Raw genomic sequence first — 72,089 nt, forward strand, 5'->3', positions numbered from 1 at the left:
ACTACCAAAAAACCATGTATCCAATTTTGTACTACTTTTTTAACTTGACCCCGTAGCTTTTCTAATTCCGATTTGTTTCCGTCATAAAATTCTTTCCAAATTTTGCAAAATACCACATTAAATCTTCCTTCCGACCTTCACCATGATTTATATTCACAACGACACCGGTAAACAATAAGCATTCGATGAAAGAATAACTTTTGCGAAACAATTAAGCTAGTATTTATAAGGTTGCAAACTTTTTACAGTTCACAAGAGCATTGTCAGCGCATAAAATAGCTTGCACGATGCTCTGGGCTACCGCCGTGACACAAGATGAAGAAGAAGCGCATAAAATTTTGTTTGATTAAAGTATACGGCAATTGCCGCTGCAATCCAAGGTTTGTTGATTTGGGGACGGCAGTGTTTTTGCTGTCGTAGATGGAAGCTAATTTCAAAGGCCTATCACTAGAACGAGTAGGATGCTACATCCCACACCAGACAACAAAATCTGTCATTTTTACATTGATTTAACGTCTGTAGACGTTGAATCAATGACGTCTGTAGACGTTAAATCAATGTAAAAATGACTGATTTTGCTGCCTGGGACATAGCAAAAATCTACCATTTTGTGTCGATTCAATGTCATCAGATGTTGAATGCACCCAAAAACAACATAATTTGCTACGTAGACGGAGCGTGCGTTTAGCGTTATGCGCTTGCAAACAGACTCGATGTCGCTTTCGAAAGTCGAAACCTCTGCAGTGAATTGTTGCGGCAGTGAATCGCTCGCTGTGAAAATGAACTTGAAGTCTCGGCCCGAGGTAACCACTAACCAACGCAACAAGGGCTGGTACAATCCGCATTGCCCACACGCGGCATAATCAACGCAGCAACGGACTCGCGCAAATAGCATGGTGCACACACGACCGTTGCCATAGAAACCCGATCAAAGGCGGGAATATGTGCATCTTTTGTTTCATCTACAACACGAAAACGGGCGTTTTACAGCGAATTGAAAGCAGGTCAGTCATAAGTTGCAATATTGTAGTGAAAAGGGAGCAATGTCAAGTCGAAAACTCAATTAAACGTCTCTCCGTAACTATTTTTCAAGGGCTGTTTAGTGTTCACGGATGTCAGCAACTTTTAAATTTATTCAAGGTGACATGCTGTTGAATTAATGTAAACATGAATGATTTTACTTTCAACAGGTATATTTTCAAGCGTATGATCATTTTAGATTAAGTTAGTATTTGCATTCCATTTTCAAAACATTGTCATTCCATTTACAGTATACCTTTTAATAAACCTTTTCGTCTCTTGTTTCATGCTAATAAATCTACTTCGTTGCTAAACTTTATGTTGTGCTTAGCTTAAAGAGTCGCAGTCCATCAACCGCTAGCCAACGCAGATGCATGGCATGTGTTTGCTGAGCCGAAGTGGTCGAGTTTTGTTCATAATAATTAAGGGTAGGTCGAACGTAGCGATAACTCCGAGTGTGGCAATAAAAGCAATCCTATTGTGACGACATAATTGCGTCATCCATCTGCGTGACATTTTTCTGAATTTACGTTGCTGCTGATGAAACACGCTTTCGCCCCCACGGCCAAAAAAATAGTTAGGCGCCTATGATGGCTACTGTTGCATTTCTTAACTTGTTTTAAAAAGAAACAGCTTAAAAACAAGTTTAGTTCATGAGACTTACAACTCTATTAATTATTGCTTCAGCTGCAAGTAATGCCTGATGTGATTGCAATATCAGAAACAAAACTTCAGCAATCTACATTCTTTCAATTTTCGCTACCTGGATATAACTTTTTGCGTAATGATTCCCCAACCTCAGCTGGAGGGGTAGGTTTGTTTATTAAGAAAAATTTTGTCTTTATTATTATTTTATATTAGCTTTGATGTAACTGGTTGTGAAAACCTATGGGTTGAGATACAACTGGCAAATCAAAAGAAGTTGGTCTGTGGTGTAGTATACAGACATCCTACTTATGACTTCAGTGAATATCAAAGCCACCTGTTAGCATCAATAGATAATTTGAATCAAAACAACAGCACTTATTACATATGTGGTGACATGAATATAGATTTACTAAAGATAGAACACAACTTAAAAGTTAAAAATTACTGGCAGTGCTTAGAAAGTTCTGGTTGTAGCTCCCTGATTAACAAACCAACAAGAATTTCATCTCACAGCTCCACTCTCATTGATCACATCTACACAAATGATTTAGTACATAATTAGGAAGCTCATATACTGCTGAGTGACATATCTGATCATCTTTCAATTATTACACTAATAGATTTGACTAAACCAAAAGGTAATTCACACACTAGCCTCATTTGTGATACAAAAACATTTAATCCTGAACAGTTTCTGTGTGACCTTGATGAAAATCTGAAAAAAATGACTAATATTAATTGCACTTCTGTAAATACCTCTTTGAGCAAATTTATTAGCATATTCAAAATAGTCTTACAAAAGCATGCACCATTAAGGAAACGTACCCGAAAGGAAAAAAAATTAACAGGAAAACCTTGGATTACCAAAGCAATTTTGCTGTCTATTAAACACAAAAACAAACTATTTCAGTCAAGGTTAAAAGTAAACACTAGTGAAGCACTAAATGAATACAGAGTGTACAGAAACAAACTAACACATATTAAAAAACAAGCTAAAAATGTACTATAGCCGATTAATTCATAGCACCCATCATAACACATCTAAGCTATGGCAAACAACAAATGACAGAACAAAATTTAAAAAAAGTTGCAAACTACATACACCTACAAGTATCAAGAAGGAAGATGATGAAATCATCTCCGATTCTACTGCTATTGCTAACTCGTTTAATGAATACTTTGCTAACATAGGCAATAAAATGGCATCAAAAATTTCTGCTCCATCTCAAGATTGTTATCATGACCCTGTCTCAGTTATTCTTAACCACCCTAAAACATTTTTTCTTAAACCTATTACCACAGAAGAAGTATCAAAACATTTAAAAAACTTGAATGCAAATAAAAGCACTGGGATGCACGGAATACCAATTAAGTTTTTGAAAATGTCCTCTCCAATCATTTCTCCAATCTTAACTGTCTTATTTAATGAATGCATTGTACTAACTACGTATCCAGACCAGCTTAAAGTAGCTCAAATTGTACCAGTTCACAAGTCTGGTTCATTTGAAACCTGTAATAATTATAAACCTATATCACTTCTCTCCCCAATTTCTAAAATATTTGAAAAATGCAAAAATCAAGTAAGAAAAATATAACAGAGTCGAAGTCGCTGATCGAAGCTGTCGCAAACATTTAAAAAATTTTCCCTTGTAAATATCGAGAGAGAAAATTCAGAGTCGCTGATCGGAGTTGCCATTGCCTGAGTTGCTGAAACAGTTGACCACGCTAAGTATCTTGAAATAATAATTGTTGATAAACCGAACCTCACTTTCGGGTTAGGTTTATATGCAATTATGCATGGGTTAGGTTTATGGGTTGGGGTTAGAGTTATTTTGATAAACCGAACCTCACTTTAGGGTTAGGGTTATTGAATTAAGATTGTAGCCCCTCTGTTACAAATGATCATGAGCTGCCACATTAAAATGATCCATTATTCGCTTCCAACTAACATTTCTAGACAAAACTACAAAGAAAAAGTCAGGCCCATAAAAAAAAGTCAATGATTAATTCAAGGGGAAAATTTTAAAATGTTTGCGGAAATTCCGATCAGCGACTTCGGCTTTGTTCTGTTTTTTCTCTCAATATTTTCAGGGGACGAAGTAGGTTGCATCCGAGACTGGTTGCATATAGTCCAAAGACTTTCTGTTCACCCTGTATATTGCCTTCCTCGTGTAGGAAAAGCTAAGACAGATATAAAGATATTTTTAAACTTACTTTAGATAAGATTTAGTTTTTATTGGCTACTGAGGTTTCCGAATCACATAGAGCACGGTCTACCTTGTTTAAAACAATCGTAAGCTATACCCATTAGCCTACACAGATAACTGTACCCAAAATTAATGCATACAAATATTTTTTCCATGATATGAACAATATTGTGATGCCTGATGCATCGTAGGGCCATGTTTCGGTTGTGGCAGTGGCTCTCCTGTGAAAATTTGTGTCATAAATAAATCAAGCAATCCTGTGAAGATTTACTAAAATCACTTTCGAAAAATATCGGCATTATTTCTTTCACAGGTTTGATGCAAGTATTGTTGTTTATACTTAATATCATTTTTACTATGCTTTAAAATGACTTTGTGCAATCTAGTAATCAAGTTTTTTCTCCTTTCATCTCAGCTACTGGCATCGTTATGTCAAGGTAATAGCCTAGTTTGATTATATATATAATTCATCAGTCAGGTGTTTAAAGTGTTCTGAATCGTTTTGAAATGTGTTTTAATGTCATGATGTTAAAAATTCCTACATTTATTAGACTAAAGCTCAGTAATTTTCAAACTTTTTCCTTATAATACGGAAAGGTTTGTTGGCTTGTGATGCACCCAACGATAGGAATTTCAGTAATTTTGATTTGTTTGTGTCTCCGCCTTCATATATCTTGCTGCAAAATGAATTAAAATTGTGTGATGTGATTGTTAGATCATATTGAATCGATAAAGTTGTGTAATGATGAGCTAGAATGCACATGTCATTGTCAGGGAATAATAATATCTGTATTCTGTAAGATGGTACGGTACTGCTAATTTGCATTCATCAAATGCTGGCATTTGCACAACAATCTAACCTCTTAGTGTAATTTATTAAGTTAAGAATCGATTTCGCTATAGTAATAGCATCTTCAGCTAGCACATGTAAAAAAGCATTTTATTACCATTTTATTACCATTTTATTAAGCATTTTATTACCGCAATTGAGCTTAGATACAAAGCAGAATTATTGCACAATGCCCTTGAAAAGTTGAAAGGTCGCACCAGAGCATCACAACACACAGTTTGATAACCTCTGGACTAGAGAATCAAAAATACTGGAATTAATTATATTATCTGCAAATTTCTGACATTGATTGGCTTGTGAATATATACATATAAAAATAATAAAGACTTTTTTATTTGTATTTCTTGCTATAGAAGAACTTACTTTCAGGGGATCATAACTACGATTTGTTAATACAAAGATTTGTTGTGGCAATTTTGTCAATTGTTTTTTAATTCACGGTATATGTATCTCAGTTACAGTGTCTAAGCCAACCTAAAATAGGTTTATTGCAGATATATTTATATATATCTGTCAATAATATCTATATCATAATATAGATACATTATATTATATCTGTCGATGCCAATTGAAATTCAGTGTTTTGGACCGTTATTTCTAAAAAAGATGTCTAATTGTTTTTACTTTACACAGAACGATGTGGTGACAACTGGTACATACCAAATCATGGATCACGAAGGCCTTCCTCGTTTCATTCAACGTTTAGCGATGGTTATACTCTTTTCTATTCATGTGATGTTGGGTATGAATTAGAACCCGACAGAAGTGTTCAAACTTGTAAAAATGGCTCTTGGAATCCTCACCATCCTCCCAAATGTATAAAAAGTAAGTATCATACAAATTAAATTGTAAGGAAATCGAATTAATCTTATAAATTATATTTATATATATAGACAGACAATCGATAACAACTTAATAACATTGAATTGCATAATTCAAAATTAAGTATTAAGTTGTTATCAATTGTCTGTCTATGGTTTTTAAAAAGTACCTCTCTACCAAAGCTATACTATTTATATATATATGAAATAATAATTTTGATGAAAATTCCTTGAAATGTTGAAGCTTAAGTTAACTTGCATCTTATTGGTGGCTATGTAGTAAAGTTGGTAGAATTTTCTTTTTCATGTCTTTTTCTGTTGGCATTTGTGAGAATGTGATATATATATACGTCTTATGTACAGTAGAAATTTGAAAGTTACCATAATTATGTTGTATAAATACATTAACTGGTTTACAATCAAGTTACAAGATTTACAATGTGATTGAATGTGGATTCAGCCTATTGTCAAAATCATTTGCGTTATAAGATCAACATGTCCAAATTTGCATCATTGGCATGTGACAGTTGGGAATATGAGAATCCACAGTGACCATGATTTTGTGTTTTTACCAACTGACTTTTGTTTCCAAATGGCTTTAGGTGATGTCACAGCTGTTGTTGCCATTGCATTTGCAATATGCCTTCTAGTTTCTGTGTTATCACCAACCAGTATCATCTGCTCTGCGAGTACAAATAATGAGCATTATTTAATTCGTGTGAGATTTTGAGACTACGTAGCTCACGCTCAGAAGAAGAAGGAATTGGTATTGAGTTGATCAGAGGCTACTGAGTTTGATGCCACAGAGAAGCAAATAAGTTTTGTTGAATTGACAAATGTGTGAGCAATCTCTTGTTACAGTTACCACGACTACCCAGACAGAAAATTAGCCATTTTTACATTCAGTCGTTTTTTTACATTAAACGTCTGCAGACATTTAATCAATGTAAAGAATATCTGATTTGCTGTTTGGGTAGAGGTTTGCCTCATGAAACTGTTTTGTAAACAACATTTTTTGTCAAATCATGCCTAATGTTCTACCAGTGCAACCTATGCATGATTAGTCCTGTCTGACACAGAGAAGGTCAGCTTGTTTGCAATGATATCATAACGTTTCTATGACTCCTGCGTTACACGCATTGCAACTCATTCATGTTTTTCTTGGTGTCATTGAGCCTGCTTCTACATCCTACTGGTTTTTGTCTTGTTACAATCGAAAGAGTCCAGTGCACAATTTCAGCATAACTTTCCAGCAGGCGCAACACATTATGTCGACAATTGTGTTTGTTATTGCTGTTTTAAGACAAAAGAAAAAATCTCAGCATAAAGATGACTATCACTAATAACCATGCGATTTTGAATTTAATAAAAAATTCTGTGAGTGTGGTCTATGTTTATGTTTTTGATGGTTTTTCAACTGTCAACCAATTTAATATAACAGCACAATACACTAAGTGTTGAAACTTCTGCAATTGTGAAATTGTGCGATCGACATTTGTAATTGCCAAGCAAAGAGCCATACGCTCCATCGATATGCGTGCTGTTGGCGGGTAGTCATCGCGCTTCATTATGACGTAGCGATTCTACTTTTCAATTATTACTTTCGGTTATTTAGGCGTGATCATTCGCTCAATTTTGTTGGCGAATCTAGTGCCATCTCATCACGTTTCCATGGTTTGTCAACATTATTTCCACTTCCATCAGTAGAAACAACGTCTCTTCGCTGCTGAACGAAAAAAACAACTGCATTTAAAAGTGTTTAGCTCATGCACCATTCGTTTAAAAGTCTTGTGTAACGTTGAAGATGGCAGTGTCCGTCCTCACCTCATGACACCTTATAAATGTTTGTTAGTTGTCTTTATACCTTGCTTACAGTTTTATGTAGAAGTGTTGCTCACAAGTTTATATTGAAGTAAAAATTCCATCTTGTTGCAGTAACTGGACAACTCTATTGCCCGCAGCCGGCTAACATCACCAATGGGGTGGTCCTTTGTTGCTCCGATTCAGGTGAGACAACCCACTAACACAGCTGAACTTCATTAATCGAACTTGGATAGTTTTAATAATCCTGATATTTTGTTGAGTTTTTCCTGTCAAATACGGCAAATCGGAATTCTTTCAGGGTTGCGAAACGAGCCATTCCTGGCCAGTGTGGTCAACCCGACATACTAGTGACAGTGATGCTGTTAATATTGCTGGAAAGTATTCCTTTTCGAACACGCCATTGGCTTTTCAATCAAGAAATTATGTTTGTATGAGTCTTCAGTTGTCAGTTGTGACCATCAAACATGCAAATTATCCAATTGTAGTTGCCATGCCTGAACTTTACCTAGATAGCCCAAGAAATATTATTGAAACTTAATTGTGTGCCGCATAGCTTGGTCAGGCTGTATTCAAATATCACTCTTTGCGCTCCATCAAGCTTTTCAAGTCGTGCAACGCAGTTCCAAGCATATGCGCAATGCTGATTAGCGTCTTGGCAGGCCTCCACACGTATTTCGTGCGTAGATTGTGATTATCATTTTAACGCCCTCAGAATACTTGTTTGATATGCTCCGAACTTGTGTGTTGCGGTGGCTGTCAATCATCTGCTGATTGCGATGCTGCCAATCACCCACTGGTTGCGGTGGCTTGTCAATCACCTACTTGCTGCGATAGCTGTCAATCATCTGCTGGTTGCGATAGCTGTCAATCATCTGCTGATTGCGATGCTGCCAATCACCCACTGGTTGCGGTGGCTTGTCAATCAGCTACTTGCTGCGATAGCTGTCAATCATCTGCTGGTTGCGATAGCTGTCAATCATCTACTGGTTGTGATGGCTGTCAATCATTTACTGGTTGCGATGGCTGCCAAGCACCCACTGGTTGCGATGGCTGCCAATCATCTACTGGTTGTTGGTGTGTGGACCAAAACTTGGAAATCAATTTCCCTCAGTTACTTTCGCAATGACGATTCCTTCCTGCCACCAGTTACCACTGACCCCCGAGTTGAAATATTGTTTTCCACTGACTTTTGTTGGGTCAATGTGTTGTGTGTATTATTGTGTGGTCGTCGGACTACTCGGCGTACCATAGCTCAGCAAGTACAGTTCAGCTACTGCCAAGTCAGCAAATAAAGTTTACCTGCTCACGCCGCACTTGCTTGGTTATCGCATTCTAAACTGGTTTTGCTGGCTTGTGACTTACCAAGATTGGGCTTGCTAAGTTGTTACTTGCTCAGTGTCATCGTTTATCATCTTCACCTACTTGCTCAAATGTAGCTAGCTCAGTTGTCGCTAGCTCAGTTGTCGCTTGCTCAGTTCACAACTGCTGACTTCTAGGATTTCAACTCTTCTTGTATCATTCCTTGTATATATAACTTTCCCATCATGACATCACTGTGAAACCATTGTTGGAACGAAACGATATACGCGACATATTTTTCTTTCTTGGATCAAATTGTTCTCGTGAAATAAATGCGCGAACCATCATTTTCTGGTTGGTGGTCTGTCTCACCAACCAGTTCGAGGTGGCTAATCAATAATGTAGCTGCATGTAATGTGTTATATGCAAGTGCATATAATGTGTTATATGCAAGTGCATGTAATGTGTTATATGCAAGTGCAAGACGTTATTATGCTCCATGAACTTCTACTTTTTTAAAGCATTGATGCTATATTGTAGTCTTGCTACTCTTTGGGCATCTAGATACACTGAGTGCTGGGGAATGGTGACGCTGAATGAGAATATGTCACTGCCTTGAAAGTTACAAAATTGTTGAACTGGTGGAAAACTGCAGTCCTACAGCAATTACTTGCCGCTTGTGATATAGAAGCTTCAAAAAGAGTCAAAATGTTACGTGTGGAAAGTTTGTTACATTATTGCTTACTTGTTTGCGACAATACTCACCGCGCATCACAATAGATACCAGTATATGGCATTGTATGGTTCTTGAATGGTTCCGCGCTATGCTTCTCGCAAATGCCAGTTTTTGTTACAATTGCACATGCGTAATAGTACCAGCAGTTTATACAGTGACCATACGATGTGACTGGCTGTTTAAGACAAAATTGTCTAAAAAGAAAATTGTAGGCGTTTGTATTTTTTAATTAATTGCAATTCTTAAGGTTCGAACAAGTTACTGTGCGACATGCTCATCAAAACTTTACAAACTCCTCCACATACAGAATAAACAACACGTTATAAATTATTTTGGCAACCCTGTTCTTTGCGTCATTGTTCAGGTGACGTCATGATCTGGTTTTCCAAGTACAGTACTGTCATCAATCGTTGTGTGACGTCACACGCATGTGCTGCTAATTGCTGAATTGTGATAGCGTTGCGACGCGCGCTGTGCTTTCTTGAAGATGCGAAGTGAAGGAAGTGGTCGGTTGTTAATTAGAATTTAAGATCATGTTGCCAAACACTTGTTTTATCACGTTTGAAAGCAACAAAAATCTGATTATTGAAGCGACAAATTTAATGTAAATCCAGTTGTTCTATTGATGAACTTTTTCTGTTCGGGCTAGATTGGTTTGTTATATTGTCGTTATTTTCAATACCTACTTTCGATAGCTACCATTGTAATGTAATAATTCGTGTTTTTGTACCGGAATAGTTATGTTATGGTTATGTTGTATACAGTTTTAACCATTGTAAACAGTTATGTTGTACACAGAAGCATTCAAAACGTTTTGTGTGTGGTAATCACTGATCATGTTGGGGGCATGAGCGTTTGAGAGGTTTCTAAAAACGTTTTCTTACAGCCGAGTTTGACCCCGGGACTGATAGTTTATTATTCGGGTATTTGGGTTTGCTTGTTTTTAGCTTCTCTGAATAGTTTTAGTTTGCTGAGTCTCCATCAATGTATCAAGGTCGAGTGGTTTAACACTGTAAGTTCGGGAAGTAAATATACCTGGAACTCGGGCAATGTTGGTTTGGGCACTGTCTTATTTTCCAGCTTTTCGCGCGCATAAAGCAACGTTTTTACCACAATATTGATAAAGTTTGTAGCATGTAAAACGCGACATTAGAAGCAGCGCTTGACTGAACAAGTGTTCGAACCACAGCAACCCAATGGGAATTAGTAACGCATTTGAAAGGCTAATGTCGAAATTGACATATTTCGAGTTCTAGGTATAACTCAAAATAAAATACGTTGCTAACATTTTGTTTTCTAATGATTGAACCGAAAATAAACGTCACAAAAATTTGTTCGACAGCGTACAGGCTGAAAATCGTGAGCGAACAGCAACGGTTAAAAATAACGAATTGAACAGGAAAAATGTCAAAATTGACACTGCCCGAGTTCTGGTGCTAAGTTTGAACAAAAGTTTTTCGGAATTGTCTAAAAAGCTTTGCATGTTTAGAGTTCACACAGATTCACAGTTTAAGCTCAGATTCTAATTTTACATTTGGCGCCCGGAGGCTTCTCTTGGGCTGTTTCAATTCTGCTTTCTCGAGTCATAATCTTGCCAGCTACTTGGTTTCGTTGGCCACATAAAGTTAAATATAGAATCTCAGTAAACAGATTCTTCGTCAATTTGTTTGCCAGATCTGCTATAAGGATTTATATTTGCACTCGCTAGCCAGTTGGATTTCTTTTGTTTATTCATTTAAAATTGTAACCTGCCGGCCACAAAGTAAAGAATCCTTTAGTTGCTGTCTCTAATCTTAAAATATTAACAGTGCTTGGTATAATTTTGCTTTTAAATGCCAAGATTAAACCAAGAAACTTCGCCTTTTCTCTTGATGATATCATCCGGCCATTATGTTACAATAATCTTGTCTCACTTGCAATGCTGGGTAGATTCACGGCATTGTTGCATCAGTGAAGCCAAAAGCAAGAGGTTTTGAAACGAAGTTTATGCAATGAATGGTTCAAAGCGAAATCCTTATCTGAAAACTTCAATTCAAAGGCAAACAAAACAAATTGTTTTTGGTAGCTTTTCAGAATATTTGTTTATGTATTCCCAAGTACCAAGAATTGTAAATCCCCGAATTACAGTTAATGTTTTTTCGCTCGTAGATTCTTGTGCATTTTGGTGTCTTAGTCTATGACGAAATAAATTAGTTCGTTGCCGAAGCAGAAGAAAGTTTGTGTCTTAAAAATCAAATTTCAAAACAACTACAAATCGCCAATGTTTTTATTCCTGACAAAGAATCCGTCAAGTGCAGTGTTAAGCTTGTGTTGAGTATTAACGTATTGAGCTTCAACAAATTATCGGAAATTTGTTCTGATTTTGGCAAAACATATTTAAGTTCAAAATATCCATTTTCAGTACGTTTCCACTTGTTGCTCAAAAATTTCTAGGTATTGCTTCAACTCAACGATTGTTGTCGTCGATGTAAGAAACTTTCCAGGCAGTAAAATCCGTTATATTTACATTGCTTCAACGTCTTGGTTGTGCTCAAGGAACAATCTTTGTGGCTCCCAGACCAAACAACTTGTTTAGATTTCATTGGTTGACGTTGCGAAAACGAGAAACGCTTTAAGAAACCAAAGCTGTTCTGTTGTTGCAGTCATAGCTTTGGGCGACTAATAATCTTACGCCATGCACAACGTCATTTCATGGTTACGTGGTCAAGATTGTCATGTCACAATGCCATATATTATGTTCTGGTAAATACGAGTGCATGAATATCCAGCGCGCGTTTGGTTGTTCAGGTTCCGCTGCAACCGGATATCTGATAATATCTGAAGTGTAAACTTGGACTGCTGGTGTAGCAGTGAGGAGTGTTGTGTTCCAATATGTTGCAGCTTTCCTCTTCCTGGCTTTACATCAACGGCTTTACCAAATTTCATCCTGTGTTTCTGGTTGAATAATGCTATTTCCCTTGTGGACAATCATGCAACAAAAAAGAGAGAGTCTTTTCCCTTCCATTTGTTCTCGATTTATTTCCAAGAGATCCTGAACTCGACAATTGTGGGTTTCTTATGCGTAAAACCATTCGGAAGATTGCTTCGTCCGTCGTCGCCGTTTGTAAACATAGCAATTTGCATTGTAGGAACAGTGTTCAACCCTTCCGATTACTGCTGCAAGACAAATGGGGAAGTCCAGTTTGAGTGCAACCCTGGCTACGTGCTAACGGGAACGCCGTTCTGGAGATGCTACGGTCAAAAGTGGTTTGAAGCCAATCGGCCAGCGTGCCAGAGAGGTGGGTAATTTACTGCCTCCATTTGTTGTTCTCCTATTTGTTGCTTCACCATTCGTTCTATCATATGCAGGTTTCAACCTGGTGTGTGAAGTATCTTTTAGTATTTTGCCAAAGACACAGTTTCATCTTCTCGATAAGTGTCGCTAAAAGGTGTGGTCTTGCCAAAGACATAGATGCTTGTTTTGGGCAGTATCGAACCTACGCCCTTCTGAACCTCGTACATAAGCCCCTACTATCCAGCTATCCAGCCGGCTTTGTTGCCCCTATGGATGCAATATTTCAACCTTGCTACCATTAATTTCACCACTCAATTGCCATCTGCTATGATGCGTTATGCTTCATGGCATCTGTCAAACGACTGTTGCAGTGTTGCATGCTTCAAAGACTTTATTAAAAGACTTTATAAACAAAGCGATCGATATTCCATGTGTACTTATGACGCATTCATGGACACAAAGTGACGTCATAATGAGTGGCAAGTTAATTAGTTTTGTAGCTGGAACTGGACTTTCGCACATGGCTGAAGTTGCTAATTATTTCAATCTTCAACTCCAGCGTACGAAAGCCATGTGGCAAGGTTCCTGTGCTATTATCTCTGTCATTTCGCCTGCATTGTGCTGGCGGGCTTTCATCTTTGCTTTGACAGCAGTTCAAAACGTTGTGTTTGATGTGTCAATGTTGTGTGATTATGTTGGTATTATGTTGGGATCATCTTTTATCAGACGGTAATGCGGGGACGTCAAGTGATGGCCAGGGAACTCCTCATCCGGATTCTCCCCCCATCTCCGACGAAATGATGCGGGCGGTGATTGGTGTGTCCGCTGGAGTACTTGGTCTCCTCCTATTAGTGGTGGCTCTTGCTTTTTGTCGTCCTCGCCTCCGAGACATAAAGAGAAGATGGCAGGATTTCCGAGAGGATGAGGTGAGACCATTGTACAGGATTATCATATTTTGTTTCATCCATAGCGTTCTATATCCACGGTTTCAACATACCAATATGCATTCTCAGTCGTCATGGGCTAATTATCTATCTAATCGAGATATTGAACACCGAAAGTTTACCAAAATCGTCCGTTAACTTTTGAGCAATGTCTAACTGAGCTTGCCGGTGATATTTGTTTGTTCCGCTTCTAATTTTAACGCTTAGAACTGTTGTTTTGTCAACGGACCCATTGAGGGAGCAGTTAGGTTAATGGTCATAAATTATTACAAAATTGTGGTGATTATTGAATTATAAACGAGACACCTTCAAGAATTCTTCGGTCTTAGTTTCGCAAACCATTATTTGCCTTGTTGGTAAAGCTGGAACCCGTTAACGCGTTTGTATCATGGAATTGTAACGTGTCCAACGTTGCCACGCTTCGTGTGTGGTTACTTGGGATGTACTTATCGTTGTGAATATCATGGTCCACCACTTGTGTAAGTTTGTTATGTTACTTAAGTTCAGAAGCACAGGTTTTATTTTTGCAATTAAACCTTGCATGGATAATTTGATGTTTGCTAAGCATCGGGATACGAGGAATATGGAAAACAGCGGGTTTTGTTTTTCAACTGTGCTCTTCAATGGAGGCTCTTCTTTCCTCTCCAGTTTTGACCGCAGTTGTTATTGTTGTTGTCAACATGAATTGATTATTATTGCAGAATGGGTTGATTGTGAACGGACAGAGGGTGTCTCTACCCACCTACGAGGAGGCTACTTCTGTTCAGGAGCATCTTTGGTGTGAATCCCATCAGCATCCTCCTCATCCTTGCCTCAACTCCTTATCCTCCTCTCAACTGGCGTCCTCCTCACGACTAGATACTGTGACGCGACCTCCCGAAAGCAACGTCACAGTTGATGACCTCATTGTCTTTTCTACAACAAGTTCAAATTCCACTATGCAGCTTTATTCTGGTGCAACAGACGACCCGAGGACCTTGGTTCAAAACCAACCTGGGAGTGATTTGACCATCACAGAGTTTTTACGCGAGGCCCCATGCTCTAGCAGAACCGTCCAAGACGATTTAGTTAATTTCGAAGACCAGTTCCCGATTCAACAACATTCCCCTCGTGTGACGTCACTTGCACTTAACGTTAACGAAAATCCATCAACGTCTTTACTTTTGCCTACAACTCTCTCTGCTCCCTTGGAGATCCCATCCATTTATGGAGAGCCGTCATCACGTGATGACGTCACAAATACAGTGAATGGGCACGCCACGAACGAAGCGACCGACCGATGCGTTCGCGGGGAAGCCCCTATCGGTTGTGACACTTCAATGAAGATTGTCCACGTGGACAATACAGCATCTTCAGAAAATCATCATAAAATAATCAAACTGGGTAAGTTACTTTATATCACAAATTGATGGTTCTTGTGTGAAATGCTTTCTCATAAATAGTTGTTTCCTTCATTACTATCTTCAGGGCGATAGGATGGCGCAGCGGATAAGAAATCAACATTTGCTTTCGTTATGGATTATTTATTGGTGTTTTTTATGTTCGGTTGTATACTCTGAAACCACGTTTGGTTGCCTGGCTGCCAATCCAGCCTGGTAGCAGGAAATTAAGGAAATGTACCTGAGTTACGATGAAACTCAGTAAATCGTTAATTGAAAGGGATAACGAGCACGAGGCATTATGTTCAATAAAACAACGGAAGCAATCGTGGGACGGCGGCAAACAGTAAACAACTTGGTCCATCACTTGTGGGACCAATACAATGACTTGCCAACATGTTGGTCTGGCGTTGTCTTCGCACTTTTAATTATAGTTTGTTTTTAAAGATTTGTTTTTTTACAATTTTTTTTAATCATCTGCTGCGTGGTTGGACAACGCGCCTGGCGCGATTTGTGGAGCCGATGACGACACCACTGGTGGCCATCGGTGTTGTCTGTTGACGCTTTCTTGTCGTTGCAGATCAATTCACTGTGACTGATGATGTTCTAGCGGGCGGCAGTACCATTCACCCCATCGATCGTCGTGAAGATGATTTGTTCGATTCCGATTCGACTGCCGTGTGAATTCATAATGAAGTGGTGGAGTTAAAAGGTCAAATCTTTCTCTGCAATGACGTCATGTCCGTCCATACGTCAGAGTTTTAAACGTCATTTTGTAAACTTTTATCCCACGATATGATGTCATGAACGGCCTCCAACCCGTCCATTCACTGCCCCTGTGGTGGGTGGGTCGGTTTGATGTGATGTTGCTGCTTATGTTTTGCATTTATAAACAGTTTTTATACAAAGTAATCAGTCTGCTTCTGTTTTCCCTTACCCCAGGCAAGGTAGTGGAAGATTTGAAGTTGATGAGAAGGCAAGGAAGATCATCGTCAGCAAGGAAGCTCATCTTCAGCGATCGAGATGTCAGGTGTTGAGGCAGGTCGGATGACGTCAGCGTATAGAGGTCATACACTTATAGACGTGCGGTGATGTTCTTTCCCAAAGTGCAAAGTTTAGTTCTATGACGTCACACTACGTCACTTGTTGAGGGAGGATAGATCTGTCAGTCGAGAGGTTAGTTTGAAGGCCGACAACCTTTCTTCCGGCCGTTGTGTTGCGGCTTTCTGTGCTGTGAATATCGCTTTGTCCACCCCGATAGCTCAGTTGGTTAGCGCGTGACTTCGTGACTGAAGAAGCTTCAAGATCACGCAGCGCTGGTTCGACTCTCCGGGTGGGCGCTTGAGCAACGCATTCTTAGGACTGCTCTCCATTCAGCGGCACCTAGTGAAGGGAATAATTCCCTAGCAACAACACTTCAATAATCGGAAAACTTCACTCTGCCAATCTCGGTAACCGGCCCTGCGTCAAGAGCCTCTACAAATACGCGAAACTACCAGGAATAACCAATCAAGGTTTTGTCAGTCTGAGGATAAAGATTTAAAAACCAAACCAAGCTTTTACTAATGAATGTTGTAAAAACGTATCGTTGAAGCTAAAACAGCCGTTTTTATTGCCTTTGAGAATAACAAGGAAACAGAAATTATTTGCAAACGAGTAGGTTCGTCGTAATGACGATTTCACACATGCCGTATGCAATGCATTACCCTAGCTTCAAGTTGGCTGTGCAACTCGGTATCTGCGAAATCATCTTGCTCATTCGCAGATGCGATCGCCATTATAATTTTTTTAGAAACGTGACACAAGATGCACTTTGAATTGAAATATCAACTTTGATGTCATACGCTTAGCTATTACTAAGTTCTTCAGGTAGCCTGCATCTCATCACCTGTCTCAGCGAACACCCGTAAATTGTGTGAGCGAAGGAACGGCGAAAGTACCGTAACAACAATAGTTCAACAAGTGAACGACGAATTTAACATACAGACAACAACAATCTGAAACTTTACTGTCGATCTGGCTGACCTGCTTGCACCGGTGGTTCAGACCTCTCCAAGCAGGCCCCTGTGCATCTTTCATGTTTGAGGATAAAGGTTCCCTCAAACAACAGCAAGTCTACTGTGATTGATTGAATATATTTTGCGATTAACAAATTACACTCAATTGAAACGTCACACACAACTGGTTGGAGGGACATAACAAACGCCAAAGATCATGCTCTTGAGATTTAGAAAGATAAGTTTCATCATCATCTTTTACGGTTTCGGGTACTTAGATGTGTGAGCATTGAGCAGATAAGACCATGCAGCGACACGCTGTTTGCCATAATATAAAGACATAAACTAAAAATTGTAAAAGTTTCCAGCAATACAACGTGTTAGCCTTTGTAAACCATAACCATCAAAGAGGGGATGTACTAAGTAGGCTTGTGTAGACAGGAATGCCCAGAGGATACTTGTTGACTAGGCATGGGATCATTTTAGGGGCCGTTACCTTCCAACGGGGCCCGGGAGTTGAATGAAATCATTGAGTGTTCTTTGGATAAGATGTTTGCAATTCCACTTTATTTCTGTATGTTGCTGCGAAATGCTGTGTCGTTGTTTGGTTGTATCTGCTTATGGTTCAGCACAGTTATTTCTCCACCAAAATTGTTGAAGTGAGGATTAGGCTATGATTATATCTAATTGGTTATCATTAATTAGAGATTTAATGGACTGCTTTCCTTAAATTATTTGCTCTTTCGTTTCTTGACAGCTTTTTTTCCTGAAATAAAATGAATACTGTGTCATTCCAACTTCTTCAATGAGTTGTTTTATCAGTGCTATTGTGCTACAACACAGCATAAAAATACAATAAACTTATGCTGCAAAAATCATACAAATTTTGGCTTCCATAATTAACCCCACAGGATTGTAGAGCATGCTTTGTGTAATCGGCAAATACCACCCTGTTGTGTAGGATACCACGAAATAAAATGTTTGTAGGCTAACATTTCTAAAAATAACTCTTTAGTTTGAATCGCATATCCCAGTAGCCTACCAGGCTAAACAGCTGATGTAGGCTACACTCTACATATAGAACATCCCAACTTGACAAATATTGCGACAAGACCTTGTAGGTTTAGTCAAAGATTAATATTCGATTTGATTTATGCAAACATGATTACACTGACTCATAAAATCGTATTACATGTCCTATTTTTAGGTCCTTTGTTTGTCTAAATAGCAACAAAAACGTATATTTATGGGTCTTATTTTTAATCACAGATTACCTTTTGGGATGTTGCGTGCTGCGGAAACGCGAACTCGCTCCACGCGCAGCGCTACTGCATCGGTTTTGCGAACGTATATTCGGTTACGTTTTGCAGTCACTCGTGTACTGGACGTTGCCTTCCCTGTCAAATAAAAGCTACCGGTATTCTACTTTTCTTAAAGTATTGAGTTATTTGTGAGAGAACGAACATTGCATGGCCTTTAATTTAAGACAAAGGTATTTGAATACTGTAGCCTCCATTTCAACACATCTGAAACACCTCATAGTTCAAGTGAAACTATTCAAACAAGTGTTATGTAGTTTTTATGGCAAACCTTTTCTTAGCTCAAACCATAACCACCGGTGCCAAATTATTTGACGTGAAATCGCTGGTTAAATTATCGATTGCTTGTTTGATGAGTGATGATATAACAAAAATTTCCTAAAAATTATATATTCACTTTGCAACACAGTGGGGAGAATTGTCGCATATATAAACATTTCTGATAAATAAATCTGAGTGTAATTTGACACACCGAATAGCACCTAAATATTCTGACGCTACACAGTGCGCGCACTTATTCGGCAGGCGAACCATCATCTACTCACCACTCGTCTTCCACATGGTGGCGCTGCTTCTCTGATTGCATCTGGGCTTATTCGCAACACCTCTTCCCTTTTGTGGCCGCTTGGCCACTTTATTGCCTTCGTAACAACAATGAACAATGATATACTTTTATACTTTGTCAGTGGCGTACGCAGGGGGACATTGGGCCATCGCCCCCCTCCTTTAAAAATGTTGATTTTTTTTAGCCTTGTTGTAATTGGGTAGTGAAAACATGTTATTGTTCAAGAGTGGTCTTGGGTAGCAGGGCCGTATGAACCGCCCCTCGTACCTCCGAGGAGAGGGGGAGGAGTCACGGTTGTTTAGGGGCCCACTCGTTTTAGTTTTTTTAATATTTTTTTAGCTATTGAAATGAAAAAAATGTAAAGTTTTCTGCATAAGCTCGATATTCAATAGCTCAAACATGCAAAGCCCTATTTACCGCTTCCAAAACCCCAGTTAGTGGCAGGGATATCTAGAGAAGGGGATATGAAGGCTCGCAGCGATTGCCTTATTCTTATGACACTACCAGGGCGGTAGTTTGTGGTGCTTTAAACATGTGGTTCTTTTTAAAATCGTAGAAAGTTTTGTTGTGCAGCTGGTACAATAAGCTACAGAAAACAGTTAGCAAATGTTATATAGAGCATATTTAAAGCATACTTTGATTGATTGATTGAATCTTTATCCTCGGACTGGGAAAGCTTCTTGCAGAGCTTAATCCTGGCAGTTTCGCATACTTGTAGAGGCTTTGAATCACTGACGCAGGCAGGGTTGGTTGGGTAAAACCTCTGGGAGGTTTTTCCCAGTTTCCCCCGGGTAAAACTGGGGGAAACCGGGTAAAACTGGGGGAAACTAGGTAAAACTGGGGGAAACCCTTAAAACTTCTAAATGTGTTGTTTGCGGAGTTTCTGATGCAATATAATGACTAGCCAGCTGTTTAACTGTTATCTCATGACATTTTCCATCTGAATTGCATCAATACTTAGATAAAATAGATAAACCTTCGGATCATCACAGAGTGATATTTCAGGTTTTTCTTTTGACACTTTCTCAATGCGTACTGACCCACTGTCTGCTGGCAGTACCAAACTACCAATAGTAATTTCTTATTGAATTCAGATGGTCTACCCCCAGTTCAAAGACCACGCCAGTCAGTGTTGTGCTGTTGTGACTAATTGCTTCAGTTTAAATTGCAGCTTGCGAACCAACTGATATCTTCCAGCACTTTGCCAGAAAGCAGTAGAGATCGTCCACATAGCCTTCCCAGTTCGAGTCCCTCAGTGGTAAGCACTTTCCTCGCACAGAAAAAAAAAGCTTCAAAAACGATGTCTAGTGTGCTACTCTCAGGGAAGGAGAAAAGTGAGAAGAAAAATGGAGAAAAATGAAGGAGACAATGTTGATCAGTTTCAAAAATATATGACTTTGTCTGCAGATGAGCAAGAAACTGCACGCAACTTTGTTTTTGAAAAAGATGACAATTTATTCTCCTACTGGCAGGATATGAAACTAAGGACTAAGGATACATCTATTTTTCCAAACATCTCTTTTATCAAATCAATGAAAAAATTGTCACCAAGTGCTTAAATATTGGCAATACATAAGAAAAGTTGCAAACAATGAGCCAGTAAAGAAGTTTAGTTCATTGATGATGGCAATATCATCATGCCCACCATCCAGTGCTGGAATAGAAAGCTTGTTCAGTAGCATGGCTATAATCCACACAAAGCAAATAAATAGACTGGGCAATGAGAGGGTTGCCAAATTCGTGCATGTTTATAGACACTTTGGATGGATAGAATCTGAAACCCCAGATGAAGAGCTATTCAATGTCGACAATGAATACTGTCGACATGTTATCAATGACTGAGATTATACCGGCTCTTAATCTTTCTTTCTTTGGCTTTTGTTGTTCAATGTTTACAATTTTGTTCGCTGACTGCATGTTAGGCACAGGTGAGCATCTAACTTGATAACATACTGGTATCATACGTATGTTCATCTATGTAAACTAATGATTGGACCTATCTATTATTAGATATTAGTAAATCACGGTATTTTTCTTTTTTTGTAGGATGAGCAGTGAGCACAGGAAATCTTATAGGTTCATTCAAAATATGATGGTAATAAACATTAACTATGAGGAGTAATCATTGTTACATTCACATTTGCAAATTTCAACAACTCAAGTTTTACCCAGTTTCCCCCAGTTTTTCCCAGTTTCCCCCAAAAGGTTTTTCCCAGTTTCCCCCAGGGTTTTACCCGGGTAAAACTAAAGTGGGGGAAACCTCCTTGGCCAACCCTGGACGCAGGCCCGGTCACCTAGATTGACAAAGTGAAGTTTCCGATTGTTGAAGTCTTGTTGCCGGGAATTATTCCATCTATTAGTTGCCGCTGAACGGAGAGCAGTTCTTAACGTGCGTTTCTCAAGCGCACACCACGAGAGTCGAACCAGCGCCGCTTGATCTTGAAGCTTCTTCGTTCCAGAATTGACGCGCTAACCAATTGAGCTATCGGGTCGGATATAGGCCTACCCTACTTGTTTACAAAGACAGTTGAAAAGTTACCAATAAGCTGTTTTTTGTAACAAAGCCTTTGCAGGAGGCTAGATGTAAAGCAAGTATATGGGTAGTTGAATTAACAAGCAACCATGAGCATGCTGTGAATATCCAGGCCTGATTCTAATATCGCAATGCAAGTTATCATAACAAGATTTATTAAACTACTATTGGTGCCAATTGTCATTTTACGATAAACACAGATTATTTTACTATAAACAAAAGCCCTTCTATTGTCAGGCGTAATAAAGCCTTCGTATCCCCTTCTTTAGATATCCCTGGTTAGTGGGCCCACATTTCTGTTAGGGATCCATCTTCAGTGATGGGCATTAGCCTATCGGCGATAAGTTTTTATCGCCTATCGTTATCGCTCAATTATTTTTTCAGTTATCGTTATCGCCAAAGGCAATATTTGATTATCGCCGATAAATTTTATTTCGGATCAACACACAAGTGGAAAGACCATGAAAAGTAATATTTTTACTAGCCACCTAGTTAATGAAACTAAATTGAATACAGATTGAATCTAAATACAGTATAACCTTTCTCATTTACCTATGCGACATAGCCTACCTCAATCAAATATTTTTATTCCCCCTAATACAGTGCCTAGGCCTATATATTTTAATTCTTATCTCAACAACTCAGCGTTCGGCCATTGATTTAATGATAGTGTTCACAAAGAAAACAAAAAAAATTATCAGTAAATTACGATAATTATGTTATTGTTCTAAAACAAACACGACTACTGTAATTTGACAAGCTTGATGGATTTCACAGTATGCACATTTTTACTACCAATAACGCTTAAGATTACTGATAAATTTTCAAGCATTTTGTGTTATTCGGAATTTTTTCAATTATTGCTGACTTTGCTGTAAACAGCCCTTTAAGCAGAAAGCAAAATACAAAGTTTGAGATTTTTTATGGTATTTTCATTTGATTTAATTATTTTGCCTACTGCACGTAAGCGGCAGTGTAACTCAATTGATAAAAGCATCCAACTGGTAGCTGAAGGTATAATTATAAGCACGGCGGTTACCTCAGTGGTTTGATTCTGGATCAAGAGGCTGAAGATACGATACCCACTGCCGCTGTTGCGATTCTATTCATGCATAACTTAAAAAGTTTTGTCCCTTTACAGTAGCCTATATTATGTTCAATTTTTCGTCATGTTGATGAAAACAGTTCGTTCTGCATGGGATGGAGCAGCGCTAATTAAAAAAAAATATATCGTTATCCGACATTATCGGCGATAATTTTATCGTTTATCGTTATCGCTTAACTTTTTTTTGATTTATCGTTTGTCGTTATCGCTTTAGGCATTTGTCGTTTATCGATTATTATCGTTATCGCTTAACTGAAAAATGATATAATATATTCACTTAGTTGGTGCAGCGTTTTTCAGCAATTTTAAATAAAAAATGTGACAATACTGCTACAAAAACTCAACATTTTATAGTTTAGGCTGCATCTATCGGTTTTGTATTGTTGATCCTCATTTGGAATGACCATTTTAAATCAGCGACACCAGTAAATCTATGTTATTTTGTTGGAGTTTACAGAAGAAATAAAACTACGCTCTCACTTTCTTGGAAAATGTGTTGCTTGCAACGGTTGAAAGCATGAGACTTGTCCAAAATTAAATGCCGGTGAAACGACAAACTGTTCAATAATGGCATCTACAAGTGTTGACAAAGTTTATCCAGCGTATACTTTTGCATTCAAGATAATTTTTTAAATTCAAAATATTTTAGGAAGGGGAGGGCTTGCATACAGAAGGAAACCCCATGTCGCCAAATTCTTGGTAACTACATTGGGCAGCCTGTTTTGCATTTAACCCAGCATCTTATTATTATTTTTTTCAAGACAAACAGTGCGTTATTCTTGTTTTTACTTATTGTATTTCAAGAGTGATGCAATTACGTACTTTAGAGACAGTCTTTTTCATTGCCAAATTATCCTCTAAAAATGGCCTGATAAATCGTTCAGTTATTTTAGTTAAACTCCATAGCCCTTTGCGTGGTCAAAGGTAGAGTTCCAACAGATTGTGGAGTCAGTCTGATGTTTTTGATTCGAATTCACAACCAATGAATTGAAAAACATTGTAGGCACCTTTACTAAAAAGTAGAGGCCTAGGCTACTTGTGAATTTCGGAGGAAGGGGCGATGAGATGGTGCTCACACGGCCCTGTGGGGTAGGCCTTTTTTATTATGTACGCTCAGTGTGCGATAATATTCGTTTAAAGTATGGTACCGTAATAAATTGCATTCGATATTTAAACTTCACAAAGAGGTTCGATTTATGCTTTAAACTAAGGACATTGCCTGTTAATCGAACTGTTAAAGTTTTTACTTATCCGTATTTTAGGCCTAATATCATGCTTTTCATAATCACATATCTAATAATTCAATCCAGAAGTACAGTGACATGCGCAAAGACCGTGGGAATTTATATTTCACCAACAGATAGCCTCTGCTAGCCTTAATCTTTGGTCAGACTATCACTATACTGTAAAGGAGCATTAGGCTACTCTTGATAAAAAAATGTCAAATTATTTCGAACGCTCCCTCTCCCAGTAAGAAATCCTGCGTACGCCACTGTACTTTGTATTACCAACAAGTCCAACATCGATCTAACCTTTTTGATTGTAGCATATTAACATGCTACTATGTAAAGTTGTTTCAAGTAAATTTAGGTTGGTATCAGCTGTTACACTGTGAAACGGTTTTATCAGCATGAGGCTTCCTCATTTTAAAGTGACGCATCAATCGTTGGATCAGAAATTAGATTATGTGACGACATAAATTCGAGGGTGGAACCGATATAACTCATTGGCATCTTACTATAGCTTTGACCGATAGTTTTTTCCATAAAATAACCAAAGTTGGTTCATTACTTCAACACAAAGTGAAAGAAAGGCATAGCTTACCTTTTGCAGATTGTCGTTTCATTGCCATGATCAATCAGCGCTTCTTATCCTGATAATAAAAATAAAACATGTTTAAATAGCTAAACCAATGATGTTCCACCTTTTGTCTTGGCGGACCCTTTTTGGTGCCTTCGAAACTGTCGCGGACCCTAAAAAACTGTTTATCTGAAATTTTGATGTATCTCGTCTCCTAATGGAATCAAATGTTTGATAAGCTTCGAAGCGAAACACTTAGAACAGCGTTTCTTAACCGGGGGTGCTAGCACCCCAAAGGGGTGCTGGAATAGACTGTAGGGGGTGCTAAACGCATGCAGTATAATTTTAAAAAATGCCGTTTTACTTTTCTGCATTTTTTCGTCTTTCTGCCAGTATCAGCAGATTCGCAAATGGCGTGACGAAAATAACAAGTAGGCCTATAGCTTCACTGTATTCCTGGACAATCATGGAGGACCAGACCGGGCACAGTGTATGACCTGCCATTTCGTCTCTTGCAACTCAAATTCGAAGCCTGCTAGACTCCTGCAACACCATTTGAAGCATCCAACTGCAGAGTGTGAACAGACTCTCGAGACCCTTTTTACATTGCTTTTCTTTCAATAATGCAGGCCAAAGTTTGGCGGAGCCAAAATTTTGACATGCTTTTTGCTCGCTGGCGGTATATTTTGTAGTGAAGTTTCTTGTTGTCTAACAAACTGTGCTGCTGTTTTAAGAGAGTTGATTCGCTTACATAGGGTTATAATTAAATTTCTATTGGTAAATGAAAGTCAAATACCAAACCCTGAATCAAAACAGCAGCACAGTTTGTTAGACAACAAGAGACTTCATTAAAGTATATCGCCAGCGATCTGAAAGCATGTCAAAATTTTGGCCCCTACTATACTTTTGGCCGTCACTGTAGTAGTTGTATGTTAACGATAGTTAGGGGGTGCTAGACTGTTCAGACCTATTTACAGGGGTGCTAGAGTCAGAAAAGGTTAAGAAACGCTGACTTAGAAGAATTTACTGAACTCACGATGATGACGTTGACGAAGTTAAGTTATGAGCTTTTGTTGGCACCCAGAATCACAAATTAGTCATTTATGTGCTGATTTAAGAACCACTGAGCTAAACAAAGGCCGAGAGAAAGGATGCCACTGGCAACCCTCCTCTAGTTAGAGCTGAACGAATAACATAATGAGAATCTCGTCTTTTCAGTGTCGGAAAATATCTTCTCTTCAAGCAACAACCGTTTGAGTAGCCTACCAGCAAAAACACTGCGCAAATAACTTGGCCAGCAAACTTACTTCAGTGGTTCAGAGCTTCTCGTATCTTCAATGTTTGCCTCACGTCTGTTGTTCAAGACTGTTCTGCACTTGCTCACAAGGCCGCTTTTATATCGCGCTCATCTCTTAAATGGTAATTAGGTAGCCTACCCGACGTTTGCACATGATTGCGTAACATGTTTGGGTTGTGGCATAAGGTGTGGTGTTTGTTTGCGACATGATTGCGTACTTGTGATGCAACATGTTTGGTTATGGCGTAACTGAAGAGGTGATTCCCCAAAGATGTGTCGTGTCCCACGGAAAGGGTGATTTCCCAAACATGATCACATAAAACAGTCCCAATTTAGAAAACTTCACTTTGCTATCAATTGAAAGCAAATTAGTGAAGATACATTTTGTGTGTAGGCTAGTCTACATTGGAAAGAAACACTCGCTAGTATTCGCATATTTGTTTAACATGTTTCTTAGTAATTGATTGTTTATGTTTTGTCACAGACAAGTCAGACATCATAAAAATCTTTCAATGTGAGAATAAGCCTCCTGAAAGTAGACAATTGAATCTTGTTTGGGATGTCAAATGTTATATTTAGTGGCAGCTCGTGGCTACTTTTAATGAGTAGGCTGCAAAAAATGTTTTACTGAAACATCTTGAAAACTTACTACCAAGGGTTAGCATCATTGTTAACTGGATTGCGCACTTTTGTTATAACATATGTAGGCTGTGTTGCTGTGACCGGCCTGAGTTAGTGGTTCAAAGCCTTTACAACTAGGCTACACGAAACCACCAGGATTAGATTTGCAAAGAGACTTCTACCGTCCGAAGACAAAGATTCCAGCAACCAATCAAGTGTCATCGTTACACTGACATTGCATTAACGTTGTTGCAATGTCCCCAACATGATGCTGAATTTCCAATCTTCCTTCATCTAACCAACTAATTACATTGCGAAGGAGGGACTTGTGTTGCAGTGGAGGAAATGCTGGTTTGTCGGATTGATTGATTGAATATTTATCCTCGTACTGGGAAAGCTTATTTGAGAGCTCCTGGTAGTTTCGCATACTTGTAGAGGCTTTGAATCACTGACGCAGGCCGGTCCACCTAGATTGACAGAGTGAAGTTTCCGATTGTTGAAGTCTTGTTGCCAGGGAATTATTCCATCCATTAGACGCCGCTGAATGGAGAGCAGTCCTTAACGTACGTTGCTCAAGCGCACACCCCGAGACTCGAACCAGCGCCGCTTGATCTTGAAGCTTCTTCGTTCCAGAAGTCATGCACTAACCAACTGAGCTATAGGCCTAAGGGAAAACACTAGGCCTTTATCCGTCATCTCCGATGGCCGTTCCTGTATCGTTGGTTTAATTCCTTTGCCAAGATAAGAAATTTTTAGAATAAAAAGACGCTGACTCCAACCCCACTCGTCATTGACACATGACTAGCCACTTCTGCTCGGCAGTCGGCTACAGCCGACATTTTTTTCCGTGTCAATTTGTCGGACGTCGGCAACTGCTGACAGATTTTTCTTGGTTTGACAGCCGTAGTCGCTTTTTGCTGTCCTTTGCTAGCAGTTGAGAGGGGAATCACCTAGTTCTGTTATCTTCAGGCAATGATTCAGCTGTAATAAATCAACGCTATAGCGGAATTTTGTTTGTGAGAACGTTGCCTGTGATGTGAGCTTTCTAAGCTACTGTTTCAGCAGATTGGCTGCTGTTTCGCGTGAGCGACCTGAAGGTATTCCAGTGGTTGCTTAGCTGTAAGAGGAGGCAACGCGAATTTTCTTTTGTTGTAAACCGAAGTATTTTTCCACAGGGGCGGGTTTAGTCTGATGGAGGGCCCGGAGCACTTTTAGATCGGGGGCCCCCCCGTGCAAAAAATTATTAAACCCGCCTACAAAATTCATTTTACAAAGTTTTCTTTTATTTTGATGTAAAAATTAAATGTCAATCACTGACAACGTTTACTTTTATACAGGACACTACTTTTTGTATAAGACAGTGCAAAATGCAGAAACGCGAAAAAAAATGCCGTTTACCGCGTCACGATCGCGTCACGCGAATACCGATGGGAAGTGGCTAGGGAACTATGATCCGGAAGCTCGTGAAAAACCATTGTTACCGCAGCAACGAACTCCCAGTATTAGGCTGAAAAAGAATATTTAATCTACACTTGTGAAATAATTAACAATCATGCTGCTGAAAACGAAACAATCAATCAATTGCATAATAAGAATAAACTTCACAGATGCTTCCAACAATTCCGGGTTAAAATTGTTAACAACTATCAAGATAGAGTTGGTGACACTTCATATTTTTAGATTCCCGAAAGCTGATTCTACCAATGTGGCTATCCCAAGGTGATCAACCTACACTAAACAATCACCAAACTATGATACTTCCCAGGTCATTGCCATTACATGACCCAGTTGTGATACCTCGAAGGTCATTTTCTTTAGATGACCCAACGACGATACTTTACAGACCATTGCCCTGAGATGACCCAACGATGATTACTCTCAAGTCATTGTTTTAACCCAACAGTAATTTCACTCAAGTTATTGCCTTCAAGTATTAGCCAAAACTGGTGAAAGATTTATGATGAGCTACAGCGTTGGGCTCGCAGTCGAGAGCCTGCATGTTCGACTCCAGCCACCCGCACTTGCTGTTGTTTCTCTGGGCAAGAAACTTTACGATAATTGCCTCTACCCAGTGATCGATTTCGAGTAATGGGTAGTAGCCTACCAAATTTAAGTCATAAGTAGAGTAGACAACCGGAAACAGACATTGTTGTCGGCTGCAGCGTGGGTCAGGTGTACGTCGGAAGGCGTACACAGATGCATAGCGCTCAAGTCCGCTTTCTCGCAATGCAGGATAAAGATAAACCAAACAAACAAACAAAACAAAATAGAACTATGTAGCCTAAAGTCAATAAAGTTATTGACATTTGAAGTCAAACATAGTTTCACGATCGAAAGTACAATATTAACGGAATTACAGCACTTCCCAAAGTTGCTGTTTTTACGCCAATTTATATATTGTATTTATATTTTGCTTCAGGAAATCTGGTCAAAGACTAATAAGAAAGTAACTAGACGTCCAAGAAATTGTTCCAGCTGTATGTAGCCTGCCACAGCATTACCAACTAACAACACCTTTGGTGGAGCGTAGTTTTCAACGCTTTCTAAACCTCCAGCTGAAGACCAGCGCTTCTTCCCAGATAGGGTAAGCAAGTATAATTCAAACCTAACTATCCTACTTTGATTGTACGTCATAATGCAAACGGGGTTTGAATAAAACTGGATGCTTGTGGATTTGTTTTTTGTCTATTTTTCTTTTCGTTAAATAGACTCAATACCGAATTTTTTAAAGTAAAGTAACTTTTTTGTGAAAAGTTAAACTGCCTGTGAAGAACTGTAAGAATGGAGCAACGACACCATAGTTTGGTAAATCTGGCAGTCAATTTCGAAACAACTTTAATCTTTAAGTTATTATGTAGGCCAGTAGTTCTTAACTAGGGTTCGATCGAATCCTTGGGTTTCGACGAAGCTGTTTTCAGGTGTTCGGCGCGAACGTCCTCTGAAACGTTAACACACGGTCTACTGAATGGCATATCAGCGAATATTTTTGGAAAATATTGTCCAGCCGAAACTTGAATGCGGCTTACGTGATGGTAAATAAACATCTGTGTGTTTGACGCGTGATGTAATGATGCCATCTGCATGCAGTGGCGTACGCAGGATTTTCTCTTGGGCATTGACAGTAGCATAGCCAGCAATTTTGAAAGGGAAGGGGGGGGGGGGGTTTGACGACCGGCGGACGAAGCCCGACGGCGTTTTCGCCTAAGAGTACACCCAGCGGCGGGGGGTCTGGGGGGACTCCCCCAGAAAATTTTGAAAAATTACTTTGAATTTGGTGCATTCTGAGAGCATTTTCAACAAAAATGTGGGTATGAATATTCCTGTAAAATGGTGTTGTCAGGTGGCATAGCAAAAGGATAAGATCATGTTTTCTTCGGCATTTTTCGGAAATAAAGCTAAGTCTCTATGATTTCTTGTTGCTAATTCCTGGCTGAGATGTTTGAATGTTTGGTATTGGCAAAACTCTCTCTTTCAATGCAGTAATGTTTAAAATTAGGCCAGTTTTTTTATACTGAAAGCAACATTCTCAAGCATAAAGAGACTGAAAGCATGATTCTCAATATCGTGACGTCACACGCGTGCCAAAGGGGGGGGGGGTTGTAACTTCCAAACCCCCCTGGCTACGCCACTGGCCATTGATATCCTAGACGTCTTCATGATATCCCAGTATGATTTCAGTTTAGACTTTATGCATTTCTTTCTCACTATAATAGGCTTACAGAACACTATGCTACATTGGCATACCTGGGGTGGGGTAGGTGGATTGGGCCATGTATTTCGTATTGGCTTAGTCTATAGAACAACATTGTTAATTGCTTTGACAGTGCAATCCAAAATATATTACATGCTTTAATCTACGTCGTTAACTACTAAAACATTTTTAAGGGGGGGGGGGGGGGGGGCATGGCCCAATGGCCCCCCCTGCGTACGCTAGTGTCTGCATGTAACACAGAATTGTTGTTGAAAACAAAAATTATTGTTGAAACGGTCAATTACGATTGTTGAAATGGTGGAACGGCTTTGAATCATCGAATTTTTATGCAGCTGTGTGAAGAAATAGAGTCACAATTCAAAATCTTTCTCTACCACATTGAAGTACGATGGCTATCGAGGGGAAAGTGATGAGTCGCGTTTTTGCTTTGCGTACAGAATTATTGGAGTTCTTTAAAAGTCTTGGCGAAAACCATCGGGATTAAAAACACGTTGAGGACTCAAGTTTTATCCTTACTTTGGCTTATTTGACTGGCATTTTTGGTGCCCACAATCAACTGAATTACCAAATGTAAGAAGGTGGTAAAAATTTAGTAGAAGCTGAAGAGCAAATCAATGCTTTTCAGAGGAAATTATGGTTGTGGTGGCAGCGATTGGAAAATAAAAACTTCGCTAACTTTCCACGTTTGGACAAGGTAGTAAGTAGTTTCGATACAGCAATTAATGGCGAAGTTGCAGAAGTTCAGAGGCTTAAGTATTTACTGAGCATTTGTAGAAGTTGCAAAATTCTTTTCAAAACTACTTTCCTCAACAAACGAAATATCCAGCATGGATGCGTCAACTATTTGCTGATGATACTACAACAGCGGATATCAACAGTTCATACTTGCAGCGCAGGTCTTAGGGTATTTCGGGCCCTGTGCGGCATATGCTTTGCGGGCCCTAATGACAATGATTCAATTTAGTAGTGTAGCTAGGTATTTTGAAAGGGGAGGAGGGGGTTTACTGGTAAATGATGAATCGAATTGAATTTTTTCCATTGGAAACGACAAAAATAATTGCATTTTCTGAGTAAATTGCGGGCCCTGTGCGATCGCATGGTTTGCAAACGCCAAAGACCGGCACTGATACTTGGATGACATTATCGAGCTTCAAGAAAGCGAGGTGCAAAAAAAGAAACTTTAACACAACAAATTTTCAAACGATTTGGTGCCAACAAATGGAAAGTTATCCTCTTATTACAAAAGTTGCCCTTGAAATGCTTGTGCCATTCTTAACTACTTACTTATGCGAGCATGCGCTTTCTATTCTGGTGGATGTTAAAGCAAAAAAACAAAACCGGCTTGCATGCGAAAATGATATGAGAATTACTGTTTCTGAGACAAAGCTTCGCATCTCACTATTGGTCTCAGAAAAACGGGTCTGCTACTATTCGGTGAGTCCGATTCGGTGAGTTCCTAACCTCTAACCCAAACCCCTAACCCTAAAACGGCAATGATAATTAGGCTACGGTACCCAATAATTTTAAAAGAAAATTGAAAAAATCCCCCGTTAAGGGATCGGACTCACCGATTCGGACTCACCGAAACGGGCCATTCCGCAGAAAAACAACAACAGAAGTCTCATTCATAGTATTGTATTACTATTACATGTGGTCAGAGATGGGCAAGATCACCTGTTTGGGTGATCTTGAAGATCAACATCACCAAGAATACGTGATCTTGAAGATCAAGATCACCCAACAGTGTGATCTTGAAGATCAAGATCGTGATCTTGAAGATCAAGATCACTTTCAAGATCACTTTTTGTGGTACTTGAAAAAATGTAGTTTTTGATCAATAAGGGTGCAAAAAAAAATACTTGTAAGCAACCTAGTAGGCGAGTAAGAAGTGACATTGGACCCGGACATTTTTGATAACAACCATTTTTTAGTTGCATGAGGCTTGTCTGGTAGTCAGACCGACGATTCCAAAATTCGGCAAAAATCGGACTTGGGGAACTGCCCCAAAACCGCATTTTAAACTTTCATAGCGCGCCATCTAGCGGTTGTACATATTTGTTCTAAGTAAAATGCAACTTTGGAAGCATGTACACGTAATTAACACTCAAATAAGTGTATTAAAACTAGATAAGTGTATTAAAACTTTTAAAAAAAGGTTGTGATCATGGGTGTCGGCAGGGCAGGGGCACTTACCCCCCCTCCCCAAGGATTATGATTTTACATGTAATTTGCTCGGGAGAGTGCAATTTTCAAAAATTGGATTTGTCTTCCACGCAAACACTTTCTCATAAGTTTTCAACCAACTTTATTTCAGTTTTTTGATTTCTCTAAATAGTTTTGCGCCGTAGGCGCAACAACCATTTCCATCATACGTTAATAATAATTTTTTTCACAATTTTTGCACCTGACCACTCAAATGTTACTTTAAATTTAGAACTTTTTTTAACTTATGTTGCAGCTTACAAGATGGAATTTGGCTTCAAAAATTGTGCCCTCCCAACCCCCGCTTCTCCCCCACCCCTGCATTTTTTCTGCCGACGCCCATGTTTGTGGCGTATTTGGCCATTTATTACAGTCTAATTATTTTCACGCAATTATAGTTGCCTACGTTAAAGTGTAATTCAATGTACGCTATATGACACTTCAACAACATTAGCAACTGAAACAAATGGGGATACAACGTTGACAGATGTAGAATCAACGTATAATAGAAAGATAAACATCAGCGATTTGAGAAATTAATGCTTATCTGGAGACCATTTTAATGTCGTTTATTCAGTACTATTGCTTTGCTTCAACAGAAAAGGCAGCGTATATTTAATATATGCGTTCATTTTCATTTACAAATCATTTATTGCAAAAAATATTTTACTTGCAAAAACTACCACAGTAACAATTTGAGGTCCCGTTCTAGGGATGCAACTCTTTTTATTAAAGTAAGTTTATTTCTACACTCACAGCTCTTGGGTATTTAACACTCTAAAAATGATGAATTTTCACACTGAGCTTCACAAGCACAGTGAATACTACGTTTAAAGCCTTTCTTGGAGCAACCACAAGATGTGCATAAACATTTAGCGCTCCTGCAATTGCTCCTGATTTCTTTCAGAAAGGTTTTGGGTGCTCATTCATTATCTGTCATTATTGGGACCAGACCAGAAGCTGTTTCCTTGTATCCATAGAAAGTAGGATTCAGCACAGTTTTTAAATGACGCCATGTTGACACTTGATGATTCACACGAAGACTGTGAAAGTAGCATGCTCTACTTGTTGGAGGCATTCTTTCAACTGATATATATTTAGGGGATACAGCGTAATGGTAGAGCAATAAATTCAAAGTATATTCATGGAAAACACTTGCTTGTACAGATTTTGGACAAATTCTTCTCCAATTCTGGAAGTGTCTTTTCTTTTAAAGCTTCCTTGTCTCCGAAGGCGGCACATTTAGCTTACGTTGCACTTTGTCCAGATCTTTCAAGATTTTAAAAACTTTTACTTTTCCCGTTTCCTAAAAGCAAGACGTTGTATCGCATCCAGAGAATGCGTGGCAAAATAGCAAAGATCGGCACATATTTTCTCCGAGAAAGCTGATCTCGACGAATGGAAATTTTCACGTTAGACGTTTGATAAATGCTGTTTCCGCATGGTGCCTGATAAAGCAAAAGGATGAGTATATCAGTATCGTCAGCCATCACAGTTAGATGATACTTGACCACAGGTTTCATGTTCTTCCAGAATCTTACGGACGATAGCAACATCAGCGTCTCTTTTTCTTTCGGCCTTGTCCACACTCTCCACAGTATTGTCATTACTAAGTTACTAAGATTTTTCTAGAGTAAGTTTATAAATTTTTGCTTGTTACGTTTATTTGATAAAAACGCGGGTTTATTTGCCGAGATGGGTGTGTCTAAGCGAATTGCAACGTCGGGACAAGATGTGGTCAGCTTTATGCGCTTTTGCTCTGCTCCTTTGATTGTTCCAATATCACAATTGTCAAAAACAACGCTGATATTGGTACTTTTACCGCGTAGAAGATATTGAATGAAGATTTCAAACAAATTTTTCATATTCCCAACTTTTGGCCAGGAAAGTCGGTGAATGAGAGCACAGCCATCAAATACAACCAAAATACAAGATAATCGAGAATTAGTGCACAAAATATCCTCATTTTGCGAGATTATGTATTTGAACAATGCAGATGTCTGAGATTTCCGCGTACTTTCGTCATCTGAGAAAAGTGATGGTGGAACATTGGCAAGTTTACACGAAATTTTGTCCAGTTCCAGTGACCCCTGCAAACAGACTATAGACAGTAATCTGTGAAAGATTTCGGTGGATGACATGTGTTCTCCATATTTTAAGGCTTTTTGCATCACGGCAAAGGTACTTGCTTGGTCAGATATTTTTAGCGAAATGTCTTTCAGTTTCTTTCCACATATTTTGCGAATAATATCGTTACCAATTAAGGCGTTATCCACATTTACACGAGTATCAGCAATAATGCCCTGTTGAAACGTTGTAGCCTACAAACCGTCTCCATCATTTTTGGCAAAGATTTCGATGCATAGCCTACACAGTTTACCATAAATCATCTAAAGTCTAAACCACTTCTTTCCATCAGTTTGCACCCTACGGCCTACACGTGTCTATCGCTAAGTTCTTGCTACACTCGACTGCCGAAAAACAAAGGACATCAGTTGATGAAAACCACCAAGTCGTAGGTGAACATTTTTGAAACTACCAAAATTGTCCTGTTTAATCTTGAATGCTCTGAAGTAGAGGGGTTGATCCAGGGTTGGTCAAACGTTAGCGGTGCACAACGTATGCTCATTTTTCTCGCTTGGTCTTGAACGAATATCATTGCATTGTAAACAGCTTCATCTGTTGCTGGATTAAGCAGTATCATATACTAATGAAACCTGTAACTTACCTTTAACTACAATAGCCATGAACCCTTGCCATTGTACTGGCTTAGAATTGAATATGTTTGAACTCAGCCATAGAGTGTCAAGCAATTCATGGTGCGTAAATAACACGGAAGAGGCATTCAGCTGCTTGATTCGTACGTCTTTCCAAGTACGGTACCTGTCTTTGCAGCAGTATACGATCACGACTTGACCAAATTGCCAAAATTGCATGATTCCAGTAATTCAGTTGCACTGACGTGTTGTTTTTCAATAGCTAGTGGTCGAGTTGCCATTCTTGGTGTTTGACAATTTATAATGCCCATCACATGCCGTTGTATCATGAGTTCATGACCTGTCAGAGTATCTTCGGTAAAATCGAAAATATCTGCTACCCACTGACTGAAAGAGCCGGGATGACTTGTAGAGTCCATTACCTCATTCGTATCATCACCATTCGCTTGGCTTACAGTAGCTGATCGTTTGAACCAGGGGTTCCCAACCTGGGTGCCATGCCCCCCTAGTGGGCCATGAGCATTTTTCAAGGGGGCCATGGAAATATTTGAAAAATAATAATTTTTTTAATTTATCATCACTAAATCCACTTCAACACTACATGACAAAAGAAATAAATTAAATTTTAATAAAAATACTTGCATATTTTGCCCAAATCTTCATAGGCTACTGCATAAACAAGTTTTTTTGATTAAAATGACGTTTCTTAATTTTTTCAAAAGATTGAAAAAACAGGGAAGCCATTGATTTATCAAAGTTTTCAAAGGGGGCCACGGTGTAAAAAAGGTTGGGAACCCCTGGTTTAAACGCTATTACTTGACCATAACTTGCACAAAGACCAAGGGATGATAGTACATCCAAGAGAATACTCGATCTTGTGACCTGATGTATAAAAATGCCAATTGACAATAAAAGTCTGGCGATATTGCATCGACGTAAGAATGGCTATAGCCTACCTATGTAACGACCTGTTTCTTCTGGTAAGTATTTTTGTGCAGCTTTGGCGATGATGCAATGGATTTAATGAGTTGGCTGGTATGATGTTATAGCTGTTATCCAACTCCTTAATTATGCTTTTTCTAAAGTCTTTTCTTTGTGAAAGTTCAAGGTATAAATCATTACTAAACTTTATGTGCCCATAATTTTCATGTTCGTCAGATACTTTGTAACAGACGAAATTACATTTTCCGAAATCAATCTTAGTTAATAAGTATTTTGTAAAATTTTACAACCACTACACCGTGGGATGGCACAACGGATAAGGCGTTAGCTTTCCAATTATGCAAACCTGGTTCGACTCCCGGCTTCAGCTGGTTGTTGAAAACACCGCTCACCTCTACCTAAGGTGTAACAAATTGGGTGGGCATAATTGCTGCATGTGAGAGAGAGAAAGGAACTGGCCACTGGCCGAGAGAAAGGAACTGGCCACCGTACTCTCCTTAGTGCCGAAGGCTTAGTACAATGAGAACCTTATCTTCTTATACCCAACACTTGAATCAAGTATGGGACCACCTTTTTACATTATCATTAGAGCCTTATTTCTGTTACATGAGGCACTCAGCAAACAAAATACGTTATTTTGCGTCGATTCAACGTCGCCAGACGTTGAATCAACGTAAAATAGCAAATTTTGCTGAAGGGTTATTCTAGACACTATGTTAATCATCCTTGTCTCACTTGAAATTCGGGAATTAGCACTACAGAAAATACATATGTTTTTCTTCCGCTAGATGGCGCGCCGATCAATATTTGCCCCAGCCAAAAAGGCCTTTCCCCATGTCCGAATTTTGCCGAATTTTAGATTTGAGGTGTCAAACAGGTAACCCATCTTTTTATGAAGAAAAATGATTGTTATCAAAAATGTCCGGGTCCGGCTATTTTTATGTCAATTCTTACTCGCCTATAGTTAAAGGTGATTGGTATTGCAAACTTTTGTTTTGAACTACTTGAACACTGGCCTAAAAATTGTGCAAAGTTAATGACTGTTGCTATCATCAATCGTTGCTGTAGTTTGAGTAGGATCGAAAGTTTGCAACCTCAAGGCAGTATTTTTGGACTACTTCGGTCGTGTATAGTCCACCCGTATTGGATGCCTGCGAATAATTTGAGCTGCTATACAGTTCTATCTTCATCAAGGGCTTTCAGACCATCCAGCTATGGTAGAGGTAGGCGCAAATGGTTGTTTTGATTTGCATCTAATGGAAAAGTTCTCCAATAGATCACTTGAGAAAGAAACCTCAAGATCGAACGGCGCTGGTTCGGCTCTCTATAAACCGTTTCAAACAAAATCAAAAACTATATAAAAAAGGATAGCATCTATTTACACATTTTATGTACTATTTTTTATTCTTAACTTATATTATCCTAAACAATTCTCAGTCTGGTTGGTGCACTGCAGTGTAGAGTGTGCAATAAGCCACTTCACGTGACCAAAGTCGACTATAGAGTCCTTTTTTTTTTATCATCGCCAACCTAAACTTTTCAAACACTAAGATTGGATCAACGAAAGCAAACAATTTTTTTGATTTGGTTTTGTTGAGTGACACAATGGAAGATCTGAGAGGGAAATTTGAGAAGTGGAAGGAGTCGTTTGAATGTAAAGGTATGCGTGTGAACATCAAAAAGACAAAGGTCGTAATATGCGGAACGGAAGGGGAAATCACAATGAGCAAAATTGACCCATGTGGCGTCTGCGGAAGAAGAGTGATAGCAAATTCTGTTACATGTACGAAATGCAAGAAATGGGTGCATGGAAGATGTGCAAAGATGAAGAGAGTGACATGCAGATCTGGAGATGGTTTTGAATGTGAAAGATGCAAGAAGATTGAGGAAGGAATGATTGGTCCTGTTGAAAAGCTGAATGACGAAGTTGAATCAGTAAATGCCTTTTGCTATCTAGGAGATAGATTGAATGCCAGTGGTGGTTGTGAAGCGGCAGTGACTGCAAGAGTAAGGTTTGGTTGGGTGAAATTCAGAAAGTGTCTAGAGTTGTTATGTGGTAGAAGATTTCCGTTGAAAATGAGAGGAAGAATTTATACTAGTTGTGTGAGATCTGCAATGCTGTATGGAAGTGAGACATGGTGCTTACGGGAAAACGAATTGGCGATTTTAGGAAGAACTGAGAGAGCGATGGTGAGAGCAATGTGTGGTGTAAAGCTGATGGACAAAAGGAATACCAAAAAACTTATGAGCTTGCTTGGGTTGAATGAGAGTGTTGATAAGTTGGCAAAAGCGAATGGAGTGAGGTGGTATGGGCATGTTTTGAGAAGGGATGAAGATGATGTTTTGAGAAGAGCGCTGGAGTTGCGAGTGGAGGGTCGTAGAAAACAAGGAAGACCAAAGAAAACATGGAAAAAGCAAGTTGAGGAAGAAAGCAGCAAGGTGGGCTTGACAAGAGAGGACGCGCTAGACAGATCGATGTGGAGGCAGGGTGTGAAGACGATTGCGGCACTTGGAGGTGAATCCGGCCACCCTCGGTAACGGGGACATCACCGGATTAAAACTGGACTACTACTACAAAACAGATATGTAAACAAATTTTTGTCATTTTTGTCATTCTTTGATATACAGTCGTGGGCTAGGCTACCACAGAAAGTTTTTTCAATTTTGAAATGGCAACACTAACCAAACTCGATTGAGACTTCAAATCGATTTTTATTAGACGCAAGAGTCATATTAACAGTAGCTAAATGGTAGTAGTTACCATTAATTAGGCTACTTCGTACAGTACCAGTTCAAAAATAATGTCTCCATAAGGTTAATATATAATAAGTCAACTTAAATTTCAAAGTGATCTTGATCTTATTGACTTTCAAGATCAAGATCACAGAAAAAAAGTGATCTTAGATCAAGATCACCAAAATAAAAGTGATCTTCAAAATCAAGATCACGCCCATCTCTGCATGTGGTAGATTTGGTTTTTGTGACTCAGCGAAAATTGGGGGTTCAACGAAAGTTTGCAGATTAGCGTAAGGGTTCGACAGATTAGTTAAGAACCACTGACGTAGGCTATAACTGGTATAAACCAGCCTGAAGCATATTCAGGCCAATGTGGGTTAACCGGAAAGCACAAAAGTACACAATAACTTAGTGAAGTTTTATTGAACAGTATTACAACTGTGATAAATAGTTTCCATGATACTCAATAGAAGACATTGCATGCAGTGGGCATACAATAATTGTTTTTATATAGGTCTCAATTATCCATTTCGGAATGCGTTACTACTCAGCGCTTTGCAAAGTAGACAAGGTCGAGTTCGGTTTGCAAATTAACTTCAGTCGATAGCATTAAAACTTCAGTATAATATCATTAAAATATTGCCATTGACAACAGGAATGGTTTCATTGACATCAGAGCAGGAATTACCCATGAGAACTTGTCATTGGTTGACATTTCTTTCATTACATTCCGACCAATGGTTGAACGATTTCATTTAAGCGGAAAGCAAACTTTTGTGTCCACCGTCAAACATTGAAACAAGTGCTGAATGCAAATTGCGCCTTTAAGCAAGTTGTTAAGTGTCTCACGAAATACAGCTAAAACAAAACGTCAAAACAACGTCATTTTGTGACAATGTTTTGTTTGTCGTATCCAGGCTTACACCCGGTGGTTGAAGATTTAGATTAAGTGGACGGGAAGGCAAGGAAGCCAATCTTCCTGTCCACCTTCAGACATGCCTTTAAGTGCCCTGCCAAAGACACAGCCGCATGCTCTTGAGCGGTGTCGAACCGGCGTGCTTTCGATTGCCATTCCAGGGCTCTCACCACTTAGCTATGTAGCCGACGTGATTAGCAATGACGTCATCACACATTCAAAACACAATTTTTTATGTAAATCTTTCTAGCTAACTACTTTTGAAATGTCAAGGTGACGGTTGTTTTCTCAACTTGAAGCCGTGCATGTCAATCATCGTTAGTGACCAAACAATCATCATCAGATGCGGATTCTATGACAATACAGCTCATATTTTCCGCCTTCAAACGCTTCAGGTTCGGTTTTGCGATGACACAAAAAGGAATCGAAAGAAGCATCAAAGAGGATTGAAACACGAGAACACCCATTGTGCCTGCGACGGTGAATATCAAACGCGACGATTCGACGACGACAAGAGCGATGATTTCTTGCATAGAAATAATCCAAATTGTGACAAACAATGGTTCAAGAGGGTAGGTGTGTTGCATTATAGCGTCGAACAATGGAATCACTGTCATTCGCGTCGATAAGCCATAACACAGCATGAAAAAACAAATGGGAATCAGCTCAGCAAAGTAAAAGCTAATGGTCAAGCCAGAAACACAAACAAAGGTAGAAAAACAACCAACAACTGATTGAATTCGATATTTTTTAAATCGATCCAAGACTTTTCCTGAAATTATGCTTCCTACAAATGTTCCCACTGAGAATAGCGGCATCACAAAGCTTCCTATGACGTCAGGCGGGTCACTAGTCGACAACAATGGCAATATTGATCTGAGGAATTGTTGCAACATAACCTCTTCTATCAGAAACGAAACGTAAACCACAGAATAGGGTAAAGAAGTTAAAATTATTTGTTTATTAAGCAGTAAATTTTTACTTTCAGTTAAAAACGTTTTTAAAGTGACTTTTCGTGGACTGCTTTTGACTTGACGACGTTTTGAAATCTCAGCAACAGATGGGGGATACTTGGGTTTGGGGGGCATGCAAAGACATAGATAAACGAATATTAAAAATGCTATGGTAAGCACGGCAAGAAATAAACTAGTAAATATGTCTTTATCTTTGTCAAACCACGTTGATGAAGTCGAATGAGATGTATTTGCAATAATATTGACGATCGTCAAGTTTTTGGGTTCACTCTCATTAGTTGTTAGTGCTAGAGGAGGATTGAATAATATATTTGGTGGAAGTGCACAGGCTAGAATGTTACCTATAGATCCTGATGTAAAAATAGAGCCTGTAGCGAATCCAATCTGTGATTCAGGGAACCACAGGGCTGCCAGTTTTGGAGCAAAACAATGTGAGACAATGATGGCCATTCCTCCACTGATTGCTCCAAGTACAGACAGTGGGTAGAGTGCGAAAAGAAAGCTATAAACTTGGCATCCGTAATTGACCAAGGAACAAATAAGACAAACAATAACCAAGTTTCGAAAGTTCACTGATTCTTGAAAAGTTATCCAGGCAAAGAATGGAGACGCGATAAAACCTCCAAGTGGGTATGCCATCACCAGCCAATCTGCTTCCACGTAGGTTATATTGAAATATGCCACGGTGATGTCATTCACTAATCCCAAAGACAATCTTGTGAATACCATCATGGCTCTACCCAGCACTAAAGCAATAAGAAGAAGCCATCGCTTCTTGTATAACTTTGTGACAAGATTTTCTGAAGAATTATCCTTCATCCTTTCTTAGAAATTGAATTTGACCAGAAGATTAATTTTTATTTGTTTTAAATGTGGTTCCCAACGCAAAGTTCTGTCAATTTAATAATTTCGTTCCTGTGTAAAGAAAGCCTGGAAATTTCGTCTCCAAAACAATCAAGTCAGGTACCCACGAAATGCTCACAAGGTGTGGTTTTTACACTACTACGAATTTCTTTAAGTTTTCTAAAAAAAAAGTTTTTAGTTGTATAGTAAACTACTTGCACAGTTTCAAATTTTTTAATTTTTTTGTAAAATAATCTCATCTATTTACTTTAGACTTTTAAAGAGTGTGAATATAACCTTATACATAGCTACCAATACTAAACTGAAAATGTATCATTAAAAATGTCTAAACATAAGTCTATTATCATTTTTTCTGATTTCCTGTATGCAGTTTATCTACTGCACCGTTGGCTTGTTCCCAACTTTCAAGTTTCAACTGCTGCTTCTACATGCATAACATTTACTTATGGAAATGCAAATCTCACAGCGTTTGATGTGGAAATACTTATCTCACAGCAGTCCAACGGCTGCAGCTTCTGGATGGCATAAAGTGACTGCCACCACTTCAAACGCAGAAATTAAACGCACGCTATTATTTTCTTATTAAGCGTCCCAGCCACCTCAATACTATTTCCAACTTTTCTTTTTACTTGTAATTTCTGTTACCTTTCTCATAGTTACTATTCTAACATGATGGGCGCTCATCACAAATCCACCCACCTGTATCTTACACCCTATTCCCCAATTTATAATACCCCTAATCTGTACCTTATCCTCATCTCCACACCTGTATCTTCCTCCAATCAATCCACCTGCATCTTACACCCATCCCCACCTGCATCTTACACCCATCCCCACCTGAATGTTACACCCATCTCCGCCTGCATCTTACACCCATCCCCGCCTGCATCTTACACCCATCTCCGCCTGCATCTTACACCCATCCTCGCCTACATCTTACACCCATCCCCGCCTGCATCTTACGCCCTTCCCCACCTGCATCTTACCCCCTTCCCCACCTGCATCTTACACCCATCCCCGCCTGCATCTTACACCCATCCCCGCCTGCATCACACTCATCCCCACCTGCATCTTACACCCATCCCCACCTGCATCTTAGCACCATCTCCACCTGCATCTTACACTCATCCCCACCTGCATCTTACACCCTTCCCCACCTGCATCTTACAGTCATCTCCGCCTGCATCTTACACCCATCCCCACCAGCATCTTACACTCATCTCCGCCTGCATCTTACACTCATCCCCACCTGCATCTTACACCCATCTCCGCCGCATCTTACACCCATCCCCACCTGCATCTTACACTCATCCCCACCAGCATCTTACACCCATCCCCACCTGCATCTTACACTCATCTCCGCCTGCATCTTACACTCATCCCCACCTGCATCTTACACCCTTCCCCGCCTACATCTTACACTCATCTCCGCCTGCATCTTACAACCATCCCCGCCTGCATCTTACACTCATCCCTGCCTGCATCTTACACCCATCCCCGCCTGCATCTTACACTCATCCCCACCTGCATCTTACACCCATCTCCGCCTGCATTTTACACTCATCCCCGCCTGCATCTTACACCCATCCCCACCTGCATCTTACCCCCATCTCCGCCTGCATCTTACACTCATCCCCACCTGCATCTTACACCCATCTCCGCCTGCATCTTACACCCTTCCCCACCTGCATCTTACACCCATCTCCACCTGCATCTTACACCCATCTCCACCTGCATCTTACAACCATCCCCACCTGCATCTTACAACCATCCCCGCCTGCATGTTACACTCATCTCCGCCTGCATCTTACACTCATCCCCACCTGCATCTTACACCCATCTCCGCCTGCATCTTACACCCATCTCCACCTGCATCTTACACCCATCTCCGCCTGCATCTTACATCCATCCCTACCTGCATCTTACACCCATCTCCGCTTGCATCTTACACTCATCCCCACCTGCATCTTACACCCTTCCCCACCTGTATCTTACACCCATCTCCGCCTGCATCTTACCCTCATCCCCACCTGCATCTTACACCCATCCCCACCTGCATCTTACACCCATATCCCCCTGCATCTTACACTCATCCCCATCTGCATTTTACACCCTTCCCCACCTGCATCTTACACCCATCTCCGCCTGCATCTTACACTCATCCCCACCTGCATCTTACACTCATCTCCGCCTGCATCTTACACTCATCCCCACCTGCATCTTACACCCATCTCCGCCTGCATCTTACATTCATCCCCACCTGCATCTTACACCCATCTCCGCCTGCATCTTACACTCATCCCCACCTGCATTTTACACCCTTCCCCGCCTGAATCTTACACTCATCCCCACCTACATCTTACGCCCTTCCCCACCTGCATCTTGCACCCTTCCCCACCTGAATCTTACCCTATCGCCTGAATCTTCTTCCAATCAATCCACCTGCATCTTACACCCATCCCCACCTGCATCTTACACCCTTCCCCACCTGAATCTTACCCCCCCACCTGTATCTTCCTCCAATCAATCCACCTGCATCTTACACCCATCCCCACCTGCATCTTACCCCCTTCCCCACCTGCATCTTACACCCATCCCCGCCTGCATCTTACACCCATCCCCGCCTGAGTCTTCCTTCAATAAATCCAACTGCATCTTACACCCATCCCCACCTGCATCTTACACCCTTCCCTACATGAATCTTACCCCCCCCACCTGTATCTTCCTCCAATCAATCCACCTGCATCTTACACCCATTCCCGCCTGCATCTTACGCCCTTCCCCGCCTGCATCTTACGCCCTTCCCCACCTGCATCTTACCCCCTTCCCCACCTGCATCTTACACCCTTCCCCACCTGCATCTTACACCTTCCCCGCCTGAATCTCACACCCACCCCCGCCTGCATCTTACGCTCTTCCCCGCCTGCATCTTTCGCCCTTCCCCACCTGCATCTTACCCCCTTCCCCACCTGCATCTTACACCCTTCCCCGCCTGCATCTTACACCCTTCCCCACCTGCATCTTACACCCTTTCCCACCTGCATCTTACATCCTTCAGATCCCCTCCTGAATCTTACACCCCCCGCCTGAATCTTACCCCCCCCCCGCCTGCATCTTACACCCATCCCCGCCTGCATCTTACACCCATTTCCACCTGAATCTTACCCCCCCTTCCCGCCTGCATCTTACACTCATCCCCACCTGCATCTTCCACCCATCCCCGCCTGCATCTCACCCCCTTCCACGCCTGAATCTTACCCCCCCCGCCTGCATCTTACACTCATTACCACCTGCATCTTACCCCCATCCCCGCCTGAATCTTACCCCCCCCCCCGCCTGCATCTTACACTCATCCCCACCGTCATCTTACCACCTGCATCTTACACTCATCCCCACTTGCATCTTACCCCACCTGTATCTAATCTTGTTGTTCCCAATAAACCAGACAACAAAAACAACATTATTCAACCACATTATTTAAACAAGAATATCACTGCTTGCTCTAAAACATGACTTCTACACGGACAATTCAGCACGAGCCAGTTTCATACTAACAGCTTGCGTTTGTGTCAACGGATTAGAAACTAACGACTTGATTGTAACAACAACAACACACTTTACATTTGTTCAGCTTCCTCTGTTAACTGGTAAAGCTAACGGATGCAGAAAATACGAGTAAATGCACAGACTTTTCATGAACATAATATTTAGGTAAAGTAAATAAATGTTAAAATTGCCGCGCTAAGTTACTTATAGCAATAAGGCGTTCAAGTCTAGTGTATGTTTACTGCACTGATGAAACCTGTCGAAACAGTGACGTCCTGTCTGCAGTTAATATTTAAGTGATGTGTCTATCAATAAAACTATCAAATGCTTGTCATAAAATATTTGTTGAAAACTTCAAAGACATGAAAAGTTGTTGATTTTTTTTTATCTATTTTTGCAATAGTTTTTTACTTATTTGAAAACATGAAATGGTTCTGAAAGATCATTAAGACAGTGGGAAAGAAAAGCCTCATGGAAACAAAAAAATGTACTTCACAAAAGGAACCATCAAAATATATTGAGTTGTCATTAGAAGCAGGTCATTCTGAAGACGTCAATGACGCGTCGTAAGATCTTGAATCTTCATTGATCTTGTTCAGTGTTTCAGCATCTAGTCGTTTCAAGTTGGGTTTTACAATTATTGAAACGAAAAATTAAACAAAATTGTGACGAAAATTAAACTCGTTTGAAATGTAAGAACAACAATTGTGTCTGTGAAGCTAACTATCAAACGTGCAACTTCTACAAGTAGAAGAGCTACAATTTGTAGTATGAAAACTATCCAAATTGTGACGAACAATGGTTCCCTGGGATATGTGTGTTGCATCATAGAGTCGAACAAAGGAATCAACGCTATTCTTGACGAAAACCCATAAAACAAAAGAAAAAAGAAAATTGTGATTAATTTTCCAAACCGATGTGATTGGTTATTCTTGGTAGTTTCGCATACTTGTAGAGGCGTTTGGCGCAGGGCCGGTTATCGAGATTGATAGAGTGAAGTTTCCGTTGGTTGAAGTGCAGTGATGTAGGCGTGTACATAAAATATACAAGTCCATTCACACTTTATTAATACAAACTCTATGCGAAGTAACAAAAATTTTGCGGGAAAAAATTTCGCGTCCGGGGCCGCAGCGGACTCACTTGAGTCCGCGACTGGGGGCTGAGAAGCACTTTTCTAAAACATGATTTCAACACAGACAATGCAACTGGAGCCAGATTCATGTTGGTAGCTCGCATTTGTGTCAACGGATTAGAAAGTAACGACTTGATTATATCAACAACAACACACTTTACATATGTTTAGCTTCCTGCGCTGGTAAAGCTAACGGATGCAGAAAATACGAGTAGATGCACAGACTTTTCATAAACATAATATTTAAGCGATGTATCTTTTATAAATAAAACTTTTAAATGATTGTCGTAAACTATTTGTTAGTACGGTAACTTCAAACACATTGAAATTAACATCTTTATTCCACTGTTTCTTACTTTATTGAAAACATATAGGCCTAGTAGTGATTTTGGAACATTAATAGGACAGTGGGAAGTAAAAGTGTTATGGAAACAAAAAAATGTACCTTCTTAGAACGATTCATTTACCAAATGAACCATCAAAATACATTGAGTTGTCATCAGAAGCAGGTCATTCTGATGACGTCAATGACGCGTCGTAAGATCCTGAATCTTCATTGATCTTGTTCAGAGTTTCAGCGTCTAGTCGTTTCAAGTTGGGTTTTACAATTATTGAAAGTGGAATTGTGACAAAAATTAAACTTGTTTGAAACATACGAACAACAATTGTGTCTGTAAAGCTAAATATCAAACGTGCAACTTCTACAAGTAGAAGAGCTGTAATTTCTTGCATAAAAACTATCCAAATTGTGACGAACAATGGCTCCCTGGGATATGTGTGTTGCATCATAGAGTCGAACAAAGGAATCAACGCTATTCTTGACGAAAACCCATAAAACAAATGAAAAAAGCAAATTGTGATTCATTTTCCAAACCCGAAGCTGACAGTTACAGCAGCCAGACAAACAAAAGTGAAACAACAACCAGTGATTGATTGCTTTCGATAATTTTTATATCGATCTAAAATCTTTCCTGATGTTATACTTCCCACAAATGTTCCCACTGAATATAAGGGCATGACGTAACTTCCTATGACATCAGGTGGCTGACTTGTATTCAACAATGGTAATATTGATCTAAGAAATTGTTGCATCATAACGTCTTCTATCGTTATTGCAACTAAAATTGTGCTGTACATAAAACAAAGCATAATAAATTGTTTGTCCAAAGCTAAATGTTTGTTATCAACCAAAAATATCTTTCAAGTGATTTTCTTTGAACTGTAAGCCGCTTTGTGACGTTTTGAAGCCTCAGCAACTGATGGGGGGTATTTTGGTTGGGGGGGTCATGCAAAGACACCAAATAACAAAAATTATAAATGTGGACGATAATACGGTCAAATATAACCCAGTAAATATGTTTCTATCTTTTGTAAACCACAACAAGTCTTGAGTGTGGTTCATTGTCGACGTGTTGTTTGCAGAGTTCATATCGTTGAATTGGCTTGTATTTGTTGCTGTGGACATTGGTGGGTTTATCAATATATGTGGTGGAATGAGGTAAGCAAGACAATTAGCCTAGCAAGCGAAATTGCAACAAATATCGATGCATTAGCGATTTCAATTTGTGACTCAGGAAATCACAAAGCAGCAAGTTTTGAAGAAAAGCTTAGGAAAAGCACCACTAAAATTCCTCTACAAGTAGCTCCAAGTATGGACATGGATAAAGCACGAAAATAAAACTATAAACTTGGCATCCGTAATTAACCAAATTACAGCGAAGACTGACAATTACCATATTGCGAAAATTGACTGGATTTTGGGTTAGTGAACAAACCAAATTAGTAAAGTAAAGCAAACCGTGCAAAAAGGGAGATGTTACTACACCACCCACAGCATAAGTCATCAGCAGCCAATCTGCTTCCACGTAGGTTATGTTGAAATATGTCACAGTAATGTCATTCACTAATCCCGAGGACATTCTTGTGAATACCATAATAGCTGTACTCAGCACTAAAGCGATAAGAACAAACCATCGTTTCTTGTATAGCCTTGTGACTGGATTTTCTGATGAATTGTTTTCAGGCATTCTCCGTTTAAAAGTTGTGTAGTTTGATCAGAAAAAAATCGATTTCCACCAACTCTATCTGTCAATGAAAGGAAAAGTTCAAACATAATACACTTGTGCATTAAAAAAACTTGAATAACTATTCAAGAGTTTAGTTATTTAGGTTTGGTTGGTTTGCTTTATGAATCTTTACTCTCAAACTGACAAAGCCTTGATTGGTTATTCCTGGTAGTGTCTCATAGGCTACTTGAAGAGGCTTTTGACGGCCAGTTACCGAGATTGACAGAGTGAAGTTTCCGATTGTTGAAGTGTTGTTGCCGGGGAATTATTCCATCCGTTAGGTGCCGCTGAATGGAGAGCAGTCCTTAACGTGCGTTGCTCAAGCGCACACCCCGTGAGCCGAAATAGTTCCGCTTGATCTTTATTGTTCACGAAGTCACGCGCTAATCAACTATTCACCTACTTTTTGAAGATCTATTATCAGTTCAGAAATCATTAATGTGTTTCCCATTTAAAATCAACAAAACTAAAGACTTTGAAAACTGCTTTGGTCACAATTTTACATTTTAGGAGTATGGTAAAAAATTATAGTTTACTGATTAAAAGGAGCTTCCATTGTAGGCTAATGCAAAACTTATTCCAACCGATTAATTTTGTCAAACCATCCGAACTCCAGCACACGGGCGTCTGAAGTCAATTCCTTGCCTCAGTTGCCCCATTAGGTCAAGACGATGTCGCCGCCAATGTGCGGGTTCAACTATGGCAGGAGGGACCAGCAGCAGGACCGATATTGGCCAATATGGAGCTCTCACCTGTGGAGGGCCTTCCTCCCAGAAAGCCTCAACCGCTTAAGAACTGGCATTGGCAGGTGTAAAACTTTAATGAGACACTGGGGGTATTCCATGAGGAGCACAAGTTGCAAATGCGGACAGGAGCAAACAATGCAACATCTATTCGAATGCTCTGACTTAAAAGCAAGGTGCTCTGCACAGGATTTGGCCGATTTCAGCGATTGAGCAAGAGCTTTGGTGGTTAGTTGGTTTTAAATCTTTATCCTCGGACTGACAAAGCATTGATAGGTTATTCCTGGTAGTTTCGCATAGCCTACTTGTCAGGGCCGTAGCCAGACCGCAGAGCAAGGGGGGCCGAAAAAATTGAATCATTATAATTGTAGCTGTTTCTCGAGAATGGTGGGATTTTGCCAGGGGAGGGCGAAATTTATTTCAGGGGGGGCGAGGGCCCCCGGCTGGCTACGGGCCTGCTACTTGTAGAGGCTCTTGAAGCAAGGCCGGTTACAGAGATTGGCAGAGTGAAGTTTACGATTGTTGAAGTGTTTTTGCCGGGGGAATTATATTCTATTCACTAGGTGTCGCTAAATGGAGAGCAGTCCTGAAATGCGTTGCTCTAGCGCACAATCCGAGAGTCGAATCAGCGCCGCGTGATCTTGAGGCGGGCGCGTAACCACTGAGCTATCGGGGCGGACAATGGGCTACGTCCGTGTGACACACGATGAAGAAGAATTGGTCGATATATTGGTTCGATGTCTGGTCGTTCTGAAAAAACTATAAAATCGTACAGGTTCTGATCTTTCTGCATTACCGCAGTTGGGTAGTTGTCGTTTGAGTCATAAGGGTTGAGGTTTTATCGTTTCACCAGCTAAAGCTATCGCTACTTTTGCAAAATACCCTAAGAAACAACCGACTTTTGAGTTACTCATTAGCGGTAACGAATAAAGCTGTTGTTCTCTTTTCTAATCTTTTAGGTGCATCTCTAATGGCTACAATTGGCACTGAGACTTTTGCATGATCACGAAGACGTGTTCATTCTCCCTGCCTTACTCTTTCTCCTTGAATGTGATATGGTTTTACGTGTGGAAACTTTTTACTCGTTTGGTAAAACTTGAAAAGCAACCGTTAAAAATCATGAGCACCTTCAATCTACAAATTGACCTGTAATCTTTCTGATGATCATCGATCTCATTATCGTACCCTACTCAATAAAACCACTTTGCAACATGTCTTGGCCGCCAACCAACTGGAAGATGTTGATAGATTGTATCGCACTCAGAAACTTTTTCCTAAAAGCAAAAGCTGTTGACTTGAAACCAGTTTCAATCTTCCTGAGCTTTTTGTATTTGTGGATTGATTTCCTGTTTGAAAGCAGATGTTGGTTGGTTTTGAATTTTCAATTTCTGACTGACTGTCACGATTTCTTTCTATCTCTTACCAGGAAAGAGACTTGGAAAGGATTAATGACGTAGTTTAATGGGATATCACCGAAAAGCAATTAATTGAATGGTCGGATAGTTCTACTAGTAAAATGATAATGAAAATTCCTGAAGGACTTTAACAAATAATTCAGCACTTCCAGCAACTAATCAAAGTAATAGTAACAGTGAACAGCAATAGATTCCAACGCTTACAACTAGTAATCGAGTTTAACGTAATCCACTCACAGCTTCTCATACAATTTTAATTTCAATCAGAAATTATATTAGCATCAACTTTGGTTTACTCGTATTCAAGAACTTCAACTCTCGATCAACAATAATCTTTGCGTCAATTACCAACTACCACTACTACAATAATAATCTCTCATAACATAATAGTCGTAATAAAATCATTTACGCAAATTACACCACTATTTATAGCAGGTTTTTGGTCTAGTAACTTCGAGAAGGTTACAAAATGTTACATCATAAGAACTCATTGTTCTGTCAAATTGCACTACCCGTAAACATCATTATGATGTCACAACACCCAACACCTGGCAAGTCAAGCAAAGAATATTCCCGACTTGCACGTCCACAAAATGTTCTGGAAATACATCACATAATAAAGATTTCGCAATCAGAGGTCACTACAGAAGAGTAACTGATAATAACATATCGCATAAAAATTTTACAATTGAAACAGTACGCTCGGTCAAGACAAAATGTAGCCTGTCGTGAGGCTTCGCATATTGATTGTGTCACTGACCAAAGCCTTGATTGGTTATTCCTGGTAGTTTCGCATACCTGTAGAGGCTCTTGACGCAGGGCCGGTTACCGAGATTGGCAGAGTGAAGTTTCCGATTGTTGAAGTGTTCCATTGATTAGGTGCCGCTGAATGGAGAGCATGTCCTGAAATGCGTTGCTCAAGCGCACACTCCGAAGGTCGAACCAGCGCTGCGTGATCTTGAGCCGGGCGGCAAATTTTTTTCCCACGAGATTTCTGTCTCATTTACATATTTTGGTAAAAGTTTGTATCAAAACCGTGTGAATGCAACATTTTCTCGTTGGCACGGTTGGTTCAGTGATTTCATCCTCTGCCTAGTGATCGTGAGAACGAGAGTTCGACGCCCGTCAAAGTCAAACTTTTTTTTTCTTTAAATTACATTTTGCGGTGCACAAGAGCTTTTCAAAAAAGTAGGGTTAGGGAAAGCTTATATTTTATTATCATTGCACAATTTCATTGGCAAATAGTTATTTTGCAATCTGAATCAACCAATCTCTCAAAACACTTTCGGAAAATCTTACTTTTAGAGTGACTAGAATTAATGAGACAGAAATCTCATGGGAAAAATTTCGCAGCCGGGCGCGTAACCACTATAGGGACAGTAAATACCGGGATGCGTAACTACATCCGCTTTTTCGTTCATCCGAAACATTAGAAGGGTAATTTTTTTTTTTTATTTACAAAATAATGTATTTTTTATGGGTTATATAAAAAGAGTGAAGTTGGTTTTGAAATAAATTTAAACTATTTAGTTGAAAGCAAGCCAGCAGCAAAGCGTGAAAAAAATGTCAAATTGGCAATTTACCCTTCTAATGTTGGCGGAACAACGGAGTTGCGCGTCCCGGTATCTACTGTCCCTAGTAACCACTGAGCTACCGGGACGGACATATCAGCGACAAGTTATTCTATACACAATAATATGAACATTTTATTCAGAAAGTTTTACACCGTGTTTGGCACTTTGCTTACAGATCCAAACTGCTGATACAAATTGATTTGTTGACCCATCTCCAGGTGACCATGGACATGGTTGACCGCTGAAGTTGACGTGGAGTTTCCTATATTACTTATAGTTCTGTCGTCATCAATTGATTTTCAATCCATCTGCAGTTTTCTCTGATTGGCAAGGTTAATCTAGAGTTCTAGACAAACAACAAAACGGAATGGTTTAAATTAAAGCAACAAACAATCGCTTAATAACATCATTTTACTGTGTTATTTTAGGGGCTGTCCATAAAAGACGTCCTCATAAATTTTAAAAAATGACCCCCCCCCCCTTGTCCGTGTGGACAACATTACCGATATCTCCAAAGTGTAAGTGGCAATGACAATACTATAAAGTTGTAGGGGAGACTCAGGTAAGTTGGCCCAGCAAAATGTAAAATTAAATTTGTGAGCTAATAACAAAACATATGTTAAAGCGAATGCTATAAAAGAGTAGAGAATTTATTACTCTAGAAGTGGGCATATTCTTGTATCAAACCAACATGTTTAGGTATATAATTTTTCAAGTTTTCCGAAAAATAAAATGGACCATCTTGCCTTCCTATCCACTTAATCTAAATCTTCAACCACCGGGTGTAAGCCTGGATACGACAAAAAAAAGTAACACTCAGGTTATTGTTCTCAAGCATTAGCCAAAACTGGTGAAAGATTTATGATGAGCCACAGGTGATTAATGGAACTCATGTAAAGTCAATAAAGTTATTGACATTTGAAGTCAAACATAGTTTCACGATCGAAAGTCCAATATTAACGGAATATTAACAATGCCAAAAGTTGCTGTTTTTACGCCAATTTATATATTTTATTTATATTTTGATTCAGGAAATCTGGTCAAAGACTAATAAGAAAGTAACTAGACGTCCAAGAAATTGTTCCAGCTGTATGTAGCCTGCCACAGCATTACCAACTAACAACGCCTTAGGTGGAGCGTAGTTTTCAACGCTTTATAAACCTCCAGATGAAGACCAGCGCTTCTTGCCAGAAAGGGTAAGCAAGTATAATTCAAACCTAACTATCCTACTTTGATTGTCCGTCATAATGCAAACGGCGTTTGAGTAAAACTGGATTTTTGTGGATTTGTTTTTTGTCCATTATTCTATTCGTTAAATAGACTCAATACCGATTTTTTTAAAAAGTAATTTAACTTTATTTTGAAATAAGGTAAACTGACTGGTAAAGGCGGTGGCTAATAGTCTGTGGCAGTATTAGTGGCGCGATACTGACGAGCCAAGCCTCATCGGCGAACCGGTGTTAATCGCTGTCAATTGTTGTTACAATCGGCTGCCGAGAAATGTAAGTTTATTTTGTTACTAACGCATCGCCCCAGACTGTATTGATTGAGGTGGTAGTCAGTGGCGGCTGGTGCTGTTTGTGAGCAGTAGGGCGGCAATAAATAGTCTGGGGGGGCGAAGCCCATCGCTGAGTTCGCCGAAAGCGAACGACTTCGCGGGGGTCTACTCCCAGAAAAATTTGAAAAATCACATTTGCGTTCAGAGCACGTTTTACCCCAAATTTTGAAAAAAATGCATTCAAACTTTGTTAAAAACTTGATGTATTCCTAAGCCAGAGATGTACGTATACGCCACAAATTCTACGCCGTAGACTTGCGGCGTAGAATTTTTGTTTACGCTAACGCTTACTGCCACATTTTTTGGATAGTTGTCGCTTGTGGCTACGCCGTAAAGTTTCCGCGTTTTTTTAGCGTATAGCGTCAAGTCGTCAACGTATACTTTAGTCTTAGCTGTCAACCTATACTTTAGCCTTGTATTTCTTGAATTTTGTACCAGAATATTGTTGGAAATCGTGGGAGAACACCAGTTAAGATTTAGGCTTGCAGGTTTTGATTTTAATATTATGTAACCATCTATTTAAAATATAATTTTTATGCGTGTTGATAACATCGGAGTTTGCTTTATTTGTTCGTTTTACGTATTTTTCAAATTTTCTTCTTTTTTTACATGTGCTAGCTGAAGATGCTATAACTATAGCGAAATCGATTCTTAACTTAATAAATTACACTAAGAGGTTAGATTGTTGTGCAAATGCCAGCATTTGATGAATGCAAATTAGCAGTAGCTGTTGTTTGCATTTTAATTTTGGAGTTGAAAGAATGTTTTCAATGGGCAAAGACATATTGAAACCAAAACGCAGCAAAATGTCAGATGAACACTTTTAGACGCTTGTGTTTCTTCGTGGAAATTCAAAATAAAAGTTGTTTGTTTTGAGTGGTTTATACCGTGTGAATGTTTGGCACCTAGCAAACAAAATGAGTTTACGCTAATGTATGCGCTGACGCTGACCCCGCCAACTTTTTTTACAAGTTACGTTAACGCATACGCCGTATGGTTTTTCGAACGTTTGCGTTTACGCTGACGGCGTCAATATTTTTTGTATACGCGTACATCACTGTCCTAAGCTGTAATTAAAAAAAACTAACAGTATTGCTTTGGAGATAAACTTTACTAGTATTGAGCTTAGTCTTGACTAGCCTAGCCGTTGCATACAAGGTTCAAGTGATTTTGAGATGTCCTAGACTGGACTAGCACTTCCTATAACCTGTTGAATACTGTAGCGGACAGAATATACTTTAGCTTATCCGCTCGTGACTAGCTGTGGAAGCTTAAGCTACAGCGACATTCCGAGCGCAGTGATCGCAGGGAATGATCGAGAACAACGTCTAGACTTCTTAGTTACAAGTATGCTTTTATTAGAGAAAGAAACTTCACGTCACCATATAACTTAGGAGGTTGCAACCATCTTGATTATAATCGAACACAATTCAAATCACCACAACCAAACTGGGCCATGGCTTAGAAAAAGAATTTGATTACAAATTGAACATACTAGAAGTTATGTCACTACTGGACCAAACCATGGTCTTCCAATCTCACCAGAATGATATCTCTTCTGCACCAAAAATTATACTGTTACTGTCTCGATTGAACGCTAGACGCGGTATACATAGTTGTTGAGGCATCAAGCATCTGTAGGCTAAAACGTTGAAGAGACGAAAAACTACGCATATGTGATTGAAACTGCCAGTTGCAAGAATGCTTTTAGCGTATTGGTATGCGATTTCTTAAGAGGCATGCAAATTCCTAATCACGCTTCAAAATTCCGAAGCACAACTGCAAAATTACTTCAATTACTGGGTAGCGTTACATATATGCAAAAAAACGACAATTTCACGACGGCAACAAACGTTGAAAAGACCTAAGGTAAAATGCAGGGCGCTGCAAATACCTTAACTCTACAGCTAACATTTCTACATTCATGGCTCATCGCTACTCTGCGAAATAAAAACTAACTTTAAAAAGTCTGTAAAGTTATTCGGTTAGGTCGGGCTGTTTTCCATGCAGTCCCAACAGATTCAAACATTGCTGTAAAATACCAAAAGAGGTGGAGCTTCAAGGATAATTTTTAGCCAATCAGAGCGCTTGAAATCCAGAATCTCGGGCTGCAGAGAAGTTTGCCCAAAGTCGTTGTTGCCAAACGAAACTTTTAACATTTTAGTCTTCGATCCGCAAATTTTAAGTGAAAAAAGTAACCGGGTCGGACAAACACAAAGGAAAACATATTTCCCTCTTCTCTTTCTTTCAGGTAGGGCTGCAACCCCATGGCACGAGCCGCCACTGGTGATAGTGATGTATCAATTTTTTTTGAATTGTGCGACAGTCATTTATTTTGAATGAGAATATCTGTTTGCTACTTGATCGAAGTTGCTTTGGATTACTGTTTACATCCAAATGGGAGCACACCACTCAGTTTAGTTGTTTTTTATCTGACCATCACAGCGAAAATTATACACGTCAACATAGCAAAGGCCTAAGAAAAGGTAGAAGCGACAAAACGCGATATTATTTGCAATAAAATTAAACCTAGAAAAACAATGTTGAAATAAATAACTCAAAGAAATATTTACAAAGTTTGAAACGTGCATTGACGTCATCGAGGTTCGAGGTAAAGATGAACAACACACAATTATAAATCACGCTACCCAATGTGAGATAGGCCACCTTGTTATTGATTTAAAAATAGTCGGTTAAAAGCGTTGTAAAACCTACTAAAAACCTGGGCGTATACTAGACAGCCTTGACTCACAAAAGCCTGCTGTGTTAATGAGGAGCGACATTTTTTTATTCTTTCATTATGTGATGCGGAAAGGATTTGAATGTTCTTAATGTTATTATTTCACCTGATAAACTTAGGCTACTTGGCAACATAGTGCATGGAACTCACATTTCAGAACCCAGGCAATACTTTTCCGGATCAGGTCTCTTTCCTTTATAAATTTGGAGGTTTCTAGACTGACCCCTAAAGATTTTAAATACTTGCACAGCTTGTTGTCATTATTATTGCATTTTGACAAAGAAATAAGAATTGAATTACTGTACTTGGGGTCTTGGGATACTTTTGTGCCTGTGAAGAACTCTAAGAATGAAGCAACGCCACCATGTGCTGGAAAATCTGGCAGTCAATTTCGAAACAACTTCAAGTTATTACGTAGACTATAATTGGTATAAGCTAGACCAGCCTGAAGCATATTTAGGCCAATGTGGGTTAACCGGAAAGCACAAAAGTACCCAAAAACTTAGTGAAGTTTTATTGAACAGTACAGTATTACAACTGTGATAAATAGTTTCCATGATACTCAATAGAAGACATTGCATGCAGTGGGGATACAATTATAGGCTTATAGGCTATATACAATTATAATTAATATTGTTTTTATATAGCTCTTAATTATCCATCGCAGAATGCGTTGCTCCTCAGCACTTTGCAAACCAGACAAGGTCGAGTTCGGTTTGCAAATTAACTTTAGTCGATGGCATCAAATTTCATTAAAATATTGCTATTGACAACGGGAATGGTTTCATTGCCATCAGAGCAGGAATTGCTCATAAGAACTTGTCCTTGGTTAAGTGGAAAGCAAACTTTTGTGTCCACCGTTAAACATTAAAACCAATGGTCAATGCAAATTGCGCCTTCAAGCAAGTTGTTAGGTGTCTCACGAAATACAGCTAAAATAAAACGTCATAACAACGTCATTTTGAGTTCGTGCATTTTGTTAACAATGTTTTGTTCGTCGTATCCAGGCAATTCAACCCGGTGGTTGAAGATTTAGATTAAGTAGATGGGAAGGCAAGGAAGCTAATCTTCGTGTCCACCTTCAGGTATGTCTTTAAGTGTCCTGCCACAGACGCATGCTCTTGGGCGGTGTCGAACCGGCGCCGTTTCGATTGTCATTCCAGGGCTCTCACCACTAGGCCATTTAGCCGACGTGATTAACAATGATGTCAACACACATTCAAAACACATTTTTTATGTAAATCTTGAAAGCTTACTACTTTTCAAATATCAAAGTGACAATTGTTTCCTCAACTTGAAGCCGTGCATGTCAATCATCGTCAGTGACCAAATAATCATCATCAGATGCGGATTCTATGACAATACAGCTCATATTTTCCGCCTTCAAACGCTTCAGGTTCGGTTTTGCGATGACACAAAAAGGAATTGAAAGAAACATCAAAGAGGATTGAAACACGAGAACACCCATTGTCCCTGCGACGGTGAATATCAAACGCGCCAATTCCACGATGACAAGAGCGATGATTTCTTGAACAGAAATAATCCAAATTGTGACAAACAATGGTTCAAGAGGGTAGGTGTGTTGCATTACAGCGTCGAACAATGGAATCACTGTCATTCGCGTCGATAAGCCATAACACAGCATGAAAAAACAAATTGGTATCAGCTCAGCAAAGTAAAAGCTGATGGTCAATCCAGAAACACAAACAAAGGTAGAAAAACAACCCACAACTGATTGAATTCGATATTTTTTAAATCGATCCAAAACTTTTCCTGAAATTATACTTCCCACAAGTGTTCCCACTGAGAATATCGGCATCACAAAGCTTCCTATGACATCAGGCGGGTCACTAGTTGACAACAATGGCAATATTGATCTGAGGAATTGTTGCACCATAACGTCTTCTATCAGAAACGAAACGTAAACCACAGAATAGGGTAAAGAAATTAAAATTATTTGTTTATTAAGCAGTAAATCTTTAGTTTCAGTTAAAAACGTTTTTAAAGTGGCTTTTCGTGGACTGCTTTTGACTTGACGACGTTTTGAAATCTCAGCAACAGATGGGGGATACTTGGGTTTGGGGGGCATGCAAAGACATAGATAAACAAATATTAAAAATGCTATGGTAAGCACGGCAAGAAATAAACTACTAAATATGTCTTTATCTTTGTCAAACCACGTTGATGAAGTCGAATAAGATGTATTTGCAGTAATATTGACAATCGTCAAGTTTTTGGGTTCACTCTCATTAGTTGTTAGTGATAGAGGAGGATTGAATAATATATTTGGTGGAAGTGCATAGGCTATAATGTTACCTATAGAAGCTGATGTAAAAATAGAGCCTGTAGCGAATCCAATCTGTGATTCAGGGAACCACAGGGCTGCCAGTTTTGGAGCAAAACAATGTGAGACAATGATTGCCATTCCTCCACTGATTGCTCCAAATACAGACAGTGGGTAGAGTGCGAAAAGAAAGCTATAAACTTGGCATCCGTAATTGATCAAGGAACAAATAAGACAAACAATAACCAAGTTTCGAAAGTTCACTGATTCTTGAAAAGTTATCCAGGCAAAGAATGGAGACGCGATAAAACCTCCAAGTGCGTATGCCATCACCAGCCAATCTGCTTCCACGTAGGTTATGTTGAAATATACCACGGTGATATCATTCACTAATCCCAAAGACATTCTTGTAAATACCATCATGGCTCTACTCAGCACTAAAGCAATAAGAAGAAGCCATCGTTTCTTGTATAACTTTGTGACAAGATTTTCAGAAGAATTATTCTTCATCCTTTCTTAGAAATTGAATTTGACCAGAAGATTAATTTTTATTTGTTTTAAATGTGGTTCCCAACGCAAAGTTCTGTCAATTTGATAATTTCGTTCCTGTGTAAAGAAAGCCTGGAAATTTTGTCTCATAAAAACAAACAAGTCAGGCTAAGTCTTCCCATGGTATGCCACACAAGGGATGGTTTACACACTACAACAAATTTCTTTAAATTTTCTAAAAAGAAAAGTTTTTAGTTATTTTAAGAAACTACTTGCACAGTTTCAACTCTTTTTGATCTCATCAACCCATCTCCGCCTCCATCTTACACCCATCTCCGCCTGCATCTTACACTCATCCCCACCTGCATCTTGCACCCATCCCCACCTGCATCTTACACCCATTCCCGCCTGAATCTTACACCCATCTCCGCCTGCATCTTACATCCATCCCCGCCTGCATCTTACACCCACCTCCGCCTGCATCTTACACTCATCCCCACCTGCATCTTGCACCCATCCCCACCTGCATCTTACACCCATTCCCGCCTGAATCTTACACCCATCTCCGCCTGCACCTTACACCCATCCATGCCTGCATCTTACACCCATCCCCGCCTGCATCTTACACCCATCCCCACCTGCATCTTACACCCATCCCCGCCTGCATCTTATACCCATCCCCGCCTGCATCTTACACCCATCCCCACCTGCATCTTACACCCATTCCCGCCTGCATCTTACACTCATCCCTACCTGCATCTTACCCCACCTGTATCTAATCTTGTTGTTTCCAATAAACCAGACAACAAAAACATCGTTATTCAACCACATTATTTAAACAAGAATATCACTGCTTGCTCTAAAACATGACTTCTACACGGACAATTCAGCACGAGCCAGTTTCACATTAACAGCTTGCGTTTGTGTCAACGGATTAGAAAGTAACGACCTGATTATAACAACAACAACACACTTTACATATGTTTAGCTTCCTGCGTTAACTGGTAAAGCTAACGGATGCAGAAAATACGAGTAGACGCAAGACTTTTCATGAACATAATATTTAGGCGAAGAAATTGAATGTTAAAATTGCCGCGCTAAATTACTTATAGAAATAAGGCGTTCAAGTCTAGTGTACGTTTACTGCACTGAGGAGACCTTAAGGTCGAAACAGTGACGTCCTGTCTGCAGTTAATATTTAAGTGACGTGTCTATCAATAAAAACTATCAAATGCTTGTCATAAAAGATTTGTTGAAAACTTCAAAGACATGAAAAGTTGTTGATTTTTTTATTTATTTATTTTTTTCAATAGTTTTTTACCTATTTCTTATTTTTTTTACCTACATTTTTGTTTTTTTTACCTTTATTTTTAATTTTTTTTACCTATTCTTTATTCCACTGTTTCTTACTTTATTTGAAAACATATATTAGTTCTGAAAGATCATTAAGATAGTCGGAAAGAAAAGCATTATGAAAACAAAAAAATTGTACTTTACATAATGAACCATCAAAATATATTGAGTTGTCATCAGAAGCAGGTCATTCTGATGACGTCAATGACGCGTCGTAAGATCCTGAATCTTCATTGATCTTGTTCAGAGCTTCAGCGTCCAGTCGTTTCAAGTTCGATTTTACAATTATTGAAAGTGGAATTGTGACGAAAATTAAACTCGTTTGAAACGTAAGAGCACCAATTGTGTCTGTAAAGCTAAATATCAAACGTGCAACTTCTACAAGTAGAAGAGCTGTAATTTCTTGTATGAAAACTATCCAAATTGTGACGAACAATGGTTCCCTGGGATATGTGTTTTGCATTATAGAGTCGAACAAAGGAATCAACGCTATTCTTGACGAAAACCCATAAAACAAAAGAAAAAAGCAAATCGAAATTACTTTTCCAAACCCGAAGCTGACAGTCACAGCAGCCAGACAAACAAAAGTGAAACAACAACCAGTGATTGCTTGCTTTCGATAATTTTTATATCGATCTAAAATCTTTCCTGATGTTATACTTCCCACAAATGTTCCCATTGAATATAAGGGCATGACGTAACTTCCTATAACGTCAGATGGCTGACTTGTATTCAACAATGGTTATATTGATCTAAGAAATTGTTGCATCATAACGTCTTCTATCGTTATTACAACTAAAATTGTGCTGTACATAAAACAAAGCATAACAAATTGTTTGTCCAAAGCTAAATGTTTGCTACCAACCAAAAATATCTTCCAAGTGATTTTCCTTAAACTGTAAGCCGCTTTGTGACGTTTTGAAGCCTCAGCAACTGATGGGGGTATTTTGGTTGAGGGGGCATGCAAAGACACCAAATAACAAAAATTATAAACGTGGGCGATAATACGGTCAAATATATTCTGGTAAATATGTTTCTATCTTTTGTAAACCACAACAAGTCTTGAGTGTTGTTCATTGTCGACGTGTTGTTTGCAGAGTTCATATCGTTAAATTGGCTTGCATTTGCTGCTGTGGACATTAGGGTGGTCCCGAAATGTATGGGAAAATATTTTTTTATTCGAAACATTCCGACCACCCTACAATTTTTTTACATAGGCTAAAAGAAGGTACCAAGCTAAATTTCAGAAAAGTTGATCAATGTTTAGAGGTGCCACACGAGGTTGCAAATCGGGTTAAGGGTGCATATTTCAGTATTTCGATTTGATACGATTCCCTAATGATTCGAAATCTTTTTTTTTGGTACTGCCGATTCGAAATAAAAATTCCCCAGTGCAGAATTGTTTTCTTCAAGCAAATTCTTTTTACACCCAAATCAATGAGTATTGCGTAATTTCTTCGCTGGCTAGAATTTGAAAGCGAAGCCAAGAACTTGCAAGCATAGCGAACAAGTTGCAGTTCTAAATTGAATATGCTACTTCTATGAAAAAGAAGAGGCAGGAGGAGTTTATAAACTGAAAGAAGAAAAGTTCAGTGCCGGTCTTGACAAACTGTTTGACATAGCACACGCGAAAGCACTGGATCTGACTACTATTGAAGAAGACCGTGCTTTTCTGATGGCACAAAGAGATGGACGAAAAGGTTTCCTAGGTTCAATTTGATCACGAACTTGCTGCGAAAGAAGCACGAACTGTCAAGCGGAAACAAGAAGAGTAAGCTCGAGCTGAAAAGGCAAAAGTATCATCTTCTGCAGTGCAAGCATGTTATCAAGAAGATATCTCAACATCGTCATAAGAGTCTGAAAATACTGAACAGTGTGAACAGTCCAGTTCTTCAGAAGTGCAGACACCAAAAAAACGGAAATGTACAATTACAGCTAGAGCGAAGAATGTGATCTCTCCAGGACTAGCACAAGCTCTGGACCAAACCAAAGTCAGTGACAGAGCAGCTGTTCATATCATTGCTGCAACAGCTCAAAGTTTAGGCCACAATGTGGTTGAATTGCAAGGTTGCTGTGCATTGGGATGCAAAGCTAATCCCAGACACAGCAGGGTGTCAGGATAAATACGATAGGTTACCAGTGATTGTATCGTATGATGGTACAGAAAAGTAGCTTGCTGTACCAAAGTTGACAAGTGGATCTGGACAATCGATGGCTTTGGCAGTCAAAGAAGTCCTGAATGATTGGGTACTAGAAGACAATGTTGTAGCAATGAGTTTTGATACAACTAGCAGCAACACAGGAAAAAGGAATGGAGCATGTCATCTTCTTGAGGTCCAGCTAGAGAAGGAACTTCTATGGTTGCCGTGTCGGCACCATATATTTGAAGTAGTGATAGGTGCAGTATTCAACAATGCAATGGGACTGTCATTAGGGCCTGACATCGAGATTTTCAAGCAGTTTCAAGCAAGCTGGCCACATCTCAAGCAAGATGATTATGAAACCGCAGCAAGTGAACCTTCAGTGGAGATTTATATCGCACCAGAACGTAATTCCTTGTTGATGTTTGCAAAGAAATATCTATGCAAACAACAACCAAGAGAAGATTACAGAGAATTTCTGGAACTGATCATCTTCTTCCTTGGTGAATTGCCAGATCAGGGTGTTTTGGTTATCAGAAAGCCCGGAGCTTTCCACAGAGCACGGTGGATGAGCAAGATTTCTCAAGATTTGGATGTTCCGGGCACAAGTAAAGCTGAAAGCAAAGCAAAAGAAAGGGCTTGCAGAAGTTGTTCTGTTCGCAGCGTTGGTGTATTTCAGAGCCTGGTTTGATGCACCTGTAGCAGTTTCAGCACCAGCCAATGACCTGGCCTTCTCGAAGAATTTGAAAGCTTATGCTTCCATCAACAGCAGTGTCTCCAAAGTGACATGCAGAAAATTCCTCAACCATCTTTGGTACCTGAGTGAAGAAGTTGTGGCATTTGCATTCTTTGATGATGGTGTTGCTGAAGAGAGGAAGCAAAGAATGGTTAAGAACCTTAAAAAGCCTGGAAAGAGTAGTCGTGCCGTGAAAGCCAGCTTGAAGATGAAAGAAATTGAAGCAAGTGAGATAGAAGACTTTGTTTCAGTAAAATCTATGCAGTTCTTCAAAGCTCTGAATTTGTCGACAGATTTCCTGTCATTGCCACCGTCACTGTGGGTGTCAAATGATGGTTACATTGCAGGAAAAAAGAAAGCAGCACAGTTTCGAGTGCTTAACGACACAGCTGAGAGAGGAGTGGCTCTAATTCAGGAGTATATCCATGTTCTGACAAAGGATGATAAACAAAGACAATGCCTCCTTCAAGTGGTGGCAGATCACCGCAAGAACTTTCCAGATGCAACAAAAAGAACTGTTGTTGCTGGGCTAAAAAACTTGGTTAAAGCTGGCCCAATGCCCAATTGCCCATGGAATAAACATTTGTTAAGGTCGTGATGACATTACAGTATAACATAGTACAGAAGGGTTTAGAAACAGTTAATAAGTCACACTATTTTATATTGTGTCTTGAGAGAAAAATTAAATGGCTATGTGGCACCTCTAAACATTGTTCAATTATAACCAAATTTTGCACATTAACTTCTTTTAGGCAATGTAAAAAAAAGGTAAGGTGGTTGTAACAAAATTCTAAAAAAAAATTTTCGGGACCACCCTAGTGGACATTGGTGGATTTATTAATATATTTGGAGGGATGACATAAGCAAGACAATTACCAAGAGAAATTGCAACAAATATTGATGCAGGCGCGATTCTAATTTGTGACTCAGGAAACCACAAAGCAGCAAGTTTTGAAGAAAAGCTTAGGAAAAGCACCACTGAAATTCCTCCACAAGTAGCTCCAAGTATGGACAATGGATAAATCACGAAGAAAAAGCTATAAACTTGGCACCCGTAATTAACCAAATTACAACCAATTACAACCAGTATAGCCAAGACAGACAATTACCATATTGCGAAAATTGACTGAATTTTGAAAAGCAAACCATGCAAAGAAAGGAGATGTTACTACACCACCCACAGCATAAGCCATCACCAGCCAATCTGCTTTCACGTAGGTTATGTTGAAATATGCCACCGTGATGTCATTTACTAATCCCAAGGACATTCTTGTGAATACCATAATAGCTGTACTCAGCACTAAAGCGATAAGAACAAACCATCGCTTCTTGTATAACTTCGTGACTGGATTTTCTGAAGAATTGTTTTCAGGCATTCTCCGTTTAAAAGTTGTGTAGTTTGATCAGAAAAAAAAATCAATTCCCACCAACTCTATCTGTCAATGAAAGGAAAAGTTCTAACATAAAACACTTGTGAATTAAAAAAACTTGAATAACTATTCAAAAAGTTTAGTTATTTAGGTTTGGTTGGTTTGCTTTATGAATCTTTACTCTCGGACTGACAAAGCCTTGATTGGTTATTCCTGGTAGTGTCTCATTGGCTACTTGAAGAGGCTTTTGACGGCCAGTTACCGAGATTGACAGAGTGAAATTTTCGATTGTTGAAGTGTTGTTTCCGGGAAATTATTCTATCTGTTAGGTGCCGCTGAATGGAGAGCAGTCCTTTAACGTGCGTTGCTCGAGCGCACACCCCGAGAGTCGAACCAGTGCCACTTGATCTTGAAGCTTTATCCTTCACGAAGTCACGCTGCTTTAGTCACAATTTTTACTTTTTAGAAGTATGGTAAAAATTTATAGTTTACTGATTAAAAGGAGCTTTCTCTGTAATTTAAAACTTATTCCAACCGGATTAATTTTGTCAAACCATCCGAACTCCAGCACACATCCAAATTCTAGCACATAAGCGTCTGAAGTCAATTCCTTGCCTCAGTTGCCCCATTAGGTCAAGACGATTTTGCCACCAATGTGCAGGTTCAACAATGGCAGGAGGGACCAGCAGCAGGACCGACATTGGCCAATATGGAGCTCTCACCTGGGAAGGGCCTTCCTCCCGGATAGCGTAAACCGTGGAAGTATTGGCGATGCCTCAACCGCTTGGCAAGAACTGGCATTAACAGGTGTAAAACTTTGATGAGATACTGGGGGTATTCCATGAGGACTCGGATTGCACAAGGAGCAAATGATGCAACATCTACTCGAATGTTCTTATCTAACAGCAAGGTGCTCTGCACACGATTTTGCCGATTTCAGTGATAGAGCAAGAGTTTTGGTGATTGTGTGGTTTTAAATCTTTCTCCTCGGACTGAAAAAACCTTGATAGGTTATTCCTGGTAGTTTCGCAGAGCCTACTTGCAGAGGCTCTTGACGCAGGGCCGGTTACAGAGATTGGCAGAGTGAAGTTTTCCGATTGTTGAAGTGTTGTTGCCGGGAGAATTATTCCATTCACTAGGTGCCGCTAAATGGAGAACAGTCCTGAAATGCGTTGCTCAAGCGCACACTCCGAGAGTGGAACCAGTGCCGCGTGATCTTGAGCCGAGCGCGTAACTACTGAGCTATCGGGGCGGACAATGGGCTACGGCCGTGTGACACACGATGAAGAAGAATTGGTCGATATATTGGTTCGATGTCTGGTCGTTCTGAAGAAGTTATAAAATCGTACAGATTCTGATCTTTCTGGATTACCGCAGTTGGGTAGGCTAGTTGCCATTTGAGTCATTAGGGTGGAGGCTTTATCGTTTCGCCAGCTAAGGCTATCGCTACTTTTTCAAAATACCCTAAGAAACAACCGACTTTTGAGTTACGCAGTAGCAGTAACGAATAAAGCTGTTGTGCTCTTTTTCTAATCTTTTAGGTACATCTCTAATGGCTATAATTGGCACTGAGACTTTTACATGATCACGAAGACGTGTTCATTCTCCCTGCCTTAGGCTACTCTTTATCCTTGAATGTATTATGGATTTACTTGTGAGAACTTCTTACTCGTTTGGTAAAACGTGAAAAGCAACCGTTAAAAATCATGAGCGCCTTCAATCTACAAATTGACATGTAATCTTTCTGATGATCATCGATCTCATTATTGTACTCTACTCAATAAAACCACTTTGCAACATGTCTTGGCCGTCAACCAACTGGAAGATGTTGATAGATTGTATCTCGCTCTGAAAGTTTTCCTAAAAGTAAAAGCTGTTGACATGAATCCAGTTCCAAGCTTCGTGAGCTGCCTTTCTTGTTGTTGATTGATTTCCTGCTTGAAAGCAGATGTTGCTGTATATTAGCGACAAGTTATTCTACACATAATAATATGAAAATTTCATTCAGAAAGTTTTACACCGCGTTTGGCACTTTGCTTACAGATGTATCAAACTGCGGATACAAATTGATTTGTTGACCCATGGCTATCTAGAGATACGGCCTCATTTGTCACATTTTGCAGAAATTTCCAGATTTTGCCAATTTTTATCCACTGTTTGAATAAATTTTTCTAAAAGTTATATTTTTACGTTTTCTTTAGTATTTTCCCCAGATGACACAATAGGTTTTAAAGGCCTACTACATGAAATTTTCAAACAGGAATTAAGCATTAAAATGAGTAAACTGAACATTCAAGAATACATTTCAAAAAAAATTGTTTTCAATGGCGCTGGTAAGGTCCAAAGTCCAATGTTTCATTTATTTTCATTTTTTTCAAAATGACCAAAAAGTGCAAACACTGCTCGAGAATACGTCACTAAAGACAGCAACAACAAAAGCCACGTTACCACATCTGATGTTTTGAGCAAACTGTCTGATGTTTTGATGTTGAAATGTGTTGTTTTGATGTACATACATACATAGCCTACAGTCAAATCGCCCGCGGTAGGAATTATTGCGCGATTGGCTGATTGCTATAGTCTGTAGTGACGTAACTGTACAGTCGCACGCTTCGCTGCTCAGGCCAATTTCGTTTTGAAAGCTCTGACAAAAGCACGCGCGCAATGGTGGTCATGCCGCAATGGGGCAAAATTTTATTGCAAATCGTTTTATGGTAGCATGTTAAACACAAAGAAAGTGGAAAATCGCTAAGTCAGGTTTTTCCTGTACTACCCCTTTAACATTATCAGATGTTGAAAAACAAAGACAATTTAATCAAAAAATAAAGAGCCCAAAATGTAGATACTAAACTCATGTTCAGCAAACAAACGTTTCAGTGAGTGGCGTAGCGGATCTTGAAGTGGTGCACACCTTCAACGACCTTAAATATATTTTATCTTATATAATATTTTATCTTATATAGCCTATAATAATAAATATATATTTAAATATAGTTTAGTATCTACATTTTGGGCTCTTTATTTTTTGATTAGATTAACCAGGCGTTCCAACCATTTTGCTCCAAAGACAATTTGATTTCGAAAATTTTAGTCAGACTGTTAATTTTCAATAACAGTCTGATTGAGCATTTTTCAACTTACTTTTTTCTCATTTGCCACTGCTTCCCCAAGGCAACAAAAAGCTTTTATATCATGAAGAGACAGCAAAAGGTAAAAAATCTCAGAAAATGTCAGTTAAACACTAGCAGAAGCGGCAATCAAAATCTGCAAAATGTGACAAATCAGGCAACATCTCCAGGTGGCCATGGACATGGTTGACCACTGAAGTTGACATGGAGTTTCCTATTTTACTTATAGTTCTGTCGTCATCAACTGATTGTCAATTAATCTGCGGTTTTGTTAACACTCTGATGGGCAACTAAAGGGTAGAAACTAAATATGATAACTGTAGAACATAAAAGCAAAGTTAATCTAGAGTTCTAGACAAACAACAAAACGAAATGGTTTAAAGCAAGAAACAATCGCTTAATAATATCATATTAGCCTACTGAGTTACTTTAGGGGCTATCAATAAAAGATATCTTCATAAAATTGCAAAAATGCCCCCCCCCCCTTGTCCATGTGGACAACATTATCGATATCTCTAAAGTGTAAGTGGCCATGACCGTTCTATAAAGTTGTGTTGTTTGGGTAAGACTGCAAATATGCTATTTCAACTGAATTGGCGTATTTCAACTGAAATCAGATCCACATGATGTGTATTAAAGCTTAAAATGCTTCATACGAAATTGTGTCACAAAACTCTTTTTCGACTTTGCTTTAAGAGCAAGGCATCAGAAAGGTTTTTGTAAATCATATTTAGCATACTAGATAGCTTTATTAGACATACGTACATCATAATCGATTATAGGCTACCGATTAATTCTCTCCAATTTAACTTCACTCTTTCCCGACTTTGTGCGTCAACATTTCCATTAGAATTGTGTTTGATGTGTGCTGTCCTTCTGTGACGTGTTGGTTGGTTCGTTTTGAATCTTTATTCTCGCACTGACAAAGCCTTGATAAGTTATTCCTGGTAGTTTCGCATATTGGTATAGGGGCTTTTGACGCAGGGCCGGTTACCGAGATTGACAGAGTGAAGTTTTCCGATTGTTGAAGTGTTGTTGCTTGTTCTTCTTCTTCGTTTGAACCTTGTTCTTCGCCACTTCAAGGGTCGAGGGGCTCTGCCTTTTACCACCCTTGGGCAGTGGCGGCGACGCGGTCTAGATGTTTGGGCAGGTGTCGAGCAGCCATTGAATTGATTCGTCATCCAATTCACGCAGACCACGCACACCATTTGGCGCATGGTAGATGGCGCAGTTACAGATGGTGTGGTCTACGGTTGAAGTGTTGTTGCCAGGGAATTATTCCATTCACTAGGTGCCGCTGAATGGAGAGCAGTCCGAGAAATGCGTTGCTTAAGCGCACACCCCAAGAGGCGAACTTGCGCCGCTTGATCTTGAGCCAGGCGTGTAACCACTGAGCTAACGGGGCGGACGTGTGACTTTGACAAAGATGGAAAATACACATGACACAAAGAATATATAGGCTACGTGGTTTCAATTTTTCTGCAGATAGCTGGTACAGGGTTGAACGGGTCATATGAAATTTCTTCTTTGTCAAATATAACTGCTGTGGGTGTAAGAAATATTTTCGTTGTGTGATTATATCATTGAGTGTTAAAAAAAAAGTCTTTTCTTAAAGGACCTTTACACTGAGGTTTAACAAAGATTAATACGATATGCGGGAATAGTGCACACATCGCATCGGATTTTTGCATGAAACTGTTGCAGTATGAAACTTTTGTGTGATCAGAACGTGGCCCAGCAGCAGCAAACATTTGGCGAGTATCTCATTTCAGTGAATTGAAGAGATCGGACCAAGCCAAATTTTTGAACAGGCTCAACCCAATCTTAAATGAAGGCATCCTGAGGGTAGGAGGACGCTTGGAGAATGTAGCAATTTCCTTCGATGTTAAACATCCCATTATTCTCCCGTACTCGAGTCAATTAACAGATTTGTTTATTTTAAAGCACCACAATAGCACACACTTGGACGTCTTTGCGCGAGCGGTTTTACTTTCGTAAGGGTTGCACCGCTGTGCACAAAATAGTTAACCCATGCGACACCTGCTGTAAGTTCAATCCGCCCAGAGGAGAACAGATGGCTGATCTACCAGCAGAAAAAATATTTTTTCAATCATTTTTTACTTATTTGAAAACATATAATGGTTCCAAAAGATCATTAAGATAGTCGGAAATAAAAGCAATATGGAAACAAAAAAATGTACATCACAAACTAACCATCAAACGTCATCAGAAGCAGGTCATTCTGATGACGTCAATGACGCGTCGTAAGATCCTGAATCTTCATTGATCTTGTTCAGTGTTTCAGCGTCTAGTCGTTTCAAGTTCGGTTTTACAATTATTGAAAGTGGAATTGTGACGAAAATTAAACTCGTTTGAAATATAAGGACGCCAATTGTGTCTGTCAAGTTAAATATCAAACGTGCAAATTCTACAAGTAGAAGAGCTACAATTTGTAGTATGAAAACTATCCAAATTGTGACAAACAATGGCTCCCTGGGATATGTGTGTTGCATTATAGAGTCGAACAAAGGAATCAACGCTATTCTTGACGAAAACCCATAAAACAAAAGAAAAAAGCAAATTGAGATTAATTTTCCAAACCCGAAGCTGACAGTCACAGCAGCCAGACAAACAAAAGTGAAACAACAACCAGTGATTGATTGCTTTCGATAATTTTTATATCGATCTAAAATCTTTCCTGATGTTATACTTCCCACAAATGTTCCCACTGAATATAAGGGCATGACGTAACTTCCTATGACGTCAGGTGGCTGACTTGTATTCAACAATGGTAATATTGATCTAAGAAATTGTTGCATCATAACGTCTTCTATCATTATTGGAGCTAAAATTGCGCTGTACATAAAACAAAGCATAACAAATTGTATGTCCAAAGCTAAATTCTTGCTTTCAGCAAAAAATATCTTCCAAGTAATTTTCCTTGAACTGAAAGCCGCTTTGTGACGTTTTGAAGCCTCAGCAACTGATGGGGGGTATTTTGGTTGAGGGGGCATGCAAAGACACCAAATAACAAAAATTATAAACGTGGACGATAATACAGTCAAATATATTCCGGTAAATATGTTTCTGTTTTTTGTAAACCACAACAAGTCTTGAGTGTTGTTCATCGAGTGCAGAGTCGTTGTCGACGTGTTGTTTGCAGAGTTCATGTTGAATTGGCTTGTATTTGCTGCTGTGGACATTGGTGGATTTATTAATATGTTTGGAGGGATGAGGTAAGCAAGACAATTACCAAGCGAAATTGCAACAAATACCGACGCAGTCGCGATTCCAATCTGTGACTCAGAAAACCACAAAGCAGCAAGTTTTGAAGAAAAGCTTAGGAAAAGCACCACTGAAATTCCTCCACAAGTAGCTCCAAGTATGGACAATGGATAAATCACGAAGAAAAAGCTATAAACTTGGCATCCGTAGTTAAACAAAGTACAGCCAAGACCGACAATTACCAAATTGCGAAAATTGACTGAATTTTGGAAAGCAATCCATGCAAAGAAAGGAGATGTTATTAAACCACCAACAGCATAAGCCATCACCAGCCAATCTGCTTTCACGTAGGTTATGTTGAAATATGCCACAGTGATGTCATTTACTAATCCCAAGGACATTCTTGTAAATACCATCATGGCTGTACTCAGCACTAAAGCGATAAGAACAAACCATCGTTTCTTGTATAACTTTATGACAGGATTTTCTGAAGAACTGTTTTCAGGCATTCTCCATGTAAAAGTTGTTTAGTTTGATCAGAAAAAAAAATATTCAAATCCCACCAACTCTATCTGTCAATGAAAAGACAAGTTAAAAAAGAAACGCTTGTAGGCTACATTAAAAAAACGTGAATATCTATTCAAAAAGTTTGGTTATTTAGGTTGGTTTGATTGCTTTGAATCTTTACTCTCAGACTGACAAAGCCTTGATTGGTTATTCCTGGTAGTTTCGCATACTTGTAGAGGCTTTTGACGCAGGGCCGGTCAACGAGATTGATAGAGTGAAGTTTTCGTTGGTTGAAATGCTGCCGGGGAATTATACCGTTCGCTGAATGGAGAGCAGTCCTTGACGTGCGTTGCTCAAGCGCACACCTCAAGAGTCGAACCAGTGCCGCATAAATTTGAAGCTTTATCGATCACGAAGTCACCAAGAAAATAACCAATAAGAAACTTAACGGGCTCAGTCTGAAACAGCAAAATAAAAACATTGAAGTAATCATGCTGTTTACATCGAACAAGAACAATTTTGTCATAGCATGGCACATGATTGTGGGATGTATTGCAAGCGAATTATATGCCTATTTAATTTGTATAATTTTCAATGGATGCAGGTCAAGGCTTTATGGGTTTATAATTATTGTTAGGGCATTGGTCGGATCAAGCTTGCAATGGTAATATCAGATGATTAGTCGGTATATTGGTTCGATGCCTGGTCGTTCTGAAGACGCTATAAAATCGTACAGGTTCTGATCTTTCTGGATTACCGCAGTTGGGTAGTGGTCGTTCG

At 39.4% G+C, this 72,089-nt stretch overlaps 2 protein-coding genes and 1 long non-coding RNA gene across 3 annotated transcripts; 1 reads left to right on the top strand and 2 right to left on the bottom strand.

Annotated features, from left to right (window-relative positions):
* The first annotated feature begins 4,186 nt into the window (after positions 1-4,186).
* LOC145784633 (uncharacterized) lies at positions 4,187-15,908 on the top strand. Its single transcript, XM_082596500.1, has 7 exons — positions 4,187-4,312; positions 5,359-5,550; positions 7,482-7,553; positions 12,534-12,683; positions 13,406-13,605; positions 14,325-15,006; positions 15,583-15,908. The coding sequence occupies exons 1-7, from the start codon at positions 4,243-4,245 to the stop codon at positions 15,684-15,686; spliced, it is 1,470 nt and encodes a 489-aa protein (XP_082452626.1). The 5' UTR covers positions 4,187-4,242; the 3' UTR covers positions 15,687-15,908.
* A 1,210-nt stretch (positions 15,909-17,118) lies between these two features.
* LOC145784502 (uncharacterized) lies at positions 17,119-25,702 on the bottom strand. The gene is made up of 5 exons (XR_014291008.1): positions 25,629-25,702; positions 24,346-24,394; positions 18,864-18,959; positions 18,274-18,396; positions 17,119-17,765 (listed from the first exon to the last, which is right to left on the bottom strand). It is a non-coding gene; the product is annotated as an uncharacterized LOC145784502 (long non-coding RNA).
* A 14,070-nt stretch (positions 25,703-39,772) lies between these two features.
* On the bottom strand, positions 39,773-41,257 carry LOC145784074 (putative MFS-type transporter C09D4.1). Its single transcript, XM_082595826.1, has one exon. It carries the CDS (start codon positions 41,255-41,257, stop codon positions 39,773-39,775), a length of 1,485 nt encoding a protein of 494 aa, XP_082451952.1.
* Positions 41,258-72,089: the final 30,832 nt, after the last annotated feature.

Source organism: Aplidium turbinatum, chromosome 15 (assembly GCF_918807975.1).
Source record: "Aplidium turbinatum chromosome 15, kaAplTurb1.1, whole genome shotgun sequence".
NCBI lineage: Eukaryota > Metazoa > Chordata > Ascidiacea > Aplousobranchia > Polyclinidae > Aplidium > Aplidium turbinatum.

Excerpts from the sequence above, each read along its gene's own strand:
- LOC145784633 (XM_082596500.1), top strand. The coding sequence starts at position 4,243 with ATGACTTTGTGCAATCTAGTAATCAAGTTTTTTCTCCTTTCATCTCAG. Across the intron at positions 5,551-7,481 it reads TCCTCCCAAATGTATAAAAA|TAACTGGACAACTCTATTGC; the intron begins GTAAGTATCATA and ends ATCTTGTTGCAG. Across the intron at positions 12,684-13,405 it reads TCGGCCAGCGTGCCAGAGAG|ACGGTAATGCGGGGACGTCA; the intron begins GTGGGTAATTTA and ends ATCTTTTATCAG.
- LOC145784074 (XM_082595826.1), bottom strand. The coding sequence starts at position 41,257 with ATGAAGGATAATTCTTCAGAAAATCTTGTCACAAAGTTATACAAGAAG.